The 65,235-nt window shown below is 36.8% G+C and overlaps 1 protein-coding gene, 2 long non-coding RNA genes and 1 pseudogene across 3 annotated transcripts; 2 read left to right on the top strand and 2 right to left on the bottom strand.

Annotated features, from left to right (window-relative positions):
- The first annotated feature begins 11,626 nt into the window (after nucleotides 1-11,626).
- Nucleotides 11,627-13,975, top strand: LOC110694237. Its single transcript, XR_002505805.1, has 3 exons — nucleotides 11,627-12,091; nucleotides 12,358-12,484; nucleotides 13,822-13,975. It is a non-coding gene; the product is annotated as an uncharacterized LOC110694237 (long non-coding RNA).
- A 7-nt stretch (nucleotides 13,976-13,982) lies between these two features.
- Nucleotides 13,983-15,192, top strand: LOC110694236. Its single transcript, XR_002505804.1, has 3 exons — nucleotides 13,983-14,226; nucleotides 14,514-14,607; nucleotides 14,943-15,192. It is a non-coding gene; the product is annotated as an uncharacterized LOC110694236 (long non-coding RNA).
- A 23,290-nt stretch (nucleotides 15,193-38,482) lies between these two features.
- Nucleotides 38,483-51,096, bottom strand: LOC110694295 (annotated as a pseudogene).
- Nucleotides 51,097-62,184: 11,088 nt separating this feature from the next.
- LOC110694294 (hyphal wall protein 2-like) lies at nucleotides 62,185-63,367 on the bottom strand. Its single transcript, XM_021871473.1, has 2 exons — nucleotides 63,308-63,367; nucleotides 62,185-62,943 (listed from the first exon to the last, which is right to left on the bottom strand). The coding sequence occupies exons 1-2, from the start codon at nucleotides 63,365-63,367 to the stop codon at nucleotides 62,185-62,187; spliced, it is 819 nt and encodes a 272-aa protein (XP_021727165.1).
- Nucleotides 63,368-65,235: the final 1,868 nt, after the last annotated feature.

Here is a 65,235-nt window from a genome sequence, read left to right as displayed (position 1 = left end):
GTTAGGGTCCTCTTTATTTTTTTTTATTATTGTATTTATTTTTTACACAATTTGCAATAATGTAATTAAAATATTATAAGCTATGAACTTAACAAGATATCACATGATCATTTTGAAGTATTTATTTTATCTATAAAAAGTGTTCGTAAGAATGTTTAAATGACATGTGGAGCTATCCATCATTTGATGTTTCTCAATCTAGGTCATTAGTTACATTGAAATAATTAGAAACTAGGGTATAACCCGGGCATTGCATCGGGTTACTACTTTAATTGAACTTTGAGATTATATGTATTTAATATTTTTGGTGTTTTTTTTTTCTTTTTTTCTATGCCTTTTAATAGATTAGTATATATAGACCTTATCAGTAGGCTATGTAATTCATGTTTTCCTTTGAAAATAAAATAAAAAAAAAAAAAAACTAAAGAAAACAAAATAAAATTAAAAACCTAATAAATAACAATGTGATAAATAAAATTCAATAAAAAAAAATTTGATATATGAATTATCCCTACCTTTTAAAAAGTTTGAGATAACTTTTATAAATAATGTTTCCCTACCTTGTAAAAAGTTTGAGATAACTATTATGAATAATGTTTGGACAATTATACCCTTTAATTTAAAATGTTTATTTACTTATTTACCCTCATTAATATTAATTGTCAATTTTTTAAATAAACTCTTAAGAATAGTGTGCGGACATTTATACCCCTAAAATTATTTGTTTACATACTTTCCCTTATATAATATTACCAACATCTAAAGTTATGACATAAGGCCAAATCGAAATACTTTTTCGGACATGGCTAGCTATAAATCTAAAATTATGATATAAGGTTAAACCAAAATATCTTTTTGAACATGGCTAGTTCGGGCGCGCATCGTGCGCATTAGCCGCCCTAGTATATGTAATTGTTGTTAACTATTGACTTAAGACATCTACGTGCTCCCAATACTAGTTAAACATTAGAATGTGAGAGGAAAAAAATAATACGGGGTAATATTGAATGTAAAACTGGGAACCATGAAGAGAGAGAAATAATTTAAAATTAGCTAGGTCTAGTGCAAAGCAAAAATATAACAAAATTTTCTTTAATAATTAATTAATTATAATTAGTCATTACTAAAATAAACCGAGACATGATTTTGTCACCCATTTCAAATATATCTATAATCTATAATCTATAATCTATCTATAATTAATACTAAAATAGCAACCGCTGACATCATCCTTTTCTGAAATTGGACACATGTCATGTTGTTATTAAAAATTTCCCCTCCAAAATTATAAATGATCTCATCACTTTATTTATTTTTTATTTCATTAAAATTTTAGTCCGCTATATTTTTATTAGTATCAATATTTGAAAAAATACTATTCTCTGAAAAAATACATGTTTATCAAGGGGCGTATATGTAAATTACATTTAACTTTGGTTAACTGTTGTTTTCTCTCTCCTCTTTCAGCCTTTTGATATTTTATGATTTTCTCTCTCTTCCTTCAACCTTTTGTTGTTTTCTCTCTCCTCCTTCAACCTTCAATTTCAATGGTGGAAAACACACCTTTTCACTATATGACGTCGAACAAGTCGAAATCAATGGAGGGAGTAAAGCTTATCTACCCTTTAGGGTTAACCATGCCCATTATTCTCACTTTGTTATTTGGGTTTTCATTTAATTTTGGCGGCAAAGCCGCCGAAAATGGTGGTGCAAATTCTAATTTAATGGAGGAAGGAAAACTCGGCTACCCATTAGGGTTAACCATGCCATTAATTTCTCCTTTTGTTATTAGGGTTTTCGTTTAATTTCGCAGGCAAAGCCGGCGGAAATGGAGTTGAACGGACTGGACTTGAAAGAGAAGGTGAAAGTGGGCAGAGATTGGAGGGAGAAGATTAAGGTGGGTGGAAAATATATGAACAAGAGGAAGAAGATGAACATGAAGAAGAAGAAGAAGGTGGGAGGAAGAAGATGAATAGTAGCAAACGGAGAGTTAACAGTGTTTAACTTTGAAATATGTCCAACTTGTCCATGGCCCACAAATAATAAAAATATATATTTTTTTTTATCAAAAAACACAACTTTCAATGCAACTTATTTGCGAAAATGTCATTTCATAAACATAATTTGTTTATCTAGGTCATAAATTGGGGCTTGCTCCTATTCTCTCTAGTAATATAATAATTTAATTTTACTTGTTCGAGTACTCTTTTCATCATTCAATTATTCTATGAGCTCCATTTTTTTGTACGTATTATTTGTTTCGGGAATTTTTTTATTTTTTTTTTATTTTGGTATGAAAAGATAAACAAATTTAGAATATTTTATCTATTCAAATCATGCATCGCACGAGACTAATCTAGTTTCATAATAATTAGGAAATTTTTTGGGAAACTGCATTATGAAAATTACATATTAAAAAAATAATAAACCAAAAAAAAAGTGTAATTAACTACCTTATTAATTACCTTATAAAGGTACCTATTGTCGGATTTCAAAAGTTTGACTGTTTTCCAACGTACACTTTTTTTTTCCCCTTTCTGTTTTAGTTCCATTTTCCCTTCATTCTTGACTCATTTTGCTTTCACTCTTTAGAATTTGTTAAATACATCCGGGTGTACCATACACCCAAACTAACCCAAGGTTAGGTTTTGCATTTCATTTGATGATTAAATGAAAAACAAACATCAAAATAAGAACAAAATATCCATGGGTATACGGTACACTCGTGTGTATATAACAATCTATCTTTACTCTTAGATGTAGGCCATTTTTTCCTCGCTTCAATCTTAGATGGGTCTATTGTTAATCCTTTGGACACAAGGTGCCCCAAAAATGCCACCTTTTTAGCCAACGCTCAAAATTTTAAAATAAAAATCATACAATTAGTTTTCCCTATAGGACAGAACGCAATTAGGTATTACTACTACTACTACTACTATTACTACTACTACTACTACTACTACTACTACTACTACTACTGCTACTACTACTACTCCTGCTACTACTACTGCTGCTGCTACTGCTGCTACTACTACTGCTGCTGCTACTGCTGCTACTACTACTGCTACAACTCCTACTACTGCTGCTCCTACTACTCCTGCTACTGCTGCTGCTGCTACTGCTTCTACTACTGCTACTGCTACTGCTACAGCTACAACTACTACTACTGCTGCTACTACTGCTACTGCTACTACTACTGCTACTGCTACAGCTACTGCTACTGCTACAACTACTACTACTATTGCTACTGCTGGTACTACTACTACTACTACTATTATTATCATTATCATTATCATTATCATTATCATTATCATTATCATTATCATTATCATTATCATTATCATTATCATTATCATTATCATTATCATTATCATTATCATTATCATTATCATCATCATCATTATTATTATTATTATCATTTTTAATACCCCGTATTTTTATACATATTTTTAATTTAAATAAGTATTTCTTAAAATATTTAAATAATATGAAATAAATTATTCAGAGTTTTTCATTAATTTAAAAAGAATGAATTAAATTTAAATTATTAAATAATCTAGAAAATATTTTATTTCATGATTTGAAAATATTGGGGCATATTATTTTATAAAAAGATAAATTTTAAAGTAAACGTATTTATGGAAAGTTAAAATACAAGTTTGATTAGGAAAGGGATCATTAAGGATAGTTAGGAATTTTAAGTAAGGAGGGATATTGAGAGGGGGTATAAATACCCATCATAAGCCTAGGTTTAAGTGCACCCAAAGGTAAACTCTCTCTCTCTCCTCTTATATTCTCTTCTCCTTAATTTTTCCCCTATCCCTTTATTTTTAATTTTAATGTTTTTAATCACCACCACACACCACCACACACACCGGCCGGCCACCACCACCAGTACTCGCCGGCAGAAGCAGCCACCAAGTGGCAGCGGCAGCCAACCTAGGTGGATGTGTGCGCCAGTGGTTGTTCAAAAAAAATATATTATTATTGTTTTTATTTTAATTAAATCTACCCTAAATGTAATTATTGTTTTTGGGTTTTGTGATTATTTTAGGGTGCTTAATAATAAGTATTTTGTATATAAATTTTCAGTTTTCCGTAATCAGCTTCTGATCTCCGTTCTTAATTTTTAATCACGTTTTAATCACGTTTAGATTCTAACTCATCCGATTTTAACAAATAAATAGTGTTTTTTGTGTGTAAACGACGTGTTAATCAAAACTCACTACTTTTGGTAGTGAACACCACCCTCTCGTGGCCAAATTCAGCCTCTAAATATGGTTTTCGGGCAGTTTTTGATTTTAAACGAAGGTTTAATGTTTTAATATAATTTTCAGATTTATTTGAGGGGTTTAAATCTTAAAAAGTGTGTTGGAATTTTTATATAAACACCATGAATGAGTTTTTACCTTGTGGTTTTAATTACCCACCTAAAGAAAGAGTTTTAAAGGTTTTAAACCAAAATTTCAGCTTCTTAGAGAAGGTTTAAAGTGTTTAAAAGTTGCTGGAAATTTGTGCAATCAAGGGAGTAATTGGGTTTATGTATTTGGTATTGTAGGAGACTTTAAGTTGAGTAATTTCTAGCATTGTGGCTAGTTGGAAAGATAATTTAAGGTACGTTCGTGTAGTTGGTAATGGTTTAAGCGTATAGAACCATTTTAGGCTTTGTTTAATTATTCCAAGTAGTATCATGATAGGTGTTGGATGGAATTTGTTGATTGGATTGATGTTGGTTAATGATTTGTTATGTATGAATTAATTATGGTGAATTGTGATTGGAATTAATTATATTGGCATGTTGGATATGAACCATACTTTTATTGTTAGCATGTTAGAAAGCATATTTAATTAAACTAAATGTTTAATTTGGTTTGGAATATGAAAAGGGAACTTTATGATGGTTCATATAATTTTTAATGATGATATAATCATGAAGAAGGAGCTATATAAGTGTCTTAGTACACATGAATAAATTATGTTGCAGTGCCTATGTGCACTTAAGGTGTTTCTAACACCGAGGGATAGGATTTGTGGTACCCTATGCACTTAAGGTGTTATTTAACACCGAGGTAGTTTAAAAAGGATTTCACACTAAAAATTATGTGGTCACTAAATATTCAAGAATTAAATTGGTTTGTTTGATTGCTTGAATGAATTGTAATGTTTGGTTGTGTTGTATTTGAGAGTCATTACCAAGTCTAATAATTTGTAAATAACGTAAAGTGAAAGAGATTACGCACCAAAACTTTTGGAACGTATATACCTTGAGTATGAACATATGGGGGGAGTTATGCGACTTTATATTTGACCATAACTTCTATTGGGAGTATAGAACGTTGTATTTTCCTTTTTATTATTTATCATGCGCAGAACGTCTAGTCATTTCATGTGACATTTGCCTATCCGGTTAGCTCCCGGTGTAATTTATCTCAACTTATTTGAGGCAGAGATTTGGTTGGAAACCCGTTTGATGTGAAATCAAATTAAATGGACATAAGTATTTGTCTAGTTAAGTGTCGAGTATTTTGTATGCTTGTTTACAGGTGTAATTCAGTAAGTTGTGTGTTGAAAGGATGAAAGCATGCTAGTGTGTTTTATTACGCTTATGTACTCAGCATTGCTGATTATGTGTTTGCATGTTTGTTTGGCCTTGTCTTTACATTAGCCCTACTACGACCCATTTCTAATGGCGATTAGTGGGGACAAGTAGAGAGAAAATTTCAGGTGATGAAGCATATCAAGCATGATGGGGTTGAGCGAAGAGGGTTACATGTTTCTTTGTTATTATTTATTGTATTGAATTACTTGTGTAATTTTTGACACTAACATTAGTTACTGTTTATATTTACTTTGGTTTTAAAGGGTCTTTAATGGTTCCAAGTTATTATTTTAGTGTAAGTTGGTTTTAAAAATTTGAGTATATTTTATTAAACTTTATTTCATTTGAGTTTTTAAAAGATAGTCTTCCGTTGTGTGTCTTAAATATTTGCCTTAACCGTTTTCACGGTGGCGGTAATGTCTTAGATTTTCCTTTTTTCGTATTTTAAAAAGGGCAAAATAGGTATTTTAAAGAAAAGGAATTTCTAGGGTGTTACATCATTATTACCATTTATCATCATCATCATCATCATCATCATCATTATTATTATTATTATTATTATTATTATTGTTTTGTTGTTGTTGTTGTTGTTGTTGTTGTTGTTGTTGTTGTTGTTGTTGTTGTTGTTGTTGTTGTTGTTGTTGTTGTTGTTGTTGTTGTTGTTATTGTTGTTGTTGTTATTATTATTATTATTATTATTATTATTATTATTATTATTATTATTAACACCCATACTTGTCTCGCTTCCGCTGAGCCGCAGCCGATACAACACGACCAGGAACGAAGTCAGACAACCCAGATTGTGTCAAAGGAGAAGACCCCGTCAAGTCAACACATCTGCTGGTCGAAGAGCCCCGTCGTTCCCTCCAGTCAACCCAACGTTAACCTCCTTCCTTGCAGAAATCCTAGACCGAAAACAAATATCAACAAGGGTATCACGAACAGCGTTGTGCCGATGTTTAATACCCACCATCCCTGCACAAGACACTGCATGATCCTCATAAATATCCCCATCATAAACCCTTGAGCAAGTAAAGTAACATAATTCAACCCACCGAGAGAGAGCAGGGCAACGGAGACAAACCTCACGCAACAAAACCGTGCGGTCAACCAAATTAAAGGCATTCTAGAAATCCACGAGCAACATAGAGAGGCCAACGTCACCACCACGAGCCTCAACCAATCGATTAACATCATGAAGAATAGCCTCACCACCCGCCGGCACCCTAACACCAAACTAAAGACCTCCTAGATAGTTTCCCAGACGGGGAACAATTAAAGAGGCCCCAACCTTTGAAACCAGACACCTCTAAACGGTACCCATATCAATAGGCCGAATACCACCACCAGGCTTAACAAGTGGCGTAAGAGGAGCACTAGCAATGTATTCACCCAACTCAGCAAGACATTTCCCAGCGAGAAAGAGATTAACCACCTGCGTAATATAGTCTACTAACTCATCCAAAATAGAAACTGCAGCACCACTCAAGCAATCCATAAGGTGTTGAGCACGCAAGTCATCTCTACCGCACGACGTACCATGCGGAAAACCCCTAATCTGATCTAAAACAACAGCAGGAGTAGCAATAAGGTGCTGATCAACAGGAATATCCGGTAAGATAGGAGCCGGAAAGGAAGGGTGTTTTGCTTGTAAATCTGCAAGAGTAGCATCATTATAAGGGGCAAGACCAGAAGACAAAAGAACCCTAACTGCAGCAGTGTAGTGCTCGTTACTAATCTTCCTCTTACATTGCTTAATATTACGCTATGACAAATCATGCTCATCATCAGCGTCCAACTAAGGAGGAGACACATCAGCCAACGTGTCCCGCACAAGATGCTTGAACCACTAGGCTCACACCAAGATCGAATAGCAGCGGCGATACTCTCTTCTTGCCGCTGCCGCCTGACACCCGAAGAACACTCAAGACTACTCCTTGGAGAAAAGGTTTTTAGAACACAGAGAGGAAACACAAGCAGTTGAACCCAACAAGAGACATCATCATGCTTGCAAATCACCTCATCAAGCGCTGCTTTGAGAACCCAAGAAAAACCCAAGAAAAACTTAGGAGGAATAGATTTCACCGAACGAAACTGATTAGATAGCAAACTATCCAGGAGAGCAACATCGAACGCATAAAGAGGCTCACGAGGCACACTAGGAATAAGATATACCTCGGAAGATGGACCCTGCGGTTTAGGAAAACCATAAAGAATAAACCTAACAACACCATCCCTAGAATCCGGAGGGGCCACAATATCATCAGAACCAAGGCCATGTCAACACTTCGTACTAAAAGTATGCGTCTTGAAACACTCCCCACAAAACCAAATGCCCATACGATGAAATGTTGACTCCGCTTCTAAGAAAATAGCCTAATCAGAAGTAAGAGAGTGACGGATCATATCCTGCGCATCCCCACAACAATGACAGTCACGGAGATGAGTGAGCAAAGAAGTTTTAGTGAGCCTGTTACCCCCACCATCCTAACACCCATTAAGACCCACAAACGGACAATGAAACCGAACCATAGGAAGCATAACACCCACAACTTGTTGCACCCAAATAGACCAGAAAATTGCTCTCAAAACAGCACCCAAACGCCACCAAAAAACCTGATCAGAATGCCGGAAAAGCCACCGAAACACACTACAATGATTAACGACGATCACTACATCCCAAAATAGAATAACCCTGCGCTGCACCATACTCGCTAAACATTGAAGATTATGTCGCCAAACACATTGCTGTTGAGACGCCGGAGAATGACGCCTGAGACGTCGGAGAACGATGTTGTTGAGACGCCACTATCACCGCATCAACCAGAATAAAATAGCACTAGAAAAAACGCGAAACTAAAAGCCGTTGAACGCAGAATAACGCTGAAACACCGCCTGAGAAACAAAGACGTCGCCCACAGCCCCGCCTGAAGATTCTAGCGGCTGAAATTCGCTTGAAAATAGCCTGAAATTCGCCTGAAAATAGGTTGAAATACGCTTGAATAGAGGCTTAAATACGCCTGGAAATCGCCTGTAACAACCTGAAATTCGCTTGAAACCGCTCGAAATCCACTTGCCCTAAAAGAGTCGCGTTGAGAACCTGACGTTTGACCTGATAGAGCCTAATAAACGCCGGGAAACCTGCCTGAAAATGACGTAAACACCCTACCCTACCCTAATCGTCCCCAACCGAGAGGAAACCGTTATTATTATTATTATTATTATTACTATTACTATTATTACTATTATTATTATTATTATTACTATTATTATTATTATTATTATTATTATTACTATTATTACTATTACTATTATTACTATTACTATTACTATTATTACTATTACTATTATTACTATTACTATTACTATTATTACTATTACTATTACTATTACTATTACTATTACTATTACTATTATTATTATTATTATTACTTTTATTATTACTATTACTATTATTATTACTATTAGTTATTATTATTATTATTATTAAAATTATTATTATTATTATTATTACTATTATTATTATTATTATATTATTATTATTATTATTATTATTATTAGTTATTATTAACAAAAACCTACAAAGTCAAACGATTTACAAGAAATTAGTGGGAAGTCGAGATACAATCTGGGCCCCCACCCCTCTAGCTATAGCGAACCCGATCCTGTTGAAGATGTGAGCAGCTGCACGAGCTCCAATATCTTGAGTCCTAGCGAACGCCTGAACCCGCTTCAGCAACGCAACATCATCCTTCTCTAATTCCCCCTATGAAGAAAAGGAGAAAGGAAGAAAACCATAGTCAATGGCCCTACAACGCGCCTCATACTTGTCTTGCTTCCATTGAGCCGCAGCAAACACAACACGACCAGGAACGGAGTCAGACAACTCAGATTGTGTCAAAGGAGAAGACCCTGTCAAGTCAACACATACATCAAGGCCTCTATCCCAGGAATAAAGCAACACATCTGCTGGTCGAAGAGCCCCGTCGTTCCCTCCAGTCAACCCAATGTTAATCTCCTTTCTTGCAGAAATCCTAGAGCGAAAATAAATATCAACAAGGGTATCACGAACAATGTTGTGCCGATGTTTAATACCCACCATCCCAGCACAAGACACTGCATGATCCCCATAAATATCCCCATCAAAAACCCTTGAGGAAGAAGAACACGGTGACGAAATAGAGCACAAGGGAACACCCAACCGGTAGCAAAGAACACAACAGTAAGTCTTACCATTCATAGTCTGACCCAAACCTGATATCAGGACCGCTTGTAACCATACAGAAGAGTGATCCCCCTGCTGGGACTTCCATAAGGCAACCTGACGCGAAGATAAGGAGAAAATGGATTCTACAGATGCAGTGACCTTTGTGAAATATATATCTGCTAATTTCTTCATGAGTTTAGGGGCAGCGATCTCACTAGGGTTATGCATAAGGTCAGTCTCCACAGTCCTATTAAAAAGACTAGGAGCTCCATCAAAGGTCGGTCCTGGACCAACAATACCAGAACTGCAAAGAAGTGTAGCCTGAAGACTAGAATACTGCAAACGGGAAGCAAGGAAAGCATAGTGCCAAACATCACCCGTTGAATAGACACCCAATCCACCATAAGAAAAAGGTAAGGTGGCAAGTCGCCACTGCAAATTACCAAAACCTGGCCTTGAAGCAGTTACAATGCGCTCCAAAGAAGCTCGAAGGGCCATATCAAAAGAAATCTTGGCTTCTTCAAAAAGACGAGGAGGACAAGTGCGCATAGAAAAGTAGAGTTTTGAAACCCCAGTACACGCACGAAGTAGTAACAACTCACATTGAGGATCATCAAGCTTAGCAACAACATCTAATAGCACAATGGTCTTTGCCACTCTCTGCGAAATAAGCTCACCACAGAAAGAGGAATCCGCACTAATAGGACCACCAAGCAACTTAACACCAAGCAGAGGACGAGTAATATTTGGAGGAAAAACATCGACCAAACGGCTACGTGGATCCTCCATGGGCCAGAAAACTTCTGTTTTCTCAACGTTTACATGGAGTCCGAGACGAGGCCCCTCCACCAAAATCAACTCCATAACCTTTCCTACCACCAGGGTGTCACCAATAATAGTGTCGTCATCCAAATACCAAGCCTGTAAACATAAGTTAAAAGAATCCCTAGTTCGGCACACCAACGGATTGAGCACCAAAGCAAAAAGCAAAGGGCCAAGAGGATCACCCTGCTGCACTCCTTGACATGATCTTAAGATATGCTCCCCATAAAACTGTATGGCTGGAGTAGAGTAACAGAATTCAACCCACCGTGACAGAGCAGGACAACGGAGACGAACCTTATGCAACAAAACCGTACGGTCCACCAAATTAAAGGCATTCTAGAAATCCACCAGCAACATAGAGAAGCCAACATCACCACCACGAGCCTCAACCAATCGATTAACAGCATGAAGAATAGCCTCACCACCCGCCGGCACCCCAATACCAAACTGAAGACTTCCTGGATAGCTTCCAGACGCGGACCAATTAAAGCAGCCCCAACCTTTGAAACCAGACGCCTCCAAACATTACCCACAATAATAGACCGAATACCACCACTAGGCTTAACAAGGGGCATAAGAGGAGCACTAGCAATGTATTCTCCCAACTCAGCAGGACATTTCCCAGCGAGAAAGAGATTAACCACCTGCGTAATAGAGTCTACCAACTCATCCGAAATAGCAACTGTAGCACCACTCAAGCAATCCATAAGGTGTTGAGCACGCAAGCTGTCTCTACCGCATGACGTACTACGTGGAAAACCCCTAATCTGATCCAAAACAACAGCAGGAGTAGCAATAAGGTGCTGATTAACGGGAATATCCGGTAAGATAGGAGCCGGAAAGGATGGTTGCTTTGCCTGTAAACACTACTACAAAATTGGGCTTAAGTAACACCTACCGGTAACACTTTAACAAAATCATGATTGTTTGATTTTTACGTAACACTTTTGTAACATTGTTGTTTTAGGTAACAATTTTTGTAACACTTTAATATTGTGTAACACTTCACTGTAACACTTTGATATTAGGTATCACTTGGTTGTAACACTTTGATTTTTTGTTTTTTAATTTTTTTTTTCTTATCAAAACCGGTTACCTGATTCAAACATTCAATCGACCCTCATAGTGTAACCCAACTTTCTTCCTCCTCGTATTTCTCCCTTCCTCGGCTTCTATTGCACCTCCTTTCCTTGGCTTCCACCACTACCTTCTTCTCATTCCCGGTGCTCCATCGTAGCCCCCGTCCACCACAGCCTACCTCCATCGCGATCGGTGCTCCAACTCGAAGATGTAAACAACAGCCCGTGCTTCGAGCGAAGAGACAACAATTGCCACCTCCAAAGACATCAATTACCACCTATAAGCGTCCATCCTAGTCGGTCGCTTCCACCTTAAATTTTAGGTTAGGGTTAGTCGTTTCCTCTCCCTTCCACTATCAACAAGAATTTGAGCTAGCTAAAGTTAGGGTTTTGATTCCCTTTCTCTGATCTTATTGATGAATTCAAAATTTGATGTTGAATTTGCCTATTAACATATTTAATTTCACTATTTTCATACGGAAATTTGCATGCATATTTAATTTCACTAATTAAATGAGTTTGGGATTTTTCGTTTTTTCTTTTTTTCGATTACTGCTGATTTGATTTATCTTTTAATTTGATCTTTGTTGACTAATCTGACCAATTATAATTTAATTAATTTCTTTTTTGAATTTATAACTCATAAGCTTGTCAAGAATCCAAGTAATTATGGGCGAAAGAGATGAAGAAATCCAAGGCAATGCCAATTATAATCAGATGAATGGTGTTTAGTTGTTAATTCCTGCTGCTGCCAAAACTACCACTCTTGGAAAGGTTTTCTTTTTTATTTCTTTATATATATATACATATTAAGCTCTAATTATGGAATTGGGTTTTTATATTTCATTATCCCTATAATTTTTCTAATTATTTGTTACTTTTGTTACAAAATTAGTGATAGTTGCATCAGTTGCCACATTTTTGTGGGGTTAAGATGATTAATTAAATAATTTTCTACAATTTACCTATTTTCTCCTTGTATTTTGTTTGATGTTATTTGGGATTTTAGGTGTATGATGAGTTTAGCTTTCACTTTAGTCAGAAAAACTCAGTTATACTATATTTATCTCTTTCTCATGGTTGCGTAATCAGTTACTTCTAGTCAAGCTCTTGGTTGTTAGGTTACAATTAGAAAGTTAGGCAAGAATGTAATGCTTTTGAGTTAACATAGGCAAGGAATGATGTGCCCTTTATTAGCACTTGTGTCTGGATTTGACCTGCTATTAAGTACAACCCTAGGGCTTGAAACTGTTGTTTGTAAAACTCACGATCCTGACTTTCGGTGTCATTTTTCTTGGTTTAAGCTGCTAACTACCTTAACATCAAGAACCTGCTGTAACTAATGCCTGCTACAGCTACTGCTATTTGCTACTACTCATAAATTTGTGTATATGTTTCTCGACCTCTCATGCAAATGAAGCTCTAATGGCTGTCACATTATATGTAGACAGTCATTACCCCGGATAACCAGGCCAGGTTATAGGGGCTACAGTGTTACCTGTGGATCATGTAAGAATATTAAAAGTTGGCTTTTAGCTAAGTGGATTGTTGATTTTCTTTTGGTTATCTGTGTAGGAACTTACCATGGTTAAAGATAGGGTAAATAAGAACATGTGTAACTCCTTATATGTGATTGCACTGGTGGTTGAAATCCTGTCTTCTTTTCATGATGCATTATCTAAAGCAAGGAGCTGTTTGCTGCTATTACTGCTGCCGTTGATGTCACTGTTACCGCTGACTACTGCTGTTGTTATTGCTGTTATGGTTGTTTGCTGTTGTAACTGATGTCTGCTGTTTTAACAAATGTCTGCTGCCACTGCTATTATGGTTGTCTGCTGCTACTATTGTTACGGTTGAATTGCAAGCTGCTACTGTCTTCGGTTACTACTGATGACTGTTTGCAATTGCGCTGATTGTTGTTATGCTCTTCTGCACCATTGAGTTGTTCCTCTTGGGCTATTCTTTGAATCAAATCTAGTTTTGCCAAAGCAAGAATACTTTGTGGGAATGAGTTAGTTCACACGAAGTCTGATTCAATTAAGGTATCTTAGGGATTATTTTTATTGATCATATACAATATGTTTGAGTTTGCTTTCTTTTTGTCCATGCAGTGCGGCCACTCAAGAATATAGTGAGGGTTTGTATGGTTTTGATGACTGATGCCGGAAAAGGTACTTGTTAAAAATTGTAACTTGGGATCAGTCACTGTATCCAGCAGCTCCAAAGCATGCCGCGAGAAACAATGAAGGGATCATCTAAATTAAAGGCATGTACAGTTTTAATATTTGAGGGATTTTGATCTCATTTTGCCTTATTATTTTTCTCAATGTACTTATTACCAGTTTGTTGGTAGGTTCCTTGAGTTAAGTGAAACATTGAGGTTTGGAACAACACCCAAGTTTCACAAAGCCGCTATACTAACTGATGTTATTCGGCAAGTAAAGCTGTTACGTGAAGAAACTTGTAACTTAACCAGCCAAAATGGCGAATTAAAAGAAAAGATTAATGAATTGAAGGTTCTGACTCTTTTATATTTGCTTTGATCTGTAAGCTTTGAACAAATTAAGGATTTTACATCAACCTGCTAGCCAATAATCTCACAAATCAGCCCTAATACCAAATAATACTTTGTATATTATTGGAGTAATAGTTAATTCTGCTTAACTAATAAACTAAATTCAGTAAAAAAAAAAAAACTAAATTTAATTTCTCATAGTATTTCTATTATATTGGCTCCTTTTCTTTTTATTGTTAGATTTTCATGATAATTCAATGGCTCACTACCTATCTCTCGATGTGGCAGGACCTACTTTGTTTGCTCCTGTAGTTGAGATGGCCATGACAATTGTTGAGGAGAGTGGAGGACGATACCATGTTTTACTCATTATTGCAGATGGGTAGGTATTTGCTTTCTTTTAATTTGAAGTGTGGGTTGATCAATTTCTTTGAGCTTCTGTTTTTTTTGCACTATAAGATTTGTATGAATTGGCTGAAATGTTATGCTAACAAATGAACTTGCATTGCTCTCGGTATATGGTACTCAATTTATCTATTCTAAGGCTGTAATACAATATGAACTAACATGATCAAGATATATTTGGAAGGTTTGACATTATAGGCTTCAGTATACATTTTTTTGTGTTCACTTGTTAGGCCTAATTATGTCTCTATGTTTAACTTTAGTGTATATTTGATTGATTTTTAATTTTAGTTTTTTTTGCTTATTGTGCAGATTAATCGAAGACACTCGTAAATCATCAAGCAATTAGTAGAAGATAGAGAGAAACATGATTCCATTAGTTTTATTTCCTTGGAGCTATTGTGTAGTTTTTTTCTTTTTAATTGTATATAATAATAGTGTAATGGAGTACTACTAAGTTTTGATTTATTTGGTTTTTTCTTGTATTTGACTTCACCTTTATCAATTAAAGATTGAATTTAGTTTTATTGATGATGAATATAGCTTGTGGTGATCAGGTGAAGTACTTTGTATTAATTTGTGACTTTTTAATAATAATAATAATAATAATAATAATAATAATAATAATAATAATAATAATAAAATCGAACCTTTAGTGAGTCCATTACCCCCACCATCCTGACACCCATCAAGACCCACAAACGGACAATGAAATCGAACCTTAGGAGGCATAACACCCCAAAACTTGCCACGAAAAGAACACAAAACACCCACCAAAACTTGCCATGAGAAGAACACAAAATAGCACCCGAACTGCACACTAAATCCACACCAGAAATGCACTAAATACACCAAAAACTACACCGAAACCACCCCAAAACTGCACTGAATTGGCCAGAAACCCGACCAGAAAACCGCACTCAAACCGACTGAAAAACAAAGCCCTTTGCCGGAGCAATTAACGCTTGAAAAACGGACGAAATAAGGTCGAAACAAAGCCCTTTATTATTATTATTATTATTATTATTATTATTATTATTATTATGTTTAAGAAATATGATTCTTGTTATGAAAAAAATAAAGAGTGAATAGAAGAGTCTCATCTAAAAGAGGATGAAGCTATTGATAAACTTATTGTAACTTGGGTGGCTAAGCGCGTGTTATGGTTAGCCATTTTGTGGAGCTCTTTAGTTATTGGCAACATAATGATGAAAAATATGTAAACAAATATTTTAATGGGTATAAATGTCTACACACTAATCTTAAAATTATAACTAAAGGCAATTAACATTAATGAAGGCAAAAAAAATGTAAATAAATAATTTAGTGGGTAAAATTGTTCAAACACTGTTAAATAATTAAATCACACAAGGAAAAACTTAGAGGCAATTAACATCATCTTAATAGGGGCATATAAATAAACAAACATTTTAAGGATATAATAATTAATAAACTTTTTTTCCGTTTTAAATTGGCCCATTACAAATTTTAGGGGCCTAATTTTTTGTCATTAGCACAGAGCCTCTAAATCGCCGGAGACGGCCCTGCATTTCAACTCCAAAATCAAAGCTAATCTTTATTCCTTAGGCTCTTCCTTACCAAAATTTGAATTTTATAATTATCTTCCATAATCTTCGTAATGCTATTGTTTAACTCCAAGCGCAAGGCTTTTATGAGATTAAGGCCTTGTTCACTTCATCTTAAAAAAATAATATTCAGTAAAAATAATTTCAGTTCAGTAAAAATAAGTTCAGTTCAATAAAAATAATTTCAGTTTAGTAAAAATAAGTTCATTTTAGTTTAATTCAGTAAAAATAATTTCAGTTCAGTAAAATTAAGTTCAGTTTAGTAAAATTCAGAAACAGTAAAGAAGAAATATAATAGAAAATCAGTAAATATAATTTCAGTTCAGCAAAAATAATTTCAGTTCAGTTAAATTAATTTCAGTTCAACAAAAATAATTTCAGTTTAGTAAAATTAATTTCTGTTTAGTAAAAATAATTTAAGTTCAGCAAAAATAATTTCATTTCAGTAAATTTAATTTCAATTCAACAAAAATAAGATGAAGTGAACGGGGCCTAACACAATTGAAGATAGATTTAGGGGCAATGCAACTAAACGAAAAAAGTATGAAAAATTGTCATTAATAATACAGTTTTTAGTTGAATAATTTTAAACAAGACAACCTTTTGATTATTCCTAACTATTACAACCTTTGATGGGTCTCAATTTTAAACAAGACACAACCACATATAACTTGTCAAACTTGTTGTCCACGACAAGTGTCGCTTTATGATTGGTTTAAGAAAATTATTTATTTTATCCTTTTTCTCTATCCTCCCCTCCAACACCACCATTTCTCCACCTCACCATAGCTCCACCTATGGAAGTCCCCTTATCACATCCCCACAATCGGATATGTTGGGTTTTACTCTAATCTAATTACAAGTGCGGAAATAACCCTATGCCTGGATTCATGTATAATACAAAAAATTAATTAAAGTATAATATCTACTCTAAATATTATACCTTTGAAACGTGCTTGTTAATATGAACGAAGCCTAAGATTCGCAAGCGCAATCCCTCTATCGAAAGTCGACCCACACTATCAAATCTGCCTTTAGTGTATTTTCTTAGAATACCAGAAAAAATCCTTCAAGGTAGAGTGTTTAGATTTGGGTTCTCTCTTTTAAGGAGACAAGATTAATTGTGCAATTAATTGTTTGATTTTCTAATGAGTTATGAGTATTAATAATAAATAAACACCTCCTTAAATAGTTCTAGTATGAATAGGATAATTACATTTGAGAAATAATCATCCCACAATCATTAATATAACCGACTAACCACATGCACAAAAACATGGTCGAGTCATAGTACAAATAAAACTCTCGGCTCTTCCCTTGCGTACCAAGAAAGGCAACTAGCTGAGCTTCGTGCGCCAACTTGCACAACAGTCAGCCCAGGCACACATAGGCTAGCGCTGCTATTGCCCTTGGAGGCTTGTAACCTACAAGCAGGTTTAGGCCGTCTGCTGCTCTTGCGAGCTAGCGAGGCCTGGCCCCCTATGCTTAGGTTGGGCCTTGCGCCTGGCCTAGGCTTGCCTAGCCTCGGTTCGGCCTCATGCAAGACCTTTGGGCCTAGCTCGTCGCTTTGATTGATTTTATTTGTAGCTTTGAGATCCACCTGATCCAATTGACGACATATGTAATACCCTGGAAATTTCCTCCTTTTAAAATACTCTTCTTACTCTAAATAAAACTCATTTCAGGAAATAACTAAGATATTACCGCCACCGTGATAACGGCTAAGGCTATTTTCAAAGTTACACAGCGGGAGACCAACTTTCAAAAACTCAAATAAAATAAAGTTTAATAAAACAAATTAAAACTTCAAACCAACTTACATAAAACCAATAAATTGGAACCATTAAAGGCCCTTTTTAAAACCAAACTAAAAATATAAAAATAATTCATGTTAGTGTCAACAATCACATAAATAATTCAATACTATAAATAATAAACAAAGAAACATGTAACCCTCTTCGCTTAATCCCATCATGCTTGATATGCTCATTCTCTACCTGTACTTCTCTTTATTTCAACCTCACTACTCGCCATATAAAATGGGTCATAGAAGGGCCAATCCAAGGAAAAGCCAAACACAAACAACAAAGTACGAATCAACAAAAACTGAGTACATATGCACCAATAGGAATAATCACACTAACATGAATATCCTAGTAATAGACATTAAATAAATAAATAAATAAATAAAACATGTTTGTCATACAACACAAGTCAACTTATCTTTGACTCGTGACTATAGTTTAATTTATTAATATATAGCTTTGGATAATGCATCGAACGGGTTTCCTTCCTTAGAAATAGCCCATTAAAATATTGAGCTTCCAATTAGGGAGTTACCCCAATTGGTACCTACTATCACTACAAGAAAATTGTCTTTTCGTAGCGATTATTTTGTAGCGATTTTACATTCGCTACAATATGTACATATGTTTGTGAAATAGTAGTGGAATCCGTATCATTTTGCAATCGAGATAGTAAACCCATATGAAATTGATACGAAAAACATAATAATATTTATTCAGCATATTTATGCACATTTATAAAATTATGGAAAAGCGTATAGTTTACAAACGCCACTAAAACCTAAAAATTGATACGAAAAGTCTTTTTTACACTAGATTTTAAAATTTTGTTTGACAAAGAGAACATAAAATATGTCATAGCTTCTTGGATAAACATTTAATATTAAAGCTTGAGGTTGCATGTTCTAATCTTGTATAGATCATATGTAGGTTTTTTTTTTTTTTTTTTTTTTTTTTTTTTTTTTTTGTAGAAAATGAGTTCAACATTTGTAGCGATTATAATCACTACAATAATCACCTTGATTGAATGTTGTTTTCCGTTATGATTAATAAGGACAACCCCAGTGAAAGCGAAAACACCACTAAAGGCTATGTCAACGATTGATATTGTATCGAATAACCATTAGTTGAGATTTTTTTATAGCTATTATAATCAATACGAAATGTTAAAATAATCGCTTCGAAAAGGTATTTTTCTTGTAGTGTATGTCATCTTGTGACAGAATTCCAGCGCATTAATAAAAAAAGAAAGTACAGCGTCTTTGACCCCTGTAGAAGCTATGGTTAAATATAAAACCCCATAACTCCCTCATATGTTCATACTCAAGGTATATACGTTCCAAGAGTTTTGGTGCGTATCCTCTTACACTTTACGTGATTTACCAATTTAACTTGTGATGACTCCAACCAATCAATTAACATAAACATCACAACGAACAACACATATTTCCATTTCATTCTTGAATTAATTAGTGAGCACCTACTATTTATTTTAATAAGGGTTCCTTGCCTAGTTTTGTGCACAAAATTCCACGATTACTACCTTAGTGCATAAAATGCAATTATAAACTTCCTTGACTCAATCCCAACTTATGTGAGTGAGTAAAAAAATAACTTCCTTGACTCAAATCTAATAATAAATGGGTGAGAATAAAATCATGAATCATGCTCAATAAATATAACTTTAGGTCTTTTCTATAAACATAAGTAAAGGTGGGCAACGTGTCGTGTCGTGCCGTCACGGGCCGTGCCTGGCGGGCCACGGTCTCCGGCGTGCCGTGCCGTGCCACCGTGACAGAAGTATCGTTCCGTGTCGTGCCACCCAAAATCGCAAGCCAGCCACGGCACGGCATGGCCTATGTGTCGGGCGGGCTCGTGCCGTGCTGGCTGCTGACTTGCTTTTTTTTTTATTTTTTTTTATTTTTATTAAATGTTTATACTAATATTTTTCTAAAATAAATTAAGTTTAATATTTATATTTAGTTTATACTATTACTTTACATTTTATACTTAGTTTGTAATTAATATTGCTTATTATTTATTATATTTATTTTTGTATTATGAATTATTAAATATTATAATTTTTTTATGTTAAATTATTTAACAAATTATAACTAACGGGAAAAAAGGCAAATTGGACTTTGGATGTGAATAATGCATACTTCATATTATTATTACTTGAAAAAATTGTACAATGATAATAATAATGATAAAAATCGTACAAGGATATTAAACAAAAATTGGATAATGATTAAAATCGTACAATGATAATATTGATAATGATTAAAATCGTACAATATACAAAATTTGTCTATTCTTCATCTATTCTTCTTTATCTTCTTGTTCATCTTCTCGTTCAAGGTCATCGGCTAGTTGAATAGATTGGGAACTAGCCGAACCTGAACGGTCCGAGGCAGATGTTTCGGTTTCGTAGTCGTTGTCCTCGTAAGAACAATCTTGTGTGCGATTTTTAGCATCCAACCAATCCTTGAAGCACACGCACATTTCAAGTGTTTCGGGTTTTAGACTTGTTATTCTATCGTCTAAAACCCTCCCGGATGCGCTGAAAGCTCGTTCGGAGGCAACGGAGGAGCCTTGGATACCAAGAATGTCTCGTGTCATTGCCGCTAAAATTGGATGCTTCGTGCTTTGTTGTTTCCACCATGCAAGGAGGTCGGGGCTGTTTATCTCATCGTCGTCCATGCCCTTGGTGAAGTCGTAACTCAGGTACATTTGCAACTCCAAGACATCGCTTTGCGTTCTCCTTATTGATGAATCACCTGAAAACCTTGAAATCAAGTTAGTAGCTTGTGAAAATAAATGTTTGCCTTTTTTACTTACGTTTTTGGATGGTTCGGAAGGGCCTGAGCGAGGAACGGTGCCATATTTGGTTTCTTAGACTCTATATAAAGCAAAAAATTGATCCTTCACATTACTCTTATAGGTTTCTACATTATCGTTAATAAGCATGCATTGAAAATAAATGTTAACTAACATAAATGTATTTTCATACTTTTGCCTAGGATCTAATATGGAAGCAAAAATATAAATAAAAGGCATTTCAGAATAATATTTACGCCACTTTGTTTCCATTGCTGGAATATATTGATCATAATCACTTTGGTTGCGATGATTAGCGATAAGTTGGGCGAGTAAACATGCATTTGAAAGAAAATTTTGAGCACAAGGATTATAATAAACAGAAGAAAAACAAAGCGTCATGTTATATAATAACTGTAGAAATTGCATATATCTTTCACATTTATCCCAATCATCCTCATATAGAGCATTGTTTGGAAATTTTCCGTTGTAAAAAATTGTTAAAGGATTCTTATACTCAATTTCCTTGGTTAACATGTCATAGGTGGAATTCCACCTAGTTGGACAATCGGTTTTGATTTTTATTGCTCTTATCTTTTGTTGTTTTAGAAAAATCTTCCATTCTTGGTATCTCATGTTTGAGCTATTAATAGACATAATAGCATCTCTAATTTTTTTATAGTATGGACCAATTGCTCTAATTCCATCCTGCACACATAAGTTAAGAACATGACAAACACATCTAGTATGAAGTGCATCACCATCTAATATTACATCGGTCAAATTTTGTTTGACATAATTAGCAATATATGTCATTGAGGTTGTATTGTCAAATGTCATAGACATGATTTTTTTCTTGAAGGTTGTATTCATTTATTGCTTCCATTAAATGGTGAGAAATGTTAATACCGGTGTAGGGTTATTCTAGCATTTTGAAAAGAATTATTCGTTTTTGTAATAACCATTGATCATCTACCTAATGGCAAATCACACATAAATAGTGATATTTATAACCACTATCCCAAGAATCGGCAGTCAAAGACACTCTACAATTAAGTTTACTCAATTCATCTTGTAACCGCATTTTATGCTCTAGGAAGTTTTTCATGGCGGCGGAACGAACGATTTTCCTAGAATTTTTTTTTATGTTGGGGTTGTAATGCTTTATTAATGTAAGTGTTAAATGGGTCACTTTTGGAGAAAAGAAAAGGTTGTTCGGCGTGTACTATCATTTTCCCTAGTTCTTCCCTATCCCTCTCATAGTTGTAGGTAAAGCCGTATGGGTGGAATTGGGAAATTTTTGGCTGGGTTGGATCACTAGCTGGTTGTTCAAATGTTCTAGAGTGTCTACTTAAGTGTCCCGTCCCGGACTTGGATTCTTCCGAGTATATTTTACCACATGTTTTACATTTTGCTCTTGTTTGTGTTTTATTTAGTAAAAAATAATTCAATACATCCATTTTGCGACTTTTAATATTAACCATGTCACTTTCGGTTAACCATTTCTCTTGTGTGTTTGGGAATTGGGTGTTTGTAGTTTCGGGGGTTTGTTAGTTACTAGTAGAACTGGAGGCAAATGGGATATCTTGTTCGTTACCTTGGCTAGGAGAAAAATTTTGTGGGTCAAAGAAATTAGGTGGGAATTGACCGAATTGTGGAAATTGGTTTTGTGGAAATTCGAGCATATTCATGTTATAGGGTTGAAAACCGGAAGTACCACCATGCCTATATTGCTCAAAACCTAAGGGGACGGTTCCGGGGTCATTGGTCCGACTTGAAATTGGGGGGGGGGGTCATTGGATTAGGTGATTCCCTAGAAATATTACCACGGACAAATTGGGCTTTCCTAGAGGATGATGGGTAATTCGTGTTTGGTAATGCCATAATTAACAATAATAACAATTTTAACTATAACAATAATAATAATTAATAACAACAATTATAACAATAACAATAACAATAATAATAATAATAATAATAATGAATAACAACAATTATAACAATAACAATAATAATGATAATTAATAATGATAATTATAACAATAATAATAAGTAATAACAATAATAAAGATTAGTTAGATCTTACAACAGTGCTTCAATGCTTTCCACTAATTACGATTACGAACTTTTAATTTTTTTTGATATTAATAAATAATAATTAGAGAATATAAGAGAATTAGAGATTAAGAGAAGAGATGAGTTGAATTGTGATTTGGAAGTGAAGTGAAATTTGGTATTTATAGGCAAATTGGAGCAAAGAGCCGTTGATGGCCGTTAGAGGGGAAGAGCAACGGGCAGCCAACGACTATAATTATGGCCGTTATTGGCGTTCCAGGCCGGGCAAGCACACGGGCCGTGCCTGTCAGGTCGTGCCTAACAGGTTGACACGCGGGCCAAGGGGCAGGTTCGTGCCGTGCCGTGCTGGAAAATAGCAACTTTTGTCCGTGGCACAGCCCACGTCACGTCAAGCGACCACTGTGCCAGGCCAGGCCAGCTGTCGGGCCATGTTGTGCCACGTTGACCTTCGTGCCGTACCGAGTCGCCTACAGGCCAACCCGGCCCGTGCCTAGCTTTAAACATAAGTCTTGCTTATTAAATGCATGCCTTCTTGATAATGAATAATAAATAATATACCATGGTTCAATTACTTTCAACTTGTATCAAGCTCATAATAATTATTCCAACATATTCACATGCTTACATATAAGACATGGATAAACAATCAATCATTCCAAGTATCACACACTACTACAAAAAATGGAATAGAGAATGGTTGAAATAGTCCTTATAGAACGCCTCAGAGGCGTTCTTCTACTAAGCGATGTGTAAAGTTTACAAAACGGGTTCAAAAGGCGTTCTATATGCAATGGAAAAGAGAACGGGACAAGAGGCGTTCTGTATGCAAAAGATAACCGTTCTCTTTCCTGTTTTATATGCTTATAAAAAATGAATAAAAGAGAACGGTTAGCAAAGATAACCGTTCTCTTTGTCGATTTTTTTTTTTAAAAAAAATAATAATTTTGTGTCATGGAAGTTGCATATATACTACTACGCAATTTACATCATCAATCAATAAATATAATTGAATTGCAATTTCATAAGTCAAAGTCAAATGCCAAATTAATAAAAACAAACTTTATTATCCTTTATTTTGGGCCTTTTGGTATGTTAGATTTTTCCTTTTTTTTACAAAAAATATAAAATAATGTTAAACATATAGAACGGTTAACTAGGAGGGGCGATCTAATTGTAAGTGTAAAATTTTGGATTTATCAAATAGATTGGTTAACTAAGAAATGTGTTCTATATAATAAAATCACAATTTAATAAAAATAATAAAATAAATCATATAGAACGGTTAACTTAGATAGGCGTTAATTCTATATAATCCTAGAGATCGCCTATCTAAGTTAACCGTTTTGTATCTTGAGTTTCTTATTCTAGTTTTTGTAGTAGTGACACCAACAAATGAATATGATACTAATCTCATATTTGATACCAAATTTAACTTCCTAACATGGTACTACGCATAATTAACACATGCTACGCGCGTACGTACCTCAAGTCCTCTTTCCAACTAGCCACAATGCTAGAAATAAACTTAAAGTCTCCTACAATACCAAATACATAAACTCAATTACTCCCTTGATTACACAAATTTCTAGCAACTTTTAAACCTCTCTAATAAGTTGAATTTTTGGTTTAAAACCTTTATAACTCTTTCTTTAAGTGGGTAATTAAAACCACAAAGTTAAAACTCAATTAAAGTGTTTATATAAAAATTCCAGCATACTTTTTAAGGTTTAAACACCTCAAATAATCTGAAAATTATATTAAAACCAATTAAAATCTTCTCTACTTATGGGTAATTATACCCTCTTTATAAAAACACAAAAGTAGTGCTTAAAATAAAATTTCAGCAATATAATATTAACAAAAACTCATTAAAACTCTATAAAAATATAGTCTTTAAGCTTTATTATCATTTACAATCAATAGGTATATAAACCCCCAAATCAATTGCAAGTTAGAATCCTAAAAATCAACTCTTTATAATTAAAACCCTAACTTTTAATACTTTATAAAATCAGAAATTAAATCACTTTATACTCTAAAATTTACAATATTTAATCACCAAAACATAATTACAAAACATATTAATCATGTTTTAACAATTACAAATCGAAATCCCAAAAATATAAGTAATAGGAATAATAAATAAAACAAAAGGAGAGAGAAGGGGAGAACCACCGTGGGTGGCTGGCCGACATGAACTGGGTGATCGCCGGAGGTGGTCCGTCACCGATGACGTGGCATCACGTGAGAAAGGTGGCAACAACTTGGGGTTGTGCATGGAGAACCATGCGTGTGGTGGGGTGGCAACAAGCCACAATTCCCACACGCATCACCCAAGGAAAAAGAAAGAAAAAGAAGGAAAAGAATAAGGAAAAAGAAAGAAAAAAAAATAATACTTAATCCAATATGATTAATAAATAAATGGGATTTTGTCATGAAATATTGACCCACAAGGGTTCAAATAAATAATTGGATTTAGTTAAATGAAATAGGGTAGGTCCGATAGGAGTATTTAGGAATAATTTACATATGATTTTTTAAATGAGCCCAAACAATTAATAAACATTTAGCCCAAAATATATTTTACTTTTATAAAACTTTACAATTAAAATACTTTACCCCATTAAAATATTTAACTAAAATACTTGAGCCCTTAAAAATGTATTTTATAAATACTTAAATAATTAATAAAAATACGTAAAATACGAGGTATTACAATCTACCCCCTTTAAAAGAAGTTTCGTCCTCGAAACTTAGGTACGAAAACTTTTAAAACTTGTTTAAGACGAATAAATACTTAAAATCTCAAAAAGATTTCTTAATACTTTCAGTTGTTGCACCTTTTGTGACTCATACTTTCTATGTCTTTTACTCATTTATACACAAACTTATGTGTAGAATAACGAACTTTCTAACAACTTACACAACATAGTGTGTAAAATAACAACTAAACTAACAAACTTACACAAAACATTGTGTTAAATATTAAACTAACTAACATACACCAACTATTAGTGTAAGATTCATCCTTGCTAATAGACTTACACATCCTAGTGTGTAAAAAAAATCAAACTTAACAACAGAATCAGTGTAACACTGATGAAAAGGCACTTAAAATGCAAAAATTAAGGAAAAATCACGTAATTCTACCGCACGGGTATTTCTTTCTCATTATATCCTTGGTAAAATCGTAATACTTCTTTATATTCATTCCTTGTTGTGAGTACCAATAACATATCAATCACTCATCATACTAGGATATATTAGTTTCCACTTTAATCATCTTTTACCATTCCATTAGTAAAAGTAATATGCACTTTGTTATCCCAAACCTTGATTTGTTTAGCTTCCTCGTAGATCAACTTGGTTAACTCAATAGTTTCCTTTACAACTCATACCTTTACCTTTAGTTAGGAATATGCTCTTCCACAATGATTTATGAAAAATTCAATGATAAGGCTAAGTTATTCGTCACTTTACCAATTCTACGCAAAGGCATATATATATTTATATACTTTGGCTCATCTTTTCTTTCTTACCAAAATTCATCCTTTGTTTCATGGGTTACACTTTCAATAACACTTGTCTCTTATTTAACTTGCACCACTCAAATCCATCTTGGATACTTTTCACTTTCTTCTCTATAATTTTACTTGTTTAAGTCCTTAAAATGGTCATTTCACTTATGTTCCTTGACATAGTGAGCTTTCATGGTTCTTTTTATATAAAACCTTAAAATGTTGTCATTCCAATGCTAGCTTATATGGTGACTTTGTGTTTTTTTTCACTCCAAGCAATCTTTACATTCTTTTCGAAATTGAATACAAATGCTCTCTCCATGACCTCCAATGTCAAATATTCTTTTTGTTTGTCCATTTACCACTTGGTGGATGTTGTAATCGTCCTCATTGTATTACCAAAGTTCTCCTGTATACCTTCCAGGATCTTGAAAGAAACTTGGAATCTCTATCTCACATGATATTCTTAAGAACACCATGTAGTCTCACAACGAATTTGATGTAAGCCTTCGCAAGTTGCTCTATCCTCCAAGTCTCCCTCTTTTTTCTTTTTTCTTCTTTTTTTTTTTTTTTTTTTTTGACATTGTAGACATAGACAATCTATCCACCACAATCCAGATGATATCAATCATTTTAAACCATCAATACACCTTTACCAAATCCTTATACAACTTGTCCTTTCCTGGATTGGGTGTATTGTGCCTTTCTTCTATTAGTTTTCCTTTTAACCTTTTACTCTTACAAAGTATATTCAAGTTTTACCTCCATGAATATTAAAATAAATCAACCTTTTTGATCCAACTTTGCATTCTTTACTTGATTTTTCTTCACTTTTTCAAATGTTGTTGGTCACATACTCAGTTGCACCACATGTTCTTTACTTATCCTTTTCCAACAATTTTGAGGAGGTTAACTTCCTTAATTCCCATTCACTTCGTTGAGTATCACCAATGTATCTATCCATTTCATTGCCTCACTTTCAACGATATTAAATGTCTTATCCATGGTCCTTTATCAACTCCAATCATTTCTTTTGTTAATTACATAATCAAATCCTTATGTATGAAAGTATACCTCAAACTCTACACTTCACTCAATATAGTCATATTTCCATACGAAATTATTTCACACTTATTACTCTCCATGAACTTCTAATTACTCTCCGCCAATACATTCAATTGTCAATATTCCTTGAAAATCCGTCACAAATCTTCTACACCACCTTGTCTAACTTAAAAACCTCAGCTCAAACATTGATATCCTTATAACATAGTCCATAACTCTCAACCTTTATCCTTTTCTCCTTTCGTTTGATCAAACAAATCGCCATTCCAAATCAAAAGATAGTTACTCCTCATTGTCACCTTGATCAACCCCCTATATGCACTTTACAAACACCTTTATTCTTCTTCATTTAACGACCTTTCAATAATATCTTCCAATCCCCTTTAAGAAATACAACATTGATCTTTTCTCCACACACAAAGATGTCCTTATAATACCTCCAAACTTCACTCAACCTTTATATCCTTTGCTTACATTTCTCTTGCTTACATTTCTCCTCCACTCAACCCATAATCTTTCCTCTAGCATCCCTTGCATATATCTATTGTGACTCATAATTAATCTCAACTTCAATTACCTCATAAACAATCCATACTCAATTATATCAAGGTCTCCCAAATCGAACTCATTAAATTTCATCATCAATTCCACTCCTCTATGTCATATCATATCCATGGCTTAATAATCTCATTATTTCCAAGTACACTAATTCTTTATAGCTCAAAATTATTTAACTTTCAAGAGTTACTCACGCCACATTCATGCTCCTTATTATCATTTCCAAAATAACCCCTAAAATATCTTTAGCCATCTTGTTAGCCTTTCACCAACCTTATTTCTTGTTTTGATTCCTTGTCTTTAATCTTTTTCACACTTTTCTTTCAAAGAATACAGGAATTTGTTACACTTTCATGCAAATTTATGAAAATACCAACAGTTTTATGTCTTGACAACTGTCGTTGAAACTCATAGTTAACCACACTTCAACTTATTCCCTTGAGCTTTAAGCAACATCATTTCCTTGAAAACCTAGAGATCTTAACAACTTGGAGTACTACTCCAAAGCAAGCATCGTTACATTTCCACTATAAACTTCACTACCTTTTCCTTTTATCTGCATCAAAGACTGGTAAAACTTATTTCGGGTTTGTTATCTCAAACGTCTCTCAAATAAGATTGGGTGTATTCACAACTTATTTGTTCCCATTGACATGATAAAATATTTTTCTACTTTACTTACCATACAAGTCGAAAGTCCTCAATATTTCAACCAAAATCTCAAATTCTCAAGACTCCAATAATATATTAAGATTATATGCTCAATTCTCCATCCCAAAATATATACGCACTTATGATCATAAGAAATTATAAGTCATTAAGTTCACAATTTCAAACCTCAAATTGATTCGAATTGGATATCCTTTGGCTCATATAATAACTCGTCTATATACAATTCCTATCTTCATCTCTTGTGGGCTCGTGATCAATCTCTACCTCAACACAACTTGTGCTCATAAATAGATTATATAACTCAAAATGGATAATATCCCAAATGCTCTCATTTACAAGCTCTTTAACCATTTACATCAATCTCTTTATTCTTATACCTTGGTGTCTCCATAAACAGGTGAACAAAACTTGGGTACTTATTCTTAATAACTAGTCAAGGTGCCACAACAACAATAATCCCAAAACACAATTCTAACAAATATGTGATGATGTGCATCCCATTATATTTCTTCCAAAATACATCTCAAATAAGAACAATGAAATGAACAATCCTAACATAAGCAAGTGCATTTTCATAATCTTTAACATTCCCCAATATTCTCATCATAGAAACTCACATGGTTTAGCTTTATAAACTTTGGAAGAAAACGGGCTTAATTACCAATAGGAAACCCCTTCCAAAAAAACTATAATACAGTTCTTGCAGAAAATTAAGTTCGGTGTTCAATCATACGATCTTGATAGCACATATAATAATTCACATATTACATGCTTTCATCAATAAACACTTAGTCATACAACATGCTTGAACACCTCATAAAAAATATATATATGCACATAGGAAAGAAATTAAATTCTAGCCTATATGCCCTTTCTTCTCCTACCCAATCTCATCACATGCTTGAAAAGTGATTAACACATAATTATATACCTTAATTCCTTCGCATTCCTGCACAAATAATGAAATCTTTTTTTTTAAATGATCTTTAATTTTCGAAAATACAAGTCCGAACTAAAAAAAATTCGAACTCCTTCAAAGATTTATAAAAGATTCAGCCCCCTGTTATAAAAAAAAAATTCGGACCAATTTAAATAAAAAGAATTTCGATCCTTATTTTAAAAAAAATTCGGACCTCTTGCCTTGTTAAAAAAATTCATTCACTAAAATAAACAAATTTTAAAAAAATAAAATAAATACTCTTAAAATATTTTTGAAATCATTTAAATTAGCACTTGGCCGATCTTTTAAAACATAAATACCTTCAAAACAAATTTTTGACTTTAATGGTAATTAAAATCCAACCAAAGCTCCTAGATACCACTTTGTAATACCTTGGAAATTTCCTCCTTTTAAAATACTCTTTTTACTTTAAATAAAACTCATTTCAGGAAATAAGCAAGATATTACCGCCACTATGATAACGACTAAGACTATTTTCAAAGTCACACAACAGAAGACTGACTTTCAAAAACTCAAAAATAAAGTTTAAAAAAACAAATGCAAACTTCAAACCAACTTACATCAAACCAATAAATTGGAACCATTAAAGGCCCTTTTTAAAACCTAACTAAAAATATAAACAATAATTAATGTTAGTGTCAACAATTACATAAATAATTCAATACAATAAATAATAAACAAAGAAACATGTAACCCTCTTCGCTCAATCCCATCATGCTTGATATGCTCCTTCTCTACCTATACTTCTCTTTATTTCAACCTCACTACTCGCCATATAAAATGGGTCATAGTAGGGTCAATTCAAAGAAAAGCCAAACACAAACAACAAAGTACGAATCAGCAAAAGCTGAGTACATATGCACTAATAGGAATAATCACACTAACATGAATATCCTAGCAATAGACAATAAATAAATAAATAAATAAATAATAAAACATGTTTGTCATACAACACAAGTCAACTTTCCCTCTTTCTCCGGCAAAAGGAAACAACTTAATTACAAAAAAAAAAAGAAAAGAAAAGAAATACTACACCACACAACCACCACTCTACCACTTCTTCACTTCTCTGTCCCTCTTTCTCCGGCAGCCCTGAAGACCCCAACCATCCAACCACCCCACCGCCTCCCCTAGCCGCCCTTCCGCCACCCTACCGCTCATACCCCCGACCACCTCTAAACCACATCATTGAAGCACTCAGCTGCCCCTCCCCCATCGTTGAAGCACTCAGCTGCCCCTTTCCCACCTTCGAAACCCCCGCTCACTAGGTTTTGAGGGTGGGAGGAGGGGCGGCCGGTTGTTCTAAGGGGAGGGGGAGGGTTTTTTTAGGGTTATGTGTGGGTGAGGGGGGTTTTCCGAGGAGGGGAGACATTTTCAGGGTGAGGGGAGGGGCGACGAAGGTCGAAGGAGGGGCGACAAACGTCCGTGAGGTGCGACCGGTTGTTCCGGTGGAGGGGAGGGTTTTTTATGGGTTATGCGTGGGTGGGGGAGGATTTTTGGGTAGGAGGAGGGGTGGTAAAGGGTGGCGAGGGTTTGGGGAGGGCCGGCGAGCATCCGGTGAAGCGCAACACGTTTCGGCGAGGTGCATCCAGCTGATGTGGGTATGGTGGTGGACCTGGTGGTTGGGGAAAGGGAATGAAAAAGGTAGGGGTGGGGAATGAGTTTCGAATAATTTTGGGTAAATCCAAAAATAAAAATGGAGAATGGGAATGACAAAAGATGCATAACAAACACTTATAAAGGTAATCATTCCCATTCCCCTTCCCCATTACAGCAAACCAAAAGGCCCCTAATTATTTACCAAGTACGGGGTATTTATTTTGTTATTGAACAAACTAATTAAATAAATGAGTCCTAGTGTAAGAATACTACGTACGAAGTAATTAAGATCGAGCGGTTATGATGGTTTTGTTTCTTAAATTATCATATGAGTGATTAAGAATTTATTTCCTAAAATTATCATCTTTTTAAAATTTCTGAACTTAATGGCCAAAACAAGTTTATTGAATTCACAAATTCTTCAAAAAAACGGGTGTATGTTAATTTATTGTAAGATAGGTTAAAGTTATCTTAATAGTATTTAAAGTTATCTTTTATACTACAAAAGTTATCATTTTTATAAATTTTATCTTACAAAAAACTTATATTGTATTAGACTAATTAACGAGAAATTAAAAGTTAACCTTTAAGGGGTTAAAGTTCCCATAAAAAATAGTTAAAAGTTATCCTCAAACTAAATGTTTTACAATTAAATTAACATACACCTGTCTTACACAAGACTTATTGTATTTAATTTATTGAATATTGAAGAATAATTACTAAACTATATCCTTGTAAAATTGTATAGTGAGCGGAAGATAGATTATTTTAAAAAATGTAAAATTGCCATTGCATAAGTTTTGGCGGCCAAGTTCGTAAATTTATCATTCTTGGACTACAACTCTAGGCAGTTATTATTTAAAAAAATGAAATTATATCATCAAATTGAAAAAAAAAAATCAGATTTTATATAAACAAAACTCAGCTTTACTAATACTCGAGTACTCTGGTATATAGCTTCCAAAATAATAAGTTGCCTAAAATATTAGAGTTTCTGATCTTCTTTGATATCCCCTCGTACACATGCATCCAATCATAATCGAGATTTTTATATATTATTTTCTAAAATAAGATTATCATTTTTGAACAAAATCTTTTGATTTTATTTCCTAAAAAACTATCATATTACTACTACAAAAATATTTTAGGTATCTTGCTCACTAAGTTTATTGACTCCTAAATCATCCCAAACTTTTGATTCATATTTTCCTATATATACTCCATTCATTTATTTCAGTTTCTACGCATTATAGCTACCTTCATTCCCTCCAATCATTCTTTCTTGTTCATCGTTCTTCTTTCTTGACTGATTTCGATGGAGAAATCAGAAACCCAAGAAAACACCACCATGACCAACAAGAAACGAAACAATGATGCTACAACAACCTTGTCTTCCTTACCAACACCAAATTCATCTCCAACAAAACCAAATACCGAAGATGAAGAACCAAAACCCAAGATACAAAGAGAGTGTTACATTATGAGAAGCCCTAATTACAACTTGAAAATTACCTTTGCCAAACCACCTTCATCACAACAACAACCCTCTTTAAACAACAACAAACAACCCGAGGCCTCGAAAGTCGAGTTCAAACCTCCCGTGATCATGAGCAACAACAAACCTAAGATGATGAAGATCAAGAAGCCTGCTAATAAAAGGGCTAAATTATCTTTCGTTGATCATGATACTGATGCTGTTAAAGCCTCAATTGTCGAGCATGTGACGCGTAATTTGGGATACGATAAAGAAGATATTAGCGAATTGAAAGTAATAATGGAAAAGAAAATGACTCCAAGTGATATGGCACCTCAACAAGCACGACTAGCCCTCCCAGCAGGTTCAGCAGAAAAACTTGATGCGTCGTTTCTGACAAATGATGAGAAAGAGTTTCTTAAAGAGGCGGATATCGACGTCAAGGTCATCATGGGATTGTCCGTGTACGAGATGCCACTAGGAAGATGGAATAATTTTATTGATAAAGATAAGAAGAAGAACAACATCGAGGATCCCGGATTTAAGTATGTTTTGAAGTCGGGGAAAAGACGCCAGTGGCCTAAACTCAAGGAGGAGAATGGACTACAAACAGATGATAACATTCTTCTTGCAACGTTTCGACACAACAACGCTCTTCATTTTGTCATCATCAAAGGAAAACCCGTCATGCTGTTTGGAACTGCTATAGGCCATAAATACACTTAATTAGTCCAAGATTATTGACTGGAGACTCATGTATGCTGGAGATTTGTTCTGGATAGTTTACTCATCATTCAATTAATTCATTCTTTTTTTTTTTTTTTTTTTTTTTTATTTCAAACAATGTTACGTTGTTTATTAGTACGGAGTATTAGTTTTATTAGGTTCGTTTGTTGGTTGTATTTATGAATTGTAAGAGTTTAGTATAGTCAATTAATAAAGATTGTGGCTTATTGGCTTCTTAAGAATCTGAGTGTTTTGAGTGTATCTAATTTATTACAATATCAATTGAATGATCTTTATGTTACCCCATTAGGATTTTACAATTTGATCGATTTTGACTTAGATATATAGCATATACTTCGTATTCAATAATTATGATAATGATTTGCTTAATTATTGTATGAATAATAATTTTGAATTTTTGGTTAAACTTTAACATAAAATAAATTGTGTTTGGTGGTTTATGTAAGCTTTTTTTACCATGGAATGTTCATCAATAATCCTCGGGTAATGAAGAGAAATTATGTCAAACCTCAGGATACCAAAGTGGAAAATTTTCTAATCTGTATATGATACAGCAATGAAATCATCAAATCAAGTATTCAAGTGTTGTATAAATGCATTGCAGTTTCCACATCTTCTGATTTTAACAAATGCATCCTATAATCTATAGTTATAATCTATAAGGCACCCCCAAATTACAACGTTTTATATATCACCATTTGGACTTTTTACTATTCACACTTTTTTTTAACAACCTTTTATGTTTTATACATTTGAAAAAATATAGTCATATAAAAACTGATTAAATTTGTCTTAATTTTTGTTTTTCTAATTCAAATTTTTATAATCTTTTACTAAAAGCAAATCAAAGCTATTAATGAACAACATTTTGTAAATAATTTAATTAAAAAATATGTAGGAATTAGATTGTACATGAAGTCATGAACTAAGAAATCCATTCTGTTAAATAAAGTTGATATTGTTAATACAAGTACTGACAACATAATCAGAAGGCTAAAAAAATTTGGAGACTAATTGCCATTGCATAAACTCAAAAATGTACTAGCTCCTTCGCATTAATTTGTGGTAAGCCAATACTTTACATCTGGAAAAATAACAAGATATTCGGGATCACTGCAGTTAGAGCTGTCAAAAGCTAACTCGACCCGAACCTGATTATTAACCGACCCGTCTAAACTCGAAAAATGATGACCGAATCCGAACATGAACCGACCTGCAGATGACTCGACCCGAATATAACCAGTAAAATATTGACTTGAACCGAAACCGACCTAAACCGAAATTGACCCAAACCCGTTTTAACCCGTCAAAACCCGAATTTAACCCGATCTGTTACTAACCCAACCTGAATTCGACCCGACATATTCCTAACCCACCCGAATTTAACCCGACCTATTACTATCCCGACCCGAAATTCAACCCGATCTGTCACTAACCCGACCCGAAATCAACCCGACAAGTTATTAACCCGAGCCAAATTCAACCCGACTTGTTATTGACCTGACCTCAAATCAACTCGACTTGTTATTTTATACATCTTTTATTATTGTAGATCAGATACTGAATAAAGATATATGTTATGTATATTCAATTCTAAGCTACTCGTTATGTCGAAACTTCGTAAGGCTAAAACTACTCTATGTTAATATTGGTTAAAGTATTTTATCTTTGATGCAGGGAAAGTCGATCCAGTAAAAGAAAGAAGCATCATTCCCAAGTTTAGGTGTTAATTATAATATATATTTGTTGTACATATATATACCAAGTCTCATATATGTACAAAATTAGGTGTTTTTTTTATTTTTTTTTATTTTGTTAGTAATTAAGTCATTAAGTATTAAAGTATTATATTTTTCTCCAAATAACTAGCAATCTACGATAACGTCATATTTTTTTTCCCCTAATTCTACGAGTTATTTTCCTATTTAAGCTTATTCAAATATTTTCAATAAAATTCTCTATTATCAAATGTATTACAATTTATATGTCTCAAAAAAACCTATAAAAATTTATGAATACGACTACTTTATGGATGCATGTGCATTCTTTATTTAAATTTAGTAATTACGATTTATGAATACTACTACTTTTTAGGTGCAAGTTCATTCAATATTTCAATTAAGCAATTATGGTTTACAAATACTACTACTTTGTAGGTGCATGTGCATTAATATAGTCAATTACGGTTTACAAATACTATTTGACCTTAGGCTTGTTTGTTTTATCTTATATTTTATATAAAAAATAATAATTTCAAATAAAAAAATTAAAAAAAAATAATGATTTCAGATAATGATTGAATTGAACGTGATAATGATTGAATGAGAGCATGAGTATATGACAATGACCCGATGATAATCTGACCCAAATAATTTACTTGTACCCGATCATGACTTGACTTGTTTGGACTCGAGAAAGGAGTGACCCGAACTAGACCTGTTAAAAGGCTTTTATTGATCTTTATTTTTCTAATTTATTATTCATTTGCCTATTTAATCTTATTTAAATATTTTGAATAATGCCATTTAAATGTTTAAAAAAAAATGCTATTAAAAAAAATGTGAACTCGGATATGAACTTATAAAAAATAAACAAGTTTAGATAATTTCAAATAAAATAAGTTTTAGTAAAAAAATTATTGTATTTTAACTCATCTAAACTAAACCTATTTTATCCGAATTTATATGAACTTATTGTATTTTATCTAAACATGTCATCTCGAATATGAACTTATGTGATATAGTTATCCCTAAAATGAGTGGAATCAATGTGAATAGATTAGAATAGGGTTTGAACTTATCTTCTAAAAATCTAAACTAACCCTATCTTATTGGAATTAATATGAACTTAAACTTATTAGAACTTATTACCTCGAATTTAAACTTATCTGAAATTATTGCTCTTACAATAAATGAAGTAATTGATAATGATTAAACGTGAATGTCATTACATGAACAGTTAACAAACCGACCCAAAAAATGTACCTGAACCTGATATGACCCAACCTGAAATCAACCCGATACCCAAATTAACCTAATATTTGAGACCTGAACCCGAACATGACCTGACTTGGAAATTATCCAACCTGATTATAACCTCCAATTTTTTGACTTGAACCAAACCCGACTTGAACCCGAACATGACCCGACTTGTAAATGACCCGACATGATTGTAACCCACAAATAATTGACTTGAACCGAACCCGACTTGAACCGAGAATGACCAGACCTAATTAAACCCGCAAATTATTGACTTTAACTGAACCCGACTCAAACCTGAGAATGACCCGACCTAATTATAACCCGAGAATTATTGACTTGAGCTGATGAACCCAACTCGAACCTGAGAATGACCCTAACCCGTTTTAACCCGAATTAAACCCGACCTATTATTCACCCAACATGAATGTAACCCGACTTGTTATTAACCCGACCTAAACCCGATAAGATTTATGACCCGATGTTACCCGACTCAAGCATGACCCAACTCGAACCCGACCCGTATAGGTTACGACATTAACCCGAAATGACCCGACCCGAGTTGACCCGATCCACACTTACCCGACCCAAACCCGATCCGTTTATCCGAATTGACAGCTCTAACTGCAGTACTACAACTTACTATTCACAGAATATTTGGTGTATGAAAACCTAGTATAGGGGGCCGCGCAAATCCCTATGTAAATTCAAAGGTCGGCTCGAAAACCTAGCTTCAAAGGTCGAGCACGAAAACCTACCTTTTAATCAGGCATAAGATAAGGCTCAACAAATGCAGCACAATAGCCACTACACCAAAACAGGCAGAAGATATTCATTAATTCTACCACAGGCCAACAGCTAGGGGTGTTCAAAAAAACCCAACCCGCTTGTCCCGTCCCGATCACCCGTTGACCCGCAAAAAACCCGATGGGAAATTGTTAAATTTTTCTGTTTTTTCGGGTCGGGTACCCGTTCCGTTAAAATTGCATTGTCGCGGGCCGGGACATGGGACAAACTATGCTACTTTCGGGTACCCGAATACCCGGTAAAAAAAAAAAAAAAAATCAAACCTACTGAACTAGTGAACTACCCGGTTTTAATAAGCCCAGCCCAATTTCTAACTAAGACAATACAGCTTACACACTAGTAGACTACAGCTTACTTGCTTAGATCTAGGGTTTCATTGTTTCAATTCACGCCCAAATTCTACAGCTTACTCCCAAACAACCAAAAAAATCGCAGCCAATTCACGCCCAACAGAGAACAATTCTTCTTCTTCTCTCTCTCTTGCGCATCATATTTGGATAGTGGATTCTTATAATATTTTGTATTGTCTCTGTAAATGTTTACAGCAGATTAGCATATATGATCTTTTCTGTTCCTAGAGAACCCAAGTTAAGCTATTGTATACTAATGTGCTAACTTATGTCATTCTCCTTGCAAGCACCCAGCTCAAGCTACCTTAAATTAACTGATATATAACTTGTTAGAGTTGCTAATGTGCTTTCTATCAACTGGTTAACAATATTTTTTTGATCAGCTAACCTTACTCCCATTTCCTGCTGCAGATGTCCCTAGGTAAAAATTACAGCAGATTTTAGGTAAAATAATTTTTTTAAAAAATAAATAAATAGATTTCGGGTACCCGTGTCCCGTCCCAAATAATTCGGGTACCCGAACACTGGGTACCCGAATTATCCGGGACGGGACACGGGCCGATTTTTCAACTACCCGAAAATCCGGGTACCCGGATCTTCGGGTACCCGAATTTGAACACCCCTACCAACAGCTCCTCAAAACCCGCTTCAGGAGCGGTATTAGTATTACAACATTACCCCACAAAAATTGTATAACATCATCCTTACGGCCCTCCTTGGCCGGACTAATTGCCATGTCGTCGTTTTGATGAGTGTTTCTTTGCTTGCACTTGCACGGGTTGAGATGAAGATTCATGGTATTGAGTACTATAACTGAATAGAGATATGAGGAAACTTTATGCAACAAGATTTGCCTTATTCTGCTCTGCATGTGAATTACCAATTCCAGTATTATGTACCATTGAAGTCGAAGTGTCCACAGATTCTTTGAGGATTGAAACTCCCGTCATCCCATCATATGCAAGAATACAAGCAACTGCATAAATGGATGTTCCCAAAGCTGGCGGAAGAACCTTTTTTGGATATGTTACCTGAAGCATATGTGAGTTGGTCAATAAAGTTTCACAAGATATAAATGGGGATACAATCGAAAAGTAATACAACTTACTTTGAAAAGGATAGCCGCAGACAACCGATCTCTCAAACAATAGATCTGAGCAACTTCAAGGGCTGTTGATACGAAGGGCAGCCAGCGATCAACAATTAATGTAACAACATTTTCAGGTGATGACATGACCTTGTCTTCTGGTTTTTTATTTTTCTTTTCAAGGCATTCCATCTCACCTTCATCACTATCTTCATCACCAGCAGCATCACTTCCACTATCATCATCACCAGTGTCCCTTGCAGATGCCACAACAATTTCTGTTGCAAGTAATGATAAAGGAATTGGACTGATAATAGTAGTGTTCCTTGTGTGCAAAGACCCATCTACTCTAGTTACCTCATCATATACAAGTAGAGGTAGCTCATCAGTATTCTTCATATATAACTTTGAGTTCATTGATTGTGGGTGTAATAGAACTCTATCATAACCACTATTAGCAGTCTCCACATTCAGCCTTCTACGTACCCCTCCTAACAGGTGGATGCAACCTTCCCACCATCGGGTACATGCCAGCCACAATAACTGCACGAATTATGCCCGGCTCCCTAGCATTCATACTATAGCTTGATATGTCATCTAGTATACACCCGGTCCTGGTTAACTCATTTGCAAGTTGATTACGTATACTAGACAACATATGCATAATGCTCGAGGACACAAAATATTCAGAGCAAAACCGTGATTCTTGATCCATTTTCTTCGCATTCCTCCAGCAGTCAAATGCTGCAATAATCGCCAATTGATCACTATTTTCTCCATACAATGACGCAAGCTCTACTTTTGCTGCAACTGCTCTTCTCTTTCCATTGGGTAACATAGGTAAAGTGAAGGGGTCTCTATAATCATCTGCACAAGCAAGCGTCAAGGCAGGATCCAAGCAATTCAAAAATAGAGCAAAGAATAGCATCTTGCTGGTTAATGGATGCACATGCAACAAACCCAGTTTCCTTCTGAATTCTTTCAATCCCCCATCATGTGACAACGCACCAATTTCTTGTAGAATAGTAATAGCATTTTTTATTGTCTCAGATACTGGAGGATCTAGTGTTATCTTCAAAAAAATCCTCTACTTTGCAATTCGTATCAAGCAACTTGACATATTACAAATATCACATGATAGGGTTCACTCTACTACTTATACAATAATACATAAGGTGACCAAAATGCTAAAATGTCTAGAATTAACAGACGAAAGTAAACAAAATATAGTAGGTGTTTGGGTGTAATATCTCCTCCATTGGGCCCGGTCCATAAATGATATAATTTAAAGCCCAAAGGCAAGATTCAACCCTTCAGCCCAAATGTCAAGTTAGTCAACGGTCCAATCCAAGTGGCAAGCCCACTTGACTCCTAAGGCCCAATTCATCTCTTGAGAAAAGGTATAAAAGCCCTCACTCACACCATCTTACATTCATTCACAATCAGCCTCAAGCACTAACTCTCTTGCATAACACTTTCTTCTTACATTGTACTGACTTCGACATCGGAGGGGCCTTCCTCGGCACAACCCTCGAGGCTAGTTTACGTGTGTTTGCTGTGTAGGAAACCCTCGGCTTAATCGTCACTTGGACCGAGGCTCGTCTTCTCCCACAAAAGGACCTACCGAAGGTCCCATTGTTTTTGTACTGAAACAATTTAGCGCCGTCTGTTGATGGTGCGAGTTCCATGAATCACCTGGACATTGCACCGAGGACTGTCTCCAGCTGAAGGACCAGATCGAAGATTTGGTTCGAAAAGGCTACTTGAAAAAATACCTTGCGAACCGTCGCGAGGAAAGAAAAGCCAAGAGAGACTCTCGGCAAGATCTGGATTTTCTTCGGAAGAAGGACAAGTCAAATGACAAGGACAACCTTGACATTCTTACCGTCTCCGATGGAGTCTCACGGAATGCACTAAAACGCCACTTAAGGGGCTTGACCCATCAATTGAACCATGCTGAATTCCGAGAACCGCAGTCTCCGGTGCCAAACATCTTGTTCACAGCCGAAGACTGTAGGGGGTTGGTGTACCCTCATGATGACCCGTTAGTAATTGTAACGGGCATTGCAAATCACAACGTCTGGCGAACCCTCGTCGACGGTGACAGCGGGGCAAATATCCTCTTTCGAAGGGCATTCGACCAGCTGAAGATGGAGAGCAAGAACTTAACTCCGGTACCCTTTCTGGTATCTGGATTCAACGGCTCTTCATCATATCCAGATGGGAAGATCCTTCTTCCTATCACTATAGGCTAAGGCCTAGCACAACGGAACATTATGGCTGAATTCTTGGTCGTCGATGTTCCATCTGTGTACAACGTGATCATGGGGAGATCCCTCATTCACGACATTCAAGGATTCTTCTCTACGTACCATCAACTAATGATCTACGTTTCGGATAAGGGACGCTCCGAAAAAATCTAGGGCAGCCAAAGGGGGCCCGAAGATGCAACCACCTCAAGCCATCCAAGAGTCGCCGCGACGACAAGGATGAGGAGGAGGAAAAAGAGAAGGACCAAGGCATAAAAAGGCCTAAGGGCTTAAGTGCTTCGGCCCAAGGAACCCCAGCAAAGAAAACATCTTTGGGGAAAGAAAAGGCTAGTTCTTCGTCTTAGCCGAGAGACTCAGAAGATCAGCCAAAATCTGGGAAGTCTACTGATATTGACAGCAGACCTGAATCCGAAGAATCCAGTGCCAAAGCTATGGAACTGGATAATCAGACAGAATCAATACCGTTGGTCGAAGGAGAGCCTGAAAGATGCGTCAACATCGGACTCGGACTAGATCCAATCTTCCGTGTTGAGCTTATCCAACTCCTTCGGGACCACAAAGATGTGTTCCCATTCTCGAGCAGAAATGCCCGGGATTGATCCGAACCTCATCTCTCATAAGCTTAATGTGGACCATACATGTCGACCCATTAAGCAAAAGAAGCGGAACTACTCCGCCCAAAAGAACCAAGGCATCGCAGCTGAAGTAAAAAAACTTATGGATGCGAGGTTCCTTGAACCTTGTCAATATCCAGAATGGTTGGCTAATGTGGTGATAATTCAGAAGTCAAATAGCACTTGACTTCACGGACCTGAACAAGGCTTGTCAGAAGGACTTTTATCCATTGCCGAGGATCGACCAACTGGCCGACTCGACGAGTGACCACGCCCTGCTTAGTTTCATGGACACATTCTCTGGGTATCATCAGATCTTCATGCACCCCGATGACCAAGTGAAAATGGCATTCGTTACAAGCACCGGGGTGTACAACTACAAAATGATGCCCTTCGGATTGAAAAATGCGAGGGGAACATAGCAAAGGCTGGTTGATCAGGTCTTCGTCGAGCAAAAAAGGCAGCAACATGGAAGTCTATGTTAATGATTCCATCATCAAGAGTAAAGAAGAAAACAACCATGTTGCGGACCTGGCCAAAACCTTCGCCACCCTTCGCAAACATCAAATGAAGCTTAGTCCGAAGAAGTGTGTCTTCGGCGTGAAGTCAGGCAAGTTTCTCGGCTTCAGGTCAGCAAAAGGGGGATTGATGCCAATCCCGCCAAAGTACAAGCAGCTTTTGATTTTCGTGAGCCAAAGGACGTTCAGCGTCTCACTGGCAAAATGGTTGCCCTGTCCAGGTTTATCTCTAAAGCCTCGGACAAAGGATTGCCTTTCTTCAAAGTGCTGAAACTCCCGAAATCCAAAGAGCTCATCCGAGAAAATGAGCATGGAGATGCCTTCAAGCAACTCCGCGAGCTTCTAGCTCAACTCCCGACCCTGGCAAGACCAGCCGAAGGAGAAACTTTGTACTTATATGTAGCGGTCAGTCCAGCTACTATAAGCGCGGTGTTGCTAAGGGAGGAAGAGAAAATTCAGCAACCGATCTACTTTGTCAGCCACACTCTGACAGATGCCGAGACGCGCTACCCCTTACTTGAAAAAGTTGCTTATGCAATAGTGGTAGCAGATCGGAAGTTAAGACCCTATTTTGATTGCCATCAAATAGTAGTCCTAACATATCAGCCTCTAGAAAAGGTCCTCAACAAAGTAGAAAAATCTGGTAGACTAGCAAAGTGGGCTTTTGAGCTCACCGAGTTCAGTATCAGCTACCAACCGAGGGTAGCTATTAAGGCCCAGGCCTTAGCGAATTTCCTGGCCGAGTGTTCTTATCAAGAGACGCTCGATGAGGAAAAGAAAATCTGGACTGTTTTCACGGATGGATCCTCAACCATGATTGGTTCGGGGGCGGGGTGGTCATAGCCTCGCCCGAAGGCAAATCCTTTTAGTATGCACTAAAATTTTCATTCAAAGCCTCAAATAATGAAGCCGAATACGAAGCAGCTATCGATGGCTTAAAATTGTGCATAGCATTGGAGGCCGAGCATGTCTGTTTGAAAACAGACTCTCAACTTGTTGCAAGCCAGATCCGAGGTAAATATGAGGCCAAAGAGCCCTCAATGATAGCTTACCTCGCAAAGATCAAATCAGTCATTACAAAGCTGAGAACTTTTGAGATTGAGCTGATCCCAAGGGGTCAGAATGCTCAAGCCGACGCACTCTCCAAACTTGCAAGTTCAACTCTAACTGAGCTAAACCGATCTGTATACATGGAAGTGCGCCGAGAAAGAAGTGTGGACCAAGAACCTAAGGTTTACTGTGCCGCACGCGAACCGAGTTAGATGGATTCCATCCTAGTTTACAAGCTTCAGGGAGAAATCCCCGAAGACAGAAACTTAGCCTCCAAGAGAAAAAGAATCTGCTCAAGATTCATCGTCTTTGGAGGAAAGTTCCTGAAAAAGTCCTATTTCAGCCCCATTACTGAAATGCGTGAGTCCAATAGATGTTGACTACATTCTTCGATAAATTCATCTTGGCATCTACGAGAACCGCATTGGGGGACAGACCTTATCCCATAAGGCATTAAGGGTTGGATATTACTGGCCAACCATGATCACCGATGCTAAGGAATTGGTGAAAAAGTGCGAAAAATGTCAAAAGTTCGCAGTAGTCATCCATCGGTCGTCGCGAGATCTTCAGGCAATCCTAAATCGTCTTCCATTCGCCTAATGGGGGATGGATATCTTAGGACCATTCCCTGATGCTCCTTATCAAAAAAGATGGTTGATAGTCGGCATAGACTATTTCAGCAAATGGATCGAGGTCGAAGCCGCTTTGAACATTACAGAGCAAAAAGTCAGGAAATTTGTATGGAAGAACATCATCACTCGCTTCGGAATACCGAAAGTTTTTGTCTTTGATCATGGAAGGCAATTTGACAATATGTCACTGAAGCGGTACACAGAACAGTTCGGCATCAAGCTGGCTTATTTTGCGGTTTGCCATCCGCAAAGTAACGGTCAAGCCAAAGCTACAAATAAACAGATCCTTAACGCTCTCAAAAAGAGAGTTAAAGATTAGAAGTCCAAGTGGATAGAGGGACTTCCAGGAACCCTCTGGTCACTTCAGACAACCGAGAAAGAAGCTACAAGGCATTCACCCTTTGAGCTGGTGTATGGATCCGAAGCTATGCTTCTAGTGGAAATAGGCTCGGAAAGCCTACGAGTGAATCTCTTCTCGGCCGAAGAAAATGAACAACTCATGAAGGAGTCCCTTGACTTCTTAGACGAGACTAGAGATTCAGCTCGAGACAAAATGGCCGCATACAAGCAAAGAATAAGCAAATTCTATAAGCGAAGAGTTCATGCAAGACTCCTCAAAATCGGGGATCTTGTTCTTTGAAATGCTACCGCTGTGCAAAAGGGCCGCATTCATGGGAAGCTCTCTGCTACTTGGGAGGGACCCTATGAAATATATGATGAGCTGCAGCTAAGAACATACCGACTTCGACAGTTGGATGGGACTAAGTTGAAAAATCACTAGAACGCCGATGTACTTAAGAGATATCATGTGTAAAGCCCTTCGGGGAGGAATAATCTATGTAAGTACATTTTTCACAATTAATGAAAGGCCTGCGAGCCACCATTTATTCAAATTCAGCAAATTTTTATTTTTTCCGTCTTCTACAATCTTTGCAAATTCAAGGTTTTACTCGGTGCTATCCGAAGTATCGCCTAATGAGGCATCGTAGTTTGGCAAGCCGTAGAGTCTGCCAAAACAAGGATAAATGATAAAACCCTAAAGTGTTGCCTAATGAGGCCTTGCACTTCGGACGAATTAGTTCCTCCGGGCAAAGAGGCCATAGGCTCATTTGAAACATTGCCTAAAAAGTATGAACTAATAAAGCCCCGAAGTATTGCTTAATGAGGCCTTGTACTTCGGATGAATCAGTTCCGGGTGGTAATTTCATTTCTAAAGTATTGCCTAAGTGAAGCACTGTACTTCAGATAGATCATTGCCCCGGCACCGTGTTTCGGATAGTCGTTCCCTCAGATGAATTAAAAGTATCACAAGAGAATTGCTCTCAGAGACTAGGGCTCTTGAGCAAGAAATCAGACCTTTGGAAAACAAAGTAGAAGAAAAAGGAAAAATGAGCACAATCTTCAAAAAGTTGGATTGTTGCAAAAATTTCACCAAGGCAAAACCCTCAGATGAGCCGAGGAGTCCAAAGTAATCACCTCAGAAACCTGAAGACTTCATCTTCAGAATTCTAAGGGGGGTAAGAAGCACCCGTCTAGTAAATTCCTAGCCGAAGCTTAGTACTTGGAAAATTTCTTAAGCTCAAAGAACCCAAGTAGAGGAGCAAGGCAAAGGAGGAATAAAAAAGGAAATATAGTGTACTCTAAACAAATGAAGAAGTTCTCAGCCAAGAATACCTCCAAGCCGAGGTTCTACACTTAGAAAAATTTCAAGAAAATTTAGAAAAGCAACGAAGTACAAGAACCATAAACACAGGCAAAGGAAAAATCAAAGCTGAGAAGAAGTTCAATTCATAATAAAAAGAGTTTCAATGTTAAAAGTAGAAGATATCATAACATCGGCAGCCGCCCATAAGCGGAAAACACAGCTGCCGAAAGTACATAAACAAAAACAAATAGTTTGTACAAATTCAAGGCAAGCTAAAAGCAAAAACAGAGGCAAAGACAGACGCGAAGATAATCAATTAGGCATAGGTTGATCCGCAAGATTTCGTAGACGACTGCCCGAGTTCCTATGCTTTTGCATTTCCAAGATCAGCACTCGGAGCAGTGGAAGCCTCGGCGACGACAGAATATGAAGCAGGACAAGCAGTATCTTGTTCCCTCCTCGCAGCTTCTTCTTCCTTAGCCTCAGCTTCGGCTTGACGACCCAGGAAAACAACTTCAGTTGGGCTGGACTCGTTCATTTGAGCATCATCATGGTCTTTAGACCAAGCCTCAGCCTGATCCGAGTTGATCTCAGGGTAGACATGGAAAGCCAGTCATAAAGCGACTTTGAAGCCATTCTCAAAGCCCTCTTCATACTACTCCTAGGTGTAAATCTGAACCTCTAGCAGTTTCTGAGCGGCTTCAAGATCAGCCTTGACTTTGGCAGCTCCCTCGGCCTAGGCCTTCAACTCATCCCTTAGCCTTTGGTTCTCAGCCTCCAGCCCGGATTGCTTTTCTTTAGCTTCGGCTTCAGCACGAGCGGCCTGGCCCTTGAAATCCTTGACCATTAGACGCTGAGTCTCAACTTCCCTCTATACTCGCTGCTCAATCCGAGCCTTGAAGTCATAGATGCTCTCAGACCCGTATTCTTGGATCAGGGCATTACCTTCGTCCAGCCACGGAAAGACGGTTTGCTCCAAGTCTCGGAAAAAAGTGCGAAAGTTGAAATTCATTGAGTCAATCTCTATTCTAAGGGCCGAGGTAGTTTCCTCGGCGTCCAGCCTTTCGGCAATCTTGGCTTGGCATTCAGCTTCCTCGGCTTTCTCAGCTTTTGCTTTCAGCTCGTCGTTCATTTTCACAGACAAAAAGTGGTTATGAACTACCTACAAAGATAAAGGAAAAGGGTGAGCCGAAGAAAAGGCATCAGAGGATCTCAAGGCGAAGCTCGGTACTTAGAAAAATTTCGAAAAAATTCAAAAAGAAATATAAGTAAATAGCTTAAGTACAGAAATTTACCTGCAACAACAGCCTCTGGTTCTCCAAGAAGGGGTCTAGCACTCTAGCAAGTGGCTCAGACGCCCCTGATGCTGCACCCGCAATCCAAGCACAGTTCCAGTCCAACTCCGGCATATTCGAGAGGTCGTCGAAGTAATCAGTCGCCGAGTTGCGCCTGGATTCAAGAACTTCTCGAGCATGCTCAGGAACAGGCACCAGGGGGGCAGAACCAAACTCCATCTTGGTAGACTGGAAAGTCCTGAAAGAGTTTCCAGCGGAGGTATACGGGACATCAAAGTTTTTTGCCTCTTTGGCTTCTTCCTCTACCTCGGCCTACTTCAGGACCTCCCCACTCAGAGCCTGCGCTTCGTCCTCAACATCGACAAAATACGCATCAATCTCTCTCCGAACTTCCTCAGAGAAAGCCTCGGCCACATGACCCGGAGCCGAAGGGGGAGCCTCCTCAGCGGGGATTTCTGGGGGAGGAGGAGTCACCTCCCTTCGTTCCTCTGGCTTCTCCTCCTCAAGTCGAGGCCTTTTTGCAGAAGAACGGGAGCCCGAAATTGACCTAGCATAACGAGTCGTCTATTCCTTAGGACTAGCCATCTCTTTGTGTATTTTGTCCTTGTTCTCTTCTTCCTCATCCGACTGCGGCAGAAAGAAAAGGGGGGCAGAGACCAGCATAAGAAAACTTTAACAGTATAAGCAAACTTTAACAGTATAAGAAAACTTAAAAAAAAAAACACCTTTCAACCCGAAGTTTAGTACTTAAATAATTTTCACAAGTTGAAGAATCTAAGTAAAAGGAGCAAGGCAGCCGAAGTTCTATACTTAGAAGAATTTGGCAAAATTTCACAAGATGAAAAGGCAGATGAAAATCTAAGTAAAAGGAACAAAGCAAAGAGAAAATGAAGGCTAAAAAAGCGTTTAAAGCTCACCGAAGTTTCCAACAGATGCTCGTCTTCACAGTCCTCTTCAGAATCTTCCTCCTCAGCAACTTCTTTTACCCTCGGCTCAGCAGTTGAGGTAGAAGGCTCGGCTCTACTTCAAGAAACCGCGGCGGCAATAGTTGCAGTTGCGTCTTCTTCGGCGGAGTGAAGGAAGAATGGATCGATCTTCTTAAACCAAGACTTCTGCGTCTAGTACTCTAGAATGCTAACAACTTGAAGCCTCCTCGGATGCAGAGAAAGCGCCCGATCTTTTTAGTTAGTGATCTTCGGGGTGTAGGTGATAGGATTCCTTTCTTGGCTGATCCCAAGCACTTCGTAGTTAACACCCAAATTCTCCTCACATAGCTTTGAAAAAGTCAAGAAAGCAGAGATTATCTTAGACGAAAGAGTTAAATGGAAAAAAATACGAAATAATCAGAAAATGACAAAGTATCGGCCCCAGCCGAATAACTTACCGCCTTGGTATCTTCGGCTGGGGCTGACAACAACGAGAATCTTCTCTTAGAAGATATAATGGCGATAGGGTAACCAGACAGATGGCACATTCGCCATTCGGCCAGTGGCCCCATGGACGTTCCTTTGGCCAAACAACTCCATGTGGCGGCGATCAGCCTCGGTAAATTCATCGGGGCCGATGCTGAACATTTTTGGATCCGGATTTCTTAAATAACGAGGGCCGCTGAAATCATTCGGATGATCTTCATCAGAGGGCGCCCGGATCCAGATCCATTGGCCTCTCCAATCCTTATCTGAAGTATCGTTTGGATAAGTTGAAAGAAAACCTCTTTCGTCCTCAATCTGCCACCAGCCTGGTCTATGCCACTTATTAGACTGGGTTTTTGGCATCAACTTATGAGTGCAGTGAAAGCAATGCACACTCCACTCCAGACCATAAAACAAGCAGACTCAGAGATAGGTCATTATCCTTCGGATGGTTACTGGGGTCAGTTGGACCAACAAAATGTTGTACCCGTTCAGCAAGGTCACAACAAAGGGATGAATGGGAAACCGCATCCCGTAATGCAATTGCCGGGTATACACCTCAATATACCTAGGAGGGGGACGATGAATTCTATCTTCGATGCAGGGCATCCGACACCAGTACCTATCCTCCTCCATTATGTCGTAATAAACCTCAAGTTGCTCGGCAAAGCGATACTTGGCATAGTTCTCGACCCTCCACGAATAGGGCGTTGTAGTCATTATGCCCTCGTTCTCATAGACATCGGTCTACTCCCTTTCTTCGGGAGTCAACGGCCTAGACATCGAGTTCTCGCTTCGACCAGAGGTACTGGCTCCTTCAGAATCATGTGGGGGTACATTAGAGAGGGGCACAACCCTTAACGCAGAACCCCTCGAGACGGTGGTAAGTCTGGTCCTAGCATTTGGATTCCAGCCACTAAGGAAAGGCATCATTGCCAAAGGCCGATTCCGCCTCGGAATCAGCTGCGGGTCTTCCCCCTCCTCATCCTCAGAAGTTGGCTCGGATTCTATAAGTCTTTTACCTTGGTTACCGGCCATTTTTGGGGATAGAGAGAATACAAAAAATTGCAAAGTCCAGAAAAAAGAGGGGTGTTCTAGAACACAATGAAAACCGATGAAATTTTAAAGAAAATTACCTTTGTCAAGTGCGGAATTCGTTGATCTATATGTTCGGGGCAACGAATTTCACTTTAAAGCTTCGAATTGTTGGGTATGAGCAAGGAATGAATTCGGGTTAAGGGTTAAATTTAGAGAGAAAAGGGATTTGCATGCGCAAGACAATGTGAAATGATTAAGGATCGTAGTGCGAGTAGCTTAAATATCTTTCGGAAACAAGATTGTTCGGAAGTTAATGCTACTGAAAACCCCACTAATCCCACGTTAATTAGCGGTTGTTCATATCCCTCACTAATAACCTCCCAACTTCCCTAAATTCAAATTATCATCATTTACTTCCCTCCAAATTTTGCAAAGCCCAAAACCCGAGCCGTCATCCTTCCGAATCGGGCCTGGGGGGCAAGTTTTTTGGGTCTAATATCTCCTCCATTGGGCCCGGTCCATAAATGATACAATTTAAAGCCCAAAGACAAGGTTCAACCCTCCAGCCCAAATGTCAATTCAGTCAGCAGTCTAGTCCAAGTGGCAAGCCCACTTGACTCCTAAGGCCCAATTCATCTCTTGAGAAAAGGTATAAAAGCCCTCACTCACACCATCTTACATTCATTCACAATCAGCCTCAAGCACTAACTCTCTTGCATAGCACTTTCTTCTTACACTGTATTGATTTCGGCATCGGAGGGGCCTTCCTCGGCACAACCCCCGAGGCCATTTTACACGTGTTTGTTGTGCAGGAAACTCTCGGCCCAATCGTCACTTGGACCGAGACACATCTTCTCCCACAAAAGGACCTGCTGAAGGTCCCATTTTTTTCCGTACCGAAACAGTAGGTAATACAAGTTAATAACCCCCACACGCCCTTCCCCCCCAACACACACACATATTGAAAAATGCAAACTTGAATACTTTAACTGTTTAACTTCTCATCTTATCAGCAAGCTAGGACTCCATATAATTCAAAAGAGTGTCTTAAAAATCATACACATTATCCAAAGAAAGATGTACCTGCAAACATAGTTCCTCTATTGGCATTCTCCTTATTTCAGGCACCTGGAAATCCAGAAAGGAGACTGCTCGTAGTTTTGAATAGAGATGATAACAGACGCCAGGCTGGCAACGGCCTGCACGCCCCTCTCGTCGTTTTGCACTTGCTTTTGAAGTCCGAGAAGATTGCAGGGTTGACACATTACTATATGGATCATAACTTTTCTCCTTTATTCGACCACTATCAAGGACGTAAACAACATCATCAATGGTGATGGCAGTCTCGGCTATATTAGTCGAAAGGATAATTTTACGACAACCTACAAGTGGCCGATTAAAAACTTTCTTTTGCTCAGCTGATGGAACCATAGAGTGGAGAGAAAATTGCAAACTTATGGGGGTCCTTAAAAATGGATTAGCAAATAAAGTCTCCCGAGTCCTATTTATATCTTCCCATCCTAGAAGAAAAACAAGAATAGCTCCATTCTTTTACTCCATGCATATCTTCCTCAACAACTTCTCAATTAAGACGACATCAATAAAATCAGGATTAGGGAGCTACCCCAATTGGCACCTACTATGTCATCTTGTGACGGAATTCCAGCACATTAATAATATAAGAAAGCATAGCGTCTTGTACCCCTGTAGAAGTTATGATTAATTATAAAACCCCATAACTCTCCCCGTATGTTCATACTCAAGGTATATACGTTCCAAGAGTTTTCGTGCGTATCCTCTTACACTTTACGTGATTTACCAATTTAACTTGTGATGACTCCAACTAAACAATCAAGATAAACATCACAACAAACAACACATACTTCCATTTCATTCTTGAATTAATTAGTGAGCACATACTATTTATTTATTTTAATTAGGGTTCCTTGCCCTAGTTTTGTGCACAAAATTGCACGATTACTACCTTGGTGCATAAAGTGCACTTATAAACTTCTTTGACTCAATCTCAACTTATGTGGGTGAGTGATAAACTAAATTCCTTGACTCAACTCCAATAATAAATGAGTGAGAATAAAATCATGAATTATGCTCAATAAATATAACTTTAGCTCTAAACTATAAACATAAGCCTTGCTTATTAAATGCATGTCTTCTTGATAATGAATAATAAATAGTATACCATGATACAATTACTTTCAACTTGTATCATGCTCATAATAATTATTTGAATATATTCACATGCTTACATATAAGACATGGATAAACAATCAATCGTTCCAAGTATAACACCAACAACTTAATATGATACTAATCTCATACTTGATACCAAATTTAACTTCCTAACATGGTATGTACTACGCATAATTAACACATCCTACGCACATACGTACCTCAACTCATCTTTCCAACTAGCCACAATGTTAGAAATAACTCAACTTAAAGTCTCCTACAATACCAAATACATAAACTCAATTACTCCCTTAATTACACAAATTTCTAGCAACTTTTAAACACTTTAAAACCTCTCTAATAAGCTAAAATTATAGTTTAAAACCTTTAAAACTCTTTCTTTAAGTGGGTAATTAAAACCCCAAGTTAAAACTCAATTAAAGTGTTTATATAAAAATTCCAGCATACTTTTTAAGGTTAAAACTCCTCAAATAAATCTCAAAATTATATTAAAACGTTCTCTACTTATGGGTAATTGTATCCTCTTTATAAAAACACAAAAGTAGTGCTCAAATAAAATTTCAGCAATATAATATTAACAAAAACTCATTAAAACTCCATAAAAAAAATATAGTCTTTAAATTAAGCTTTATTAACACTTACAATCAATAGGTATATAAACCCCCAAATCAATTGCAAGTTAGAACCCTAAAAATCAACTCTTTTATAACTAAAACCTTAACTTTTAATACTTTATAAAATCAAAAATTAAAACACTTTATAATCTAAAATTTACAATCTTTAATCACCAAAACATAATTACAAAACATACTAATCATGTTTTAACAATTACAAATAGAAATCCAAAAAATATAAATTATAGGAATAATAAATAAAACTAGAGCAGAGAGAAAGGGAGAACCATCGTGGGTAGCTGGCCAGCATGAACTGGGTGGTCGCCGGAGGTGGTCCGTCGCCGATTACGTGGCAACACGTGAGAAAGGTGGCAGCAACATGGGGTTGTGCATGGAGAATCATGCGTGAGGTGGGGTGGCAGCAAGCCACAATTCCCACACGCATCACCCAAGGAAAAAGAAAGAAAAAGAAGGAAAAGAATAAGGAAAAAAAATAATACTTACCCCAATCTGATTTTTGAGCTTCTTTATGTGGGGAAATTTTAGAATTTTTGGAGATATTTATAGAGTAGAGAATAGAGGTTATGTAATACCCCGTATTTTTGAGAGGTATTTTCTAAATTAAAGAGTATTCTAGTCTCGTATTTTTGACGTATTTTCTAAATTAATAAAGAGTATTTTAGTTTTGGAGCCAAAATGATATTTGAATTTTGGCGCCTAAATAAATTGTCTTATTATTTTACAAAATTAATTAAATAAAACCATTTTATAGCAATGTTATAAATATTTTTTTTGATTTTTCGAAAATTAAATAAATAAACCGGAATTATATTAATTCGGTTAAAATAAATTAATTAAACTAATTAAATAATATTTTCGGATTTTATAATGAAAACCTGATTTGTTTTAATATTTTTCTAAGTTACTTACTTTCATGAAATATATATTTAATTATAAAATATTTTACCTAAACTATGAAATTAGTATAAGTGGTTCGAAATTATTAAGTTAATTATTTGCTTAATATTTTCGGCCACCCTTAAAATTATTTAATAAATTAGAATAATTACCTAAACTAATAAAACTAAAGTTCTTCATAATATTTTCGGATATTAATAAAGAAAAATCTTATTTTTATTTTTCCTACTATTAATTTTCACAAAATAAATTTAATTAAATTATTAATTTTAGGCATAAAAATATTTTACAAAAATCTATGAATTAACATAGAGGGACCGAAATTATTGAGCTATATTAAGCTCAGTATTTTCGGCCACTCATAGTTTTTTTAAATAATTGTAATTTATTTTATTATAAATAAAAATCCTATAATATTCCTTATTTCTACTCCTAAATCAAAAATTTATTTGATCTTATTCTATACTTGCACTCCAAGCTCAAAACTTGCTAAACAAAAATTTCATGACGAAATAAAATCTAATACTTTTCCATGCATTTAATTATTTTCTAAACCCTTAAAACCCTAATTTTCATTCTTTGAAATTGCCATAAATTATACCCACCCTAAATTTCTATAAACTAATCACCTAAACACCTATAAATACCCCTCTTCAAAACACCCCAAGACACACATTAAAACTCCAAGAAATCTCTCTCTCCCTCACGGTTTTCCTCTTCTTTTTCCTTCCCCAATTTCAGGCCACCACCATCACCGGCGACCGCCCTCACCGACGACCACCTATTGCCGCCGGCGACCGCTAATCACCACCACCAGCCGCCACCTCTCACGCTCGGCCACCCTTGCTCCTCCTTGTCTTTGGTTTCCATCTCCATCCTTCAATTTCTCTTTTCTCCTAATCTTATTTTACATTACTAAGCATTTATAATTGAATTTCATATATATTATTTCTTGCATAAATTATAGTATAAATAAAAACAGAAAAATTATTTAAATTATAAAAACAGAAAATTATTTTATTAAAATATAAAAATACTTTATAATAAATTCATGCACATATAGGATAGATCGGTTAAGTTGTTGTGCTTATTTGATGGCCTTGTATTAATTAAGGTTATAATGATGTGTAGGGTGTTCATGATTAAGTGAAGTAATTGTGTGAATCGCTCGTGTTACGATCAAGGTACGTTATGTGGTTTGATACCTTCGAAAGTTGTCTATGAAATTGTGTTTTATTATGTTTCTTATGAAATTATGTTTTATTATGCTTCTTATGAAATTATGTTTTATGATGGTTTGAATTGATAATTTTGGTTAATCAAAAGAAACTTTGAATTGTGATTAAAATTATTAAAAAGGATTGGATTAAAAATGATTTACAGGTTTCTTGATATTCAAGAATAATGGATTATTTCTTTTTAAAAGGTGCTTTTACGCGAATCAATCGATATGGTTATGAATCCCACTTTGGGAATGGAATAGAGAAGACTATGGACTTTGTATGACCTAATCCACTAGTAGAAAAAACTAAATAGGCACCCCCCCTATAGCACTGGTTCTTGAAAACCGGTGCCAAAAGAAATGGGCAGGACTTAAAAATTCAGAGTTGGCACCGGTTCTAACCAAAACCGGTGCCAATCATTTAATAAGCACCGGTTCAAACCGGTGCCAACTTATGTAAAAAAAAAAAGTATGGGAAGGAGTTGGCACTGATTCTCCTTAAACCGGTGCAACTATGGTAATTAGCACCGGTTTAAACCGGTGCCAGTTTTTTAAAAAAAAAACCATTGGGTTTTAGCTATAGCAAGGTTCAACGTCTTTCTTCTTCATTCCTTCGTTTTCATTTCATACAATTCCCACGCAATTTTCCCTCTTCTCTTCTCCCTCCATCTCCTAGCTAGCTTTCTCACTTCCATTGAAGGGTTGTGCGAGCTTTCTCACCTCCATTGAAGCAGTTACCGGACGTTCGTACTCCATATCCATCTCTCCTCCATTGAAGCAGCTTTAAGGTAAGTAGCTAGCTTAGGTTTCACTTACTCCATTGATGAATTCCTTCGTACTCTTGAGTTTTTTGAGGATTTGCTTTTCAATTTAGTAATTATAAGTTTCTTGTAATCTAGGGTTTGTCAATAGACGCGCATTGCTCCCCCTCCACAACGACCTTCTTGTCATGGTTGGTCTAAGGCGCCAGTTTCAGGTACTTATTTGTATTCAGTCCATACAGATTGCTATACAAAATCCTTTTCTGATGAGTTATACATTTCAACCCTTCTGTTTTTAGAAGACAGTACCTATAAGAACTTAGGAAGTGTTTCTTGCCAAACTCTTCTTGCACTGCAGTGAACCTAAAGGTGGCTGTTTGTGCAATTGATTATCATGGTCTCAACTTTCCAATTTGTAATTTTGCTTTTTGGTTTGGTACTCTGCCTAATGTCTTGGGCTCTCCTTAAGTTTCTACGTATTGTTCTGCCTTACTTCAAAGTTTAGGAGTTGTGTATGCTATTGATTATTGATGAGATAGGTTTGATAGGAGCTGTAACCCCTTTTTGTTTCAAATATTATTTTGACCTTAGTTTTTAACTTTAAAATTTTTAAAGTACTGGGTCTGATTATTGGTACTCTTAAATCTCTTTGTTTAACGAGCCATGCCAAAAGTCAAAGGAAGGGGTTGAGGTGGGAGGGTCTAGCAACAGTGTTTGTCTCGGTCAAACTTTGGTATGTTACTTTGTTTGTTGTGTAATAATTGTCATAAACATTAACAATGAAGTTCAAGGCTTATAGTTTTGCAGTTTGGATGAATTGTATAAGTAAACTTGAGATAGTTGGGTGTAAATGGTAGGATTAAGAGTTGGGTTATTGGTGTAATCAAGGATGCTTGTACAGCAAGCCACATTTAGAAGACAGGGAAAGTAATTAGAAAGGTGTAAATGCTAATAAGCAGAATAATTTAGGCATAGTTTCACATGTGCTTGCTAACTTTAGAGTATCTCCATTTTCTCTCTCATTCCTTAATCATATGCCCCTATTTGTATTTATTATCCATTTCTCATACATACTTACTAACTTTTGTTTTTTGTTTTGTTTTCTCTTTTTGCGTTTTTATAGATTCATATGTGAATTGAAGTTCAAGTTTAGCTCAAGTGGGAAGTTAGAAAGAATACATCCATTGTATTTGTATGAATTATAAACTTCTCAAAGCTATATATATTTCTTTCTTTTTATTGTTTTAATAAAAGTTTTTTCATGCTATTACAACTTGTGTATTATATAATGACAAATAAATACAACAATAAATATATGAAATAGTTGCATCATCATATGCCTAGATACCCGTTCAAGGCTTTCTCATTAGGAGAAAGTCTTGAATAATCCCCGGTTGGGACTGTTCTTGAACGTTTACTCTCACTTAGGTGGTGAATGTATGTCTTTTTTTTTCGATTTTAAGGAACATCTTGGCTTACCATTTCCTCGATCACCATGTTCTCTGGGTACATAAGTGGGTAAGTTATTACCTACATCGTGTACTTGGAGAACTGGGGGGAAATGCTGCCGGATTTTCCTTAAAATTGGAAAGTCGACATACATTCACTAGTGAGATTACACGTTCAAGGATGGGTTAGGTTGGAGTGATAAGGACCCTTTGGAAGCATATATGCATTTTTGTATCTTTATGAATGTTATATGCATGGTGTGTGTTTGAATTTGATTTACATATATAATAGATGTAGCAATTATACATTATTCGTAATATGTTGCCATGTTTAGAGACAATTTACTTAATGGAGAAGGATCGTGGCTGGATGTATGGTAGACGTGATACATTGGAATTCTTTGATGGGGTTAAAGAGTTTTGCGAGAGGGCTTCAACTTATCAGCGTAGAATGGGTGTCGATTGGCTCTATTGTCCTTGTGTTGATTGTAATAATGTGAAGGTGGTCAATAGTGTAGATATCATTAGAGATCATGTAGTTTATCGTGGGTTTAGGCTTAAATACCATGTGTGGATTTGGCACGGTGAAGAAGGAGATTACCGTGGGGATGTTGATGGGAATGATGTGCATGATGATAGAAGCAATGACATTCGTGTGGACGAGGAATATAGGAATGATGAACATATTATTAATAATGGTGATGAGGATGGATTTGAGGATAATCAGGTGGATGAGGTCGAGGATGAAGGGGTGGATGAGATGATGCGTGGTGTTGAAGGTGACGTGTTTGAGCCATTATTGGAGGCTTCTAAAAAGCCTTTGTATCTTGGGTACAAAAAATACTCCAAACTATCAGCCGTGCTAACACTTTTTAACATTAAGTCGAAGCATGGGTGGACGGACAGTAATTTTACTTCTTTGTTGACCGCGTTAAGTGAGATGTTGCCCGACGGGAATGAAATTCCTAAGTCTTACTATTACGCAAAGAAGCTCATGTGTCCATTTGATTTGAAGTATAAGAAGATACATGCATGTCTTAATGATTGTATTCTTTATCGAAATGAATATGAACAATCGGAGGAGTATCCACGATGCAAGAAGTCGCGCTACAAGCGCAAAAGTTGCAATGCTGGTACGAAGGGACCTCCTGCTAAGGTGTTGTGGTATCTTCCCATTATTCCAAGGTTTAAGCGTTTGTTCTCAACACCAAAAGACGCTAAAAACTTGAGGTGGCATGCAGAGGGAAGAAAGAAAAACAGAATGTTGAAGCATCCAGCCGACTCCCCGCAATGGAAGAACATTGATATGAAGTTTGGGGAATTAGGTGATGAAGTCAGAAATTTAAGGCATGGGTTGTGCACGGATGGGATGAATCCATTTGGCACTCTTAGTACCCAACACAGCACATGGCCGGTACTTTTAGTGATCTATAATTTGCCTCCTTGGTTGTGCATGAAACGGAAATACGTAATGCTTTCACTTTTGATAACGGGGCCAAGGCAACCTAGAAACGACATAGATGTTTATCTTGCGCCACTTGTTGACAATTAGAGAACGATGTGGGACGAAGGGGTTTCCGTTTTTGATGCTCATAAGAATGAGAAGTTCACATTGCGTGCAACTCTTATGTGGATCGTTAATGATTTTCTTGCATATGGCAACTTATTTGGTTACAAGACCAAAGGAAAAAAAAAGCATGCCCCATTTGTATTGATGACACCCCAAGCATACACCTTGATAATTTTCACAAAGAGGTGTACGTGCGTACTCGAAGGATGCTCAGGCGCGATCACCCGTACCGCAGGCAGAAAAAGGCTTTCGATGGGAAAGTGAAAGAGGGGACTGCGCCTAGGCCATTGACTGGTGAGGAGGTTTATGCTCGAGTTAAGGGTATACGAACAGTATTTGGGAAAACATAAAAAGCTCTGGACTTAACTGCTCTCTTCAAAAAAGAATCAATTTTTTGGAAGCTTCCGTACTGGAAAGAACATGACGTTAGGCACTGTCTTGATGTAATGCATATAGAGAAGAATGTGTGTGATGTTCTCGTGGGAACAGTAATGAATATATATGGCAAAACAAAGGATGGAAAGGGTGCACGGTTAGAATTGGAAAAGATGGGGGTTCGTCCAGAATTGTGGGCTCAGAAAAAGGTTCGAACGGGAAAGGAACAGGAAACGAAAAATGAAATGAGTTCGAAAAAAGGAAAGGGGAAGAGCAAGGGAATGGGAAAAGCCACGGATGCGTCGAAGAAGAAATATGCGGGAAAAGCCGAGGATGACAAGGCTTATTTACCTCCGGCTTGCTACACATTGTCAAGGGTAGAAAAACAGAAGTTTTCTGCATGTCTGTACGGCATTAAGGTTCCATCAGGGTACGCATCTAACATGAAAAGATTTGTATCCTTGAATGGAGAATTGAAGCTGACAAGTATGAAATCCCACGATTGTCATATTCTGATGCAAGTATTCCTACCAATTGCAATACGTGGTATTTAACCAAAGCACGTGAGGGAAGCTATTACAAGCCTCTGTTCGTTTTTCAATACAATATGCAGCAAAGTGCTTGATCCTTGTACACTTGATGCTTTACAGGCGGATGTGGTTGTGACTTTGTGCAAATTTGAGATGTACTTCCCACCCTCATTTTTTGACATAATGGTGCATTTGATTCTTCATTTGGTGCGTGAGATTAAATTGTGTGGTCCAGTGTTCATGAGGTGGTGCTATCCTTTTGAAAGACACATGGGAACATTGCAAAATAAGGTAAGGAATCGGGCTCACCCGGAAGGAAGTATGATTCAAGGGACTGTGGCTGAGAAGATTGGTAATTTTGTGGCCGACTACATAGCCGTTGCTGAACCTATTGGTATTCCTACTTCTCGCCATGAAGGGATACTTGATGGTCATGGCACAATCGGGTCAAAACGAATGTCACCTGATCGAGATAAGTTCTTACAAGCACACCTACACGTGTTGTACCATGTTGCTGATGTTCACCCATATTTAGACGAGCACATGGCTAGTTTGCGTGATGAATTTCCATCAAAAGGTGAAAGGGCACTGATGCAGTTGCATAATAAGAAGTTTGTGAGTTGGTTTCGTGATCGAGTGATGGGTGGAATGGATGAGAGTGTCACAGATACAGTAAGGTGGCTTGCTTATGGTCCTAGGGATGATGTTCGCTCATTTGAGGGATATGACATAAATATGTACACATTTTGGATTGAGCGTCAGGATTTGAAATCTTCCTCGACCCAAAACAGTGGTGTAACGCTTGTGGCATCGTCAAGGGAGTTTGCAAGTGCTAAGGATAAATCACCCGATGATGCAGAGTTGTCATATTACGGTCGAATTCAAGAAATATGGGAGCATGATTATTGTGACTTCACGATTGCTCTTTTCCGGTGTAAGTGGGTTGATAATATCAGGCGTAACGTCAAATATAATGACTTTACACTTGTAGATCTTGACCACCTGAATGATAGTGCGGAACCATTCATCCTTGCATCTCAAGCTAAGCAAGTATTTTACGTAATTGATCCAGCCGACTCAAAATGATCTATTGTGCTAGCCGGCAAAAGAAGAATCCTTGGCGTTGGAGATGTCGAGGATGAGGAAGAGTATGATGCGTTTGATGACTCGACACCTTTCACTGTTCCTAAACCTGTTGTACCAAATGAGATAGACAACCAAGCCAATTACATGCGATCAGACCACAACGAAGGAATATTAGATTGAGGTACTATTTTTTGTTATTTTGAAATTGTAGGCGTAGAAAGTATTATTAAATCATAGGTTAGGGTAAAAATGAATGATATTGTTGACTTACTTGCCCATTTTTCTTATTTTCTTTTAAATGAATGAAGTAACTTTTAAAACATTTGAAATACCGGAAAAAAACGACCTACACTTGCCCATATTCTATGTTGATTTGTATTATAATTCAGCAATTTGGATTTGATTATAACATTATTACCATACTAATTTATTTATATCACACCTAATAACGTTTTATGTTTGTAATGACAGGTTTTCACATCTCATGGCGAACGATCAGTACCGTACTGGAGTCGAGGATGTAGAGGATGATGATGATGATTCCTCTGATGATGGGGACGAGCTGTATGATGTGAACAAGGAGCCTGATTTGGGTGAGGCAGAAGATTAGGCTCAAGATCATTTGGAGCGTATGCTTGAGGAGTTTGAAATTGCAGCTGAACAAGCGTCTCCTATCGAAAATGCAATTTCTGAGACGTTTGGTCAGAATCATATGTCACAAACTCAAAGCTAAGAACAAAGTGGAGGTGGGGTGAAGGCACCGCGAAGAAAAAGTCGAGGGGTCCGACGACAAGTTTCAAGAAACCCGTCGATCAAATGGTCCTGGAGTACGACAAGGCAGGCCAACCTACAGGCAAATGGCGTCATCAGTATGTTGTTCACGTTGGGATTTGTGCGCACAAAATCCCCATCACTATTGGTTGGCGGGAAGAATCTCCAGGCTTGATTGACACATTTTGGAATGATACAAGGGCAAGTGTTTTCTTTCTACACAATTGTGAATACCTTGACTTTATTGTTATTTAAAAGGGGAAACTAATAACCGCTTTTATTTGTGCTTGCAGAGTGTGTTTAACATTCCTAATGATGCCGCCAAGCGAAGGGTGTTTGTATCTTTTCTGGCAAAAAGATTCAGAGGCCGCAAGACCCTCTTAGTTCGTACTTGGATCACAAAGACAAGGGTGAGAAGACCAAAGAAAAAAAAAGGAGGTGGAAATGATGTTGAAGTAATCGAGGAAGAGCAACTCCCTTGGCAAAAATGGCCAAGCGTATCGAAGGATGATTGAAGGAAGCAATTGTAAGTTTAAGTAAATCCCTTGACAATTGTATAATATATTAACTCTTTTTAAAGTAATGATACTAACATGTCTAATTATGTAGGAACTGAGGGAGAAAAATTCCAGAAATGCATTGCAGAGGCAATACACCCATTGTATGGGGCCTAAAACATTTGGTGAATGGAGGGATACGTGGGTGAAGGAGGGAGTATACCCTACTGCGCTTCTAGGGTCCTCCAAAGAAGCCTCTGATTCCACGACGAGTACGTTGGTGAGTCGTGCTGACGATTTCATTTGTTCTCTGCATTCGCGTGACAAGAAAACCGGAAAATGGGTCATCAACGCGCCGGAAACCAAAGAAATGGCAGATAAACTCGTAAGCAACTATGAACTAGTGAACTTTATGAAGCTTTAGCATAAACATCACTTTACAAAAACATTAACTATATTCATGTTGCCTTTTTGGTTTAGCTACAGCTTGAGTACACTGAAGAACTGGTTACAGGCAAGCTCGTCCCAACAGTAGAGAATGACCCTTTCACCTTGGCTTTGGAAAAGCCCTACCATCCAGGACGAGTATTAGGTGCGGGAAGGACCTTGCTAGGATGGGAAAAGGTGATGGGTCCAGAATATACCAAATTAGGAAGATCCCGAGCAAGTGTGAACTCACCGGTTGACTTGGATGCCACGGTGGCATCAATTAAGGAACAAGTGCGCAACGAGATGCGAGAAGAATTCAATGCTTGGGCAAAACAACTGAACTTGCCGGGCTTGCCTTTCCCCTCGACTACACCGGTCGACTCATGTAGTCACCCACAAGGACAAGGAGAAGATGAGATACATGGAGACGATGATGAGATACATGGAGACGATGATGAGGTAGTTCCATATCTATTAGTTTTGGCATATTGTGTTACGTGAGATCTAACGTGGCATTATGAACTTACCATTGCAGGTTCGTACTCCTACACATGCGGACTCGAGGGAGCTTCATAATCCAACACCAGTTGACTTTCCAGATTTACAGGTAATTTGTTTAGTTCTTTGTAAATGTTCTCCGTTTCTTCGTTTATTTCGTGTTTCTTTGTTTCTGTATTACTTGCATAACGATTGATCGGGAAAGGAGATGTCCGAGGTGATGGTATTAATTCTGTCATGTTTCTGTGTTGTTTCTGTTCTGTTTCTGTGCTATTTTTGTCGTGTTTCTGTGCTATCATGTTGTTTCTGTCATGCTTTTTCTGTGCTTGCTGCCTGCCTGTTTCTGCGCTTGCTGCCTGCCTGCTGGCATGCTTGATGTGATGCTGCCATCTGCCTGCTGTGCTGCCTGCAATGATGCTGTGAGTTGTGCTATTTCTGTGATGTGTTGCTGATGTTTCTGTGTTGTGTTCTGTGTCTGCTGTTTCTGTGGAGCTGTGAGCTGTGCTGCCTGCTGTGCTTGTTGTGAACTGTGTGCTGCTGTTTCTGTGTTGTGAGCTGGTTGCTGCTATTTCTGTGCTGTGACCTGTGTTTGTGCTGTGAGTTGTGTATGTGCTGTTTTTGTTCTGTGAACTGTGCTGTGAGCTGGTTGCTGCTGTTTCTGTGTTTCCTGTGAACTGTGATGCCTGCTGTGAGCTGTGTATGTGTTGTGAGCTAGTTGCTGTTGTTTCTGTGTGGCCTGTGAACTGTGCTATCTGCTGTGAGCTGTGTCTGCCTGCTGTGAGCTGTGAGGTGTGTCTGCCTGCTGCCTGCACAACACTGTGAGCTGTTGTGTCTGCTGTGAGCTATTTCTGTGTTGTGTTGCCACCTGATGTGTCTGTGTTGAGCTCTTGATGTGAGTTGTGTCTGCTGTGAGTTGTTGCTATGTTGTTGTGAGCATATTGCACAACAATCGGTTTTGTTATATAATTTTGTTTTCGGTTTTGTTACATGCTTAAAACTCTAATGATACCTTAACATAATCATAAAATCGGTTTTTTTATATAATTTTGTTTTCGGTTTTGTTTTTCGGTGTGGGCGTTGTTTATAATCGCTTTGAAAGTGTTAATTTCTTCTTCCAAATTACTGCAGGAAGAGACACGTTGTGCACTTCTACACCTGGGGCTATCAAACAGTGGACCTTTGCAGTTGGTTGCGTATGCTAGTGCACAACCGACCAGTGGTACGGTCCATTCGCGACCGCTTAGGCCACAACATTACTCGATCGGGATCAATTCTATGATTGCGGGGTTCGAGTACATCCTAGTACCGGTGCCCGTAGAGGAGGATGGGATTACGACACTCTGGGAAGCAAAAGGTAGCTTTGTGCAATGGCCTTGTGCTTGGGTAAGGTTAATCAACGAGGTAAGATTTTGGGTTCACTCTTTACTTTATGCTCGGTTGTCTTCCCAAGAGTTGGATGAATTTATTTTCTAACCAATTGCGTGATTTACTTTATCAAATTTCGAAGAAAAGCCAAACTTCAAAGAGAAAGAGGTTGAGCAGCCTAAAAGCATTGGTCAACCGGTGCCAAAGAAGAGGAGTGAACAACGGTCGGAGAGTGAAAAAGCGCCGAAGAAGAACTCTTCGAGAGGTTCAGCTATGCAAGCAACTCCACTTGTTGCAGACACGGTCCTTCAATCGCTCTCTAAAGATTTAACTTATCTACACAACTGTGTTGCTTTGTTGCCTAGTGACACTCCCGTTCAAGTTGCACTACCTAAGGCATTGTTCCACTATGATGACGATGCAATTGCATGGCTCAGCAAAGAAGATGTGAAGGAATTTCTAAGTGGATCAATGCTTAACATTTCCCTCATTCAAACATTCATGAGGTATTTCAATGCCACTCAAAGTATGTTATTCAGATTAGTGGTGATTGTCGTTTATTTTTCCATTAACATTCTATTATCATGCATGCAGAGCACTACAGGAGCACTTACGTGACATTGATTCTCCGTGTCAAGTTGGGTGGTTATGCCCCGAGCAGATCTCCACTACTAGAATCTTAGGCAACCACCCTGACGTGTTGTACTATGTTGAACGGAGTATCAAGGAATCAATGCGTGCGGGAGACAAGTTCATATTGGCCCCATGTTATTAGGAGTACGTCTAATCATGTCAAATTCATTTGTTTCCCCTGATTATATGTTGTACATGGCTAATAACTAATTTGTATGTCCACTACAACAAAATAAAGCAAAGGTAACAATGCAAAACCATTGTCTAATATAAAAAAAGTGTTGCCTTGTAGCTAAGACAACACATATGAGGCGTAATTTATGCCCCCGTTGTCTATTCATAAGGCAACACATTCTTATTCATAGGCAACAATTTTGATAGCTTAGGTAAAATGATACATAAGGCAACCCTTTAACAAAGACAACAAATGAAAAATGTTGTCATCTAAGAAGATAATTCAAAAATGTTGTCACTCCCAAGCATTTAGTAGTTGGTAGGGCTCGAACTTGTGACCTCAGAGTCACAAGGTGAGTTCCCCACCAACTCTACCAAACTTGCTCTTATGTATATATATATATATATATATATATATATATATATATATATATATATATATATATATATATATATATATATGTTGTCATTTTAATATAAATGTTGCTATAGATGGCAACATAGATATTAATGTTACATTTTTCAAACAATAGTTTTGTTATTGTTACATGCAACAATTATTATATTTGTTGTCTTAGACAAGAAAAAGGTAACACTTTAAGCGACTGTTGCCTTATATAGTCTAGAGCAACACTTTTTTTCTGTTACTTTAGTTCAAGGTAACAAATAAGTATTGTTGCGTTAGATTATTAAGAGTAACATTTATGTAAGTGTTGCAATCTTAAGTGTTGCTTATTCTCATTTTTTTTGTAGTGGTCTATTGTGATTTTATGTAGTTTGCATTGGACCCTGCTGGTGATTTGTGTTTCCAGTAACACAATCTTCCTTTTTGATTCAGCTCGATTGCCTCATCCAAAAAAGCTACTCGTGAAGTCCATATTGCAAAAGTAAATAAAGCTACCTAGTGTTGATTATCATTACCTAAC

This window comes from Chenopodium quinoa, unplaced genomic scaffold (assembly GCF_001683475.1).
Source record: "Chenopodium quinoa cultivar QQ74 unplaced genomic scaffold, ASM168347v1, whole genome shotgun sequence".
Taxonomy (NCBI): Eukaryota; Viridiplantae; Streptophyta; class Magnoliopsida; order Caryophyllales; family Amaranthaceae; genus Chenopodium; species Chenopodium quinoa.
This window is presented reverse-complemented; position numbering and strand designations above follow the sequence as displayed.

Bases quoted from the DNA above. Each gene is read 5' to 3' on its own strand.
- LOC110694294 (XM_021871473.1), bottom strand. From the start codon at position 63,367: ATGGACCGTACCACTGGTCGGTTGTGCACTAGCATACGCAACCAACTG. The intron at 62,944-63,307 runs GTTTGATAGCCC...AGTGTTGTGCAG, and splicing joins ACCAACTGCAAAGGTCCACT to GCAGCAGGCAGACACACCTC.